General features: G+C 52.1%; 1 protein-coding gene and 1 long non-coding RNA gene across 4 annotated transcripts; one reads left to right on the top strand and one right to left on the bottom strand.

Moving 5' to 3' along the window:
- Positions 1-12,487: 12,487 nt before the first annotated feature.
- On the bottom strand, positions 12,488-14,609 carry LOC118662855. The gene is made up of 2 exons (XR_004969911.1): positions 14,448-14,609; positions 12,488-12,843 (listed from the first exon to the last, which is right to left on the bottom strand). It is a non-coding gene; the product is annotated as an uncharacterized LOC118662855 (long non-coding RNA).
- HM13 (histocompatibility minor 13) lies at positions 13,282-54,027 on the top strand. Of its 3 annotated transcripts, none has more exons than XR_004969910.1 (13): positions 13,282-13,573; positions 25,617-25,715; positions 30,512-30,594; positions 35,820-35,908; positions 37,852-37,937; positions 38,043-38,168; positions 38,840-38,897; positions 41,828-41,911; positions 44,782-44,818; positions 46,659-46,761; positions 50,812-50,897; positions 52,597-52,799; positions 53,624-54,027. XR_004969910.1 is itself a non-coding variant. In XM_036321809.1 (13 exons), the coding sequence occupies exons 1-13, from the start codon at positions 13,346-13,348 to the stop codon at positions 53,721-53,723; spliced, it is 1,326 nt and encodes a 441-aa protein (XP_036177702.1). In that variant the 5' UTR covers positions 13,282-13,345; the 3' UTR covers positions 53,724-54,027. The 3 variants fall into 3 exon arrangements, 2 of the variants coding, with proteins under 2 accessions (XP_036177702.1, XP_036177703.1); XM_036321809.1 differs by having other exon boundaries at positions 52,597-52,743; XM_036321810.1 differs by lacking the exon at positions 52,597-52,799 and having other exon boundaries at positions 13,283-13,573.
- The last annotated feature ends 16,067 nt before the right edge of the window (positions 54,028-70,094 follow it).

Raw genomic sequence — 70,094 nt, 5'->3', positions numbered from 1 at the left:
GAACATTGGGGAACAATGTACATTATTCCCCCCTTAAGGGGCTCACAGTCTAAGATGGGAGAAAAAAACTTTAAAAGACCAACTTCAAAAAAACATAAATAATAAAAATAATTACAAATTGTTGCATAAAATGTAAATCTTAACCCCACCCCCACCCCAAACTCGGGTGTGCAAAAAAAAAATTCATTTCTTTATTTTCTCAAAAACCAAATTTAAAAAGGAACCCTCGTGCACTGCTGGTGGGAATGCAGTCTGGTGCAGCCACTGTGGAGAATAGTATGGAGTTTCCTCAAAAAACTAAAAATGGAACTCCAATTTGACCCAGTGATCCTACATCTAGGGATATATCCCAAGAAAACAGAAACACCAATCAGAAAGGATATATGCACCCCTATGTTCATAGCAGCACAATTTACCATAGCTAAGATTTGGACACACCCTAAGTGCCCATCAGCAGATGAGTGGATTAAAAAACTGTGGTACATCTACACAATGGAATACTACCGTGTGCTAAAAAAAGAAGGAACTCTTACCGTTTGCAACAGCATGGATGGACCTGGAGAGCATAATGCTAAGTGAAATAAGCCAGCTGGAGAAAGATAAGTATCACATGATCTCACTCATGTGTGGATTATAATGAACAACATAAACTGATGAACAAAAATAGAGCCAGAAGCATCGAACAGACCACCCAACCTAAGAGGGAAGGCAGGGTGGGTTAGAGATCAACCAAAGGACTTGAATGCATGCATATGAGCATACACAGACAGTGGTGGGGTGAAGGCATATGCTGGGGGGTGGGAATGGCCAGGAGAGGTCAATGGGGGGAGCGGGGAGAGGAGACACATGTAATACTTTAAACAATAAAGAATTTAAATTGTTTTTTTTCTTCTTTTTTTTTTATTGCTTAAAGTATTACAAAGGGTATTACATATGTGTCCATTTTATCCCCCCGCCCTAGACAGTCCCCTAGCCTCCCCTATCCCCCAGTGTCTTATGTCCATTGGTTATGCTTATATGCATGCATACAAGTCCTTTAGTTGATCTCTTACCCCCCTACCTCCTGCCCCCAAACCCTCCCCAGCCTTCCCGCTGCAGTTTGACAATCTGTTTGAGGCAGCTCTGCCTCTGTATCTATTATTGTTCAAAAGTTTATAATGGTCTCTATTATCCATGAATGAGTGAGATCATGTGGTATTTTTCCTTCATTGACTGGTTTATTTCACTTAGCATAATGCTCTCCAGTTCCATCCATGACGTTGCAAATGGTAAGAGTTCCTTCCTTTTTAGAGCAGCATAGTATTCCATCGTGTAGATGTACCACAGTTTTCTAATCCATTCATCTACTGATGGGCACTTAGGCTGTTTCCAGATCTTAGCTATGGTGAATTGTGCTGCTATGAACATAGGGGTGCATATATCCTTTCTGATTGGTGTTTCTGGTTTCTTGGGATATATTCCTAGAAGTGGGATCACAGGGTCAAATGGGAGTTCCATTTTCAGTTTTTTAAGGAAACTCCATACTGTCTTCCATAGTGGCTGCACCAGTCTGCATTCCCACCAGAAGAATTTAAATTTAAAAAATAAATAAACTATGTTCCTATTCTCCACCCTTCTGGACTGGAGGGAAATTCACTCTTCATCCTCATCTGCCAGGGGACAAGGAGGAAAACCAGGGTCTCTCCCTGGCACTGGACCATGGGAGGCCTCTAACCACAGCGTCCAAACCCTCACCTGCCCCTGCAGCCCAGTAGCCCCCGCTTCCAAGCCAAGAGAGGGAGTGTTGCTGGAAGCTAGGACCACTGAGCCTGGGTCCAGCCTCCCAGGCACACTGTCCATTCATCCCCACAGAGTCTGGCCACCTCTTGGGGCGCTGCCAAGAAAGAGACAGGAAGATCCCCCCAATCCCAGACTCCCTCCTCCTTCCTGCTCTTCAGAACCTCCAAGAGCTCCTTTCTCTTCCCTTGTCCTTCCCTCGGAAGCAACGAGCACCGTCTCTACACCAAGGGGTGGCAAACTCAGGCTCCAGGACCCCAGTAGTTAACAAAAAGTTGAGACTTGGTGATCAGAAAACACATGATCCACAAAGAGAGGACAGCACAGCTCAGCTCAGCTCACCCAGATGCTCTCAGGCAGTGTTGCCTAATGGTTAGAAGTCCATATTCTAGAGCTATGCTGCCTGGGTTCAAATTCTGGGGTTGCTCTTTACTGTCTGTAGTAAAGTCTGAGTTCTTAGGCAAGTCACTTATCCACTCGGTGCCGGTTTCCTTAACCATGAAAAAGGATAATACTTGTACCCCTCCGTGTGGCTTCATGTAAGAAAGCGCTTCGAGTGGTGCCTGATATTGGTAGGTACTCGATAAATGTCAGCACCCATCACATGAAAATGCAGGCTGAGATGGACAGATCCTTAAATATTCAAAAGAGGTCCAATAGCCAACTTTTTATTTTGAAATTGACCATTTTTTTTAATATTGGCAACTGAGTGAAAACAGTTGTTAAACCTTGGTGAAGGTCATACAAAACACCTCTGTGAGCAGGATCGGGCCCATGAAACTGGCGGTTTGCAATATCTCCTCTGTTGAAACGTATCAAAAATGGAAGCCAGAAAGGAAAGAGTCTTAGAGGCAGTCTTTGCTTTGAACCCATGACCAAACCTCCCCTAGACGATAGATACAGAAAGGGCAGGAGAAAATAGAGAGAGAAAATGCAAATGGATATATCAAATTATCCTGGTAGGTAGCGCATTGCACGTTGAAGATGGTTAGGGAAGGTGGCATTTAAGCAGAGACCCAGGAGAAGGAGCTAGCTCAACAAAAACATCAGGGAGAGACAGAAAAGCATTCCAAAAATATAAGTTTTTAATTTTAAAAATTAAAATATTTAATGAAGAATATTAAATAGAGAGAAAGAAGACCAGTCAAGGAGGAGCTGCTCACGTAAAGGGCCTGAGGCAGGAAAGAGCTTGATGCCCAAGAGGCCAGCAGGAATGGATGAGCTGGGCATCTAGGCAGATGCGGCTGGCGAGGGGCCTCGAAGACCATGGTGAAGATCATCAAATTATCTTGAGGGCAATGTGCAGCCATTGGAGGGTTTCAAGCCCAGCGGTGTGATGTGGAGCTGACTCCTGGAGATGAACTGAGAAGCTGTTGAAATCGCGTAGGAGAGACAGGTGGCCTGGAGGGCCAGCAGCCTTGGGCACAGACAGCCCCAGATTTCAGTGTCTTGATCGAACTCTGTGTCAAAGGCTGGATTTAAGCCTCAGGGCAGACCAGATGCTTTCCATAGCCATGCAGGAGCCTTCCCATTGCCAGGGTGCCTGGGCCCATCTTAGACCACCAGGGCTGTCTGTTGACTGGCCTAGGCTGCCCTCTGCTGGCAGAAGAGGGCCCTCCTCCCAATTCCAGATTGAAAGCGCGAGGATGCCTGTCTCCCACCAATCTTCCCCATCTCAGTTAATGGCATCTCCGTCATCCACTAGCTCAATTCAGAAGCCAAGGACTCAGTTTCTCCTCTGCATCAGGGAGTCCTGCTGATTCTATATTTTAAATAAAATCCTAAATCATAGATTTCCTCAGTACCTATTAATCCCATCCACTCTCCCCATCCCCACCGGCCCCACCCTAGACAAAGCCACCACCATCTCCTCTTTGCTCTGTTTTTTCACTTTTACTCTTGTCCTGGCCATTCCAATTCCCGCTCCGCAGTCAGAGTGCTCCTGACATCCTCTGATTCCACAGTCCTTTCTCCTCAGTTTATAACTCCTCACATCAACCACTGTTGGACCAAACATACACACAGGCCCACCCACCCAGGGCTCTCTGCAGGCATGGAAAACTACGAAGATGCGGGAGAACAGGAGAGCTCACCTCAGAGCCTCACAGACAGGCACTGGGCCTCCCCACTCCTCTCTCCATGTGGTGTCCCAGCCTCACACCATCTCACTGGCTCCTCTCCTTCCTCTATCCTCCTTCACTTGTGTCTGTCTCATTCTCCCCCTCCCACAAATCCCTGTTAATTTCTAATGCAAAGCAGATTGACCATTTCTGTTTCTTGGGCACCTACCACCCAGAGTTCTTAAGGTTTCACATTGCCCGAAAGCAGATTGTCATTATCTTCCCATAATATACAAACACACACATACATATATGTGTGTATATACATATATAAAGTATATATACTATATTATACTAGAGGCCCGATGCACAAAAATTTGTGCACTCACAGGGGGTGTCCCTCAGCCCGGCCTGTGCCCTCTTGCAGTCTGGGACCCCTAAGGGGATGACCACCTGCTGGCTTAGGCCTGCTCCCCGGGGGATTGGGCCTAAGCTGGCAATCAGACATCCCTCTGGTAGCCCGGCAGCCCTTGGGGGATGTCCACTTGCCAGCAGGGAGCAGACCTAAGCTGCAGTCGGACATCCTTAGCACTGCTGAGGAGGCAGGAGAGGCTCCCACCACCACCGCTGTACTGGCAGCCATCAGCCTGGCTTGTGGCTGAGCAGAGCTCCCCCGTGTGGGAGCTCACTGACCACCAGAGGGCAGCTCCTGCATTGAGCATCTGCCCCCTGGTGGTCAGTGTGTGTCATAGTGACCACTCATTCCCAGTCTTTCTGCTGTTAGGGTCAGTTTGCATATTACCCTTTTACTATATAGAATAGAGGCCTGGTGCACAGGTGGGGGCCGGCTGGTTTGCCCTGAAGGGTGTCCCAGATCAGGGTTGGGGTCCCGCTTGGGTGCCTGGCCAGCCTGGGTGAGGAGCTGATGTCTGTTTTCAGGTTGGCCACACCCCCTTCAGGGTGGGGGTCCCCACTGGGGTGCCTGGCCAGTCTGGGTGAGGGGCTGAGGGCTGTTTTCAGGCTGGCGCGTGACTGAAGCTCCCAACTGCTCCTTTTTTTCTTTTTTCTTTTTTTATTCTGGGCCAGCTTTAGCTCTGGCTCCAGCTCTGAGGCCTCTGCTGCTGAAAGCAGGTATCTGGTTTGTTTGGGTTCTATAATCGAAACACTGTATCAACTCCAGCTCTGAGATCTGGGCTGGCTGAAAGCAGGTTTCTGGGGTTTTGTTTAGCTTCTATATTTGTAACAATGTTTCAAACTGCAAGCTCAGAGGCCAGCAAGGCAGGCGGGGAACATTGGTTTCCCCCGTCACTGAAGCAAGCAAGCCTCATGTTAGCTTCAAGCTGCCTGGCTGCTGGCTGCCATCTTGGCTGGCAGTTAATTTGCATATCGCCCTGATTAGCCAATGGGAAGGGTAGCGGACGTACCATGTTTCTCTTTTATTAGATAGGATAGATATAGATATAGATATGGATATAGATATAGATATAGATATAGATATACAGTTCCTCCTAGAAAAAAATACCAATGACAAGGCAGTAACGTTTTCAGCCTTGAATACATTGTGATACTAACATCTACCATCATTCCAACATCCTGTGGATTGCCCCAAGATTACAGAAGTCCTCACTAACTCCAGACTCAAACTACGTAATGGAAGTCTCACCCACGCAGAGGCCTGTGACAGGAGAGCTGGAAACCCTGACCACGCTGAGCCAAGGTGGCTCACGCACACAGGAGCCTCAGGGTTCCGGAGGCAAACCCCACCCTGTTAACTCAGGTCCTGAAGGCTGCCGTTTGCAGCACGCATTTGTAGCTGTGAAAGAGAACAAAGACGATACGCCGAGGAAAGCAGAGGACAAGCAGCGAGAGGATGCTGGCAGCATGGCCGCCATGGTTTGGGGTTAACTGAGGCTCAGCTCTGTCCCTGCCTGTCCTTTGCAGGGATTTGTTATTCACCTCTTCCCTGGAATTCAAGGGCCTAGACATTCCCACCTCACGTGCTCTGAGCTGGGCTTCCAGCCCCTGCAAACCGGAGAACCCTGCCTCACTGTCAGAACGACACTTGCCATTCCCTTTGCAAGTCCAGCCTGTCCCCTACCAACAAAGAACAAAGGGAGCTCTGAAATGACGGCTTTGTTTATAAGTCTTCAAAGCTCTTTTATGTTCTTTTTTTGCACGTCAGGAGTGGAGGGATGTGTCCATCATACTCATTCCTTCTTGGTAGACTGTCATCACCATTTTCCCCAAGGCCCCTGTTTCATTTTACTTATATACTTTTTGTTTGTTTGTTTTAATTACCAGTTTCCACGCTCATTCCCATCCCTCTATAGGCTACCATTCTAATGTATTTGATATGTATTCTTTAATATGTAAATATTCTTGTTAGCTTTGCAATGTTGCCATGTGATATATACTATTTTTTAAATCCTCACCCGAGGATATGTTTTTATTGATTTTAGAGAGAGAGGGAGGGAAAGAGAGAGAGAGAGAAACATCGATGTGAGAGAGAAATTGATTGGCTGCTTCCTATACACACCCCCACTAGGGATTGAATCCACAACCTAGGTATGTGCCCTGACTGGGAATTGAACCCTCAACCTTTGGGTGTACAGGACAATGCCCAACCAACTGAACCACCCAGCCAGGGGTTAATATGTACTTTTATATAAATCAAAAAATTTTTATATAAATCATATCGCATATTTTTCTTCATGCTCAGCTCTACATTTTAAAGATCTCTACAAGTTAGGGGGGTTGTAAGGGATGAATTTAGTGGATCAACCAGATGCCCTCGTAGCATGACTCCCAGCTGTCGTTGAGTGGTGGCTAAAAGCCACTCACAGCTGTCACCTTCTCTGGAGAACTGCCAAACAGAAGCCAACTAGCCAGGGACACAACCCCACCCCCTTCCCTAGACTGTGGCCAATGCCTGAGAGATCCAGGGGTGCAAGGGCCTAGCCTCAAGGCAGGAAGAGCTCCTCGCTGCAGCGGTGCCCAGCACTCCCCTTGGGCTCAGGCTGAAGTGAGTCTCCAGCTGAGACCCCCTCCTCACTTATCTTTTTACTTCCTTAGCCTTTTCTTCCCTCATTCATTTCCTCCTAAGTACACTTCTCCCCAACATCACTTAAACAAGAATCCCCATACAGGCTCTGCTTCTAGGGAATCTGACCTGTGGTGGTGACCATACATTGCCATCTACGCTGGGTGCTTTTAAGAGGGCAAGAGGTTCTATTACTAACTGAGCCAGGACAAAGGCAGAAACCATGGCCATCCTGCCCAAACCAGGACATGCACTAACCAAGCATCACTTGGCTTGTTGATGCCTGTTGCCGCCTAACATCCCACAGTATACATCCAGCACATTTTGTCTACTGGTTCCCCAGTGACACACACCTAGGTTTGCTCTAACCTCCTGCTACTGACAAACAACAACAAAACTGCAGAGAAGCCCTGACCGGTTTGGCTCAGTGGATAGAGCGTCGGCCTACGGACTGAAGGGCCCCAGGTTTGATTCCAGTCAAGGGCATGTACCTTGGTTGTGGGCACATCCCTAGTAGGGGGTGTACAGTAGGCAGCTTATCGATGTTTCTCTCTCATCGATGTTTCTAACTCTCTATCCCTCTCCCTTCCTCTCTGTAAAAAATCAATAAAATATATTTTAGAAAAGAAAAAATAAAAACTGCAGAGATATCCTCGGACATGTCCCCTAGTAGACCTGTTCGAGAATTCCTCTAGGATTGTGGAGCTAAAGACGCAATTCACATGAGCTATTTGGGCCTCCAAAAATTTTCCCCAGGTGAGGATTCCAGCCCTAATGCAAGGAGCTATGGGGCACGGGTTTCTCCCTGTTTCTTCTACTTTAGTAAAACCCGGTGGCATTAGTGGGGGCCCCACCCTGCTAGAAAGACAGGAGCTCCTGAGGTTCCTTAAAGAGATGACATTTGACTCAGCTCTGAGGGATGGTTCAGGGTTAACCAGCGTTGTGGGGTGAGAAAAAGGTTTAGTGGAGGAAACAATGTATTCATGCATTTATACAAATATTTATTGAGCACATATATTTAAAGGCCCTTGTGGTCTCAACAGATAATAAGAACAGTAAACATTTATACAGAGTTTTACTGCTTTCAAGCACAGTCTCCTCACAAGGATCAAAAACCCAGGACCACCTGGCTCATGAGAGACTACACCTTCTACGAATTAAGGAAGTTCTCCTGCACTAGCACTTCTCAAGCTAAAAGGGCATGTGAATCATCTGGAGACCTGGTAGGTCTGGGGGGAACCTGAACGTCTGCATGGGCTCCCAGGTGATGCTGATGCTGCTGATCTGGGGACCACACTTGGATTAAAAAGGGGTGCAGAACCACAATGCCATTGTCACATCCAAACAATCCGTATTCAACCTTCCCCACTTGTCTGAGGATTTTCTTCAGAAAAATGGTGTCATCGAGAATGATACTTTACTCTTGGTTTTCACCTTTCTTTAGTCTCCTTTCATCTACAACAATCTCATGGATTTTTTTTTCTTTCATGGCACTGACTATTTTTTAATATGTTTTTAGTGATTTCAGAGAGAGGAAGGAAGAGGGAGAGAGCGATAGAAACATCAATAATGTGAGATTCATTGATCAGCTGCCTCCTGCACAGCCCCTACTGGGGATTGAGCCCGAAACCCAGACATGTACCCTGACCAGGAATGAAACTGTGACCTCCTGGTTCATGGGTCAACCACTGAACCACACCAGCTGGGCGGCACTGACATTTTTTAAGAGTCCAGGCTGTCTTGTAGAATGTGCCACAATCCTGACTTCTCTGGTTTCCTCATGAGTAGAGGCAGTTTAAACATGTTTGGCAAGGTTACACAGGTGGTGTCCCCCACATTGCATTGCATCTTGCCATTTTATCCCATCCTATCTGGTGATGCTCAGTTTGATCCTTTTGTTAGGGGAGTGCCCACCAGATCACTCCATGTCAAGGGAACATCTTCCTTTTATAATTAACTAGAGGCCTATTGCACGAAAAGATTCATGCAATAGGCCTTCCCTTCCCCTGGCTGCCGGCCCCGATTTTCCTCCGGCACCCGGGACCCAGGCCTTCGCTCTGGCCGGAGCCGCCTTCAGTCTTCGCTCCGCCACTTCGTGCCTACGTATGCAAATTAACCGCCATCTTTGTTGTCTGTTAATTTCCATATCTCACTGATTAGCCAATGGAAGGTGTGGCGAAGGTACGGTCAATTACCATGTTTGTCTATTATTAGATAGGATAAGTCATCTGTGGGGCAACACTTTAAAATAGTACGAATATCCTGTTCCTTAACAGCCTTTCTCTCAATAGTTTTAGTATCCATTGATGATCCTTGTTTCTTATATTCAGAACTATTTAAGCATGTAATACTGTGTGTCAAATTGTGTGTGTGTGTGTGTATGAGGAAAAAATTTTTAAATTGTAAACACATTCATAGTGACTGAATCCTATATAATAAAAGGGTAATAAGCAAATTGACCCTAAAGGCAGAACAACCGGGAATGACCAGTCACTATGATGCTCACTGACCACCAGGGGGCAGATGCTCAATGCAGGAGCTGTCCCCTGGTGGTCAGTGCGCTCCCAAAGTGGGAGCTCCACTCAGCCGCAAGCCCTGCTGACGGCTACAAGCGCAGCAGCAGTGGCAGGAGCCTCTCCCTCCGCCTCGGCAGCACTAATGATGTCTCCCCAAGGGCTCCTGGGCTGCCAGAGGGATGTCTGACTGCCAGCTTAGGCCTTATCCCCCAGGGACTGGGCCTAAGCCGGCAGGTGGACATCTCCTAAAGGGTCCCGGACTGCAAGAGGACACAGGCCAGGCTGAGGAAACCCCCACCTCCCCGAGTGCATAAATTTTCATGCACCGGGCCTCTAGTATAATAATAAGTGAAAAGAGGTGGGGGAAGGACTGCATTTGTTCTTTGGAACAAATATTTGGTAATTTATCTATCCCAGGCTCTAAACAACCTCCATTCTTTTTTTTTTTTAATATATTTTATTGATTTTTTACAGAGAGGAAGGGAGAGAGATAGAGAGTTAGAAACATCGATGAGAGAGAAACATCGATCAGCTGCCTCCTGCACACCTCCTACTGGGGATGTGCCCGCAACCCAGGTACATGCCCTTGACCGGAATCGAACCTGGGACCTTTCAGTCCGCAGGCTGACGCTCTATCCACAGAGCCAAACCGGTTTTGGCAACAACCTCCATTCTTGATGTCAGCTCAGATCTCCTCTGGAAAAGCAGCTGTATACAGGAGGCACCCACCCTCAGACTGTCTCATTCCCATCTCTGGAGAATATCAAGACAGGTAGACCCAAGCCGGAAATTCAACCCTTGACAGGAGCTTTCTGAACTTGGGTCAACCCGTCAGTTCTCTGGGTCGCATTCACAATCCCCCACCCTGGAGTGTAAAGGGAGATGGCCAGATCTGCTCTGGGCCAAACTAAATCCAGTGTTCAGCCTAGCTCGAAGCAAGTGCGTCTCTGATTTCCGGTTGTAAGCTCTCAGATGAGGAGGCTCAGAGCCATGAGGCCCAGTGGCCTGAATTATTGATGAGTGATTTCATCAGGCACACTGCCTTCTCCCATTCACTAAGGTATGTCCAGCTTATTGACACCATCTGCCCAGAACTAAGCTACTCTGGTCCAAACCCCTTCGCCTTCTGTGTAGCTAGAATGTTGGAAAGAACAAAGTCTTTGGAGTCTTACAGCCCTGAGTCTCTCCTCTCCCACTAAGTCTCTCCTCTCCCACTGCTGACTGTATGACCTGGGCTAGCTAGTTTACCTCTGTGAGGCTTAGTCATCTATAAAAGTGGACCAATCGTCCCTTACTAGCATTATTGGGATCAGAGAAGACACCCATAAAGTTAGTAGAGTGCCTGGAATGTACTCAGCAAACAACCTACTATTCAAACTTCCATAGTCTGACTCCTTGCCTTTGTCTCCCCTCACCATGAACCCCATGTTCCAGCCCCTCCTCACCACCTGCTAAGCTAGGACCAAGCCGTGTGATTTTACACCATCTGTGCCGTCTATCAATTCATTGCCTCTCAGCTTTAAACCCATTTTTTTGCCAGCTCTGTGATAATGGAGCTGAGTCTTGTAAAGATTTCCCCTTTGGGTGCTCTCCCTCTCTCCCTGGAGCAGGCCTGCGCGGGCCTTTCCCTCTCCCCTTTCCTCCCCCTCCTCAGTTCCCCCAGGCACATCACCTTTAGCTTCCTCTCCCCCAAGCTCCAAGGGCCCTTCCTTTACCTCCATAACTCATTTCCTAAGCCCATTTTGAGAGGGTTAACTTGAAACGCAGGCAGGCAGGGCAGGGGTCCAGTGGAAAACAAAGGCAGGTGGGACATAAGCCGGGGCAGACACTGCCTTTTGAGCAGCCTAATCACAGAAACCAACCAAGCAGGAATAACAAAATGTTTCTGGACTCAAAGCGGGAGGCCAGGAAACCGAGGGAGGGCCTGCAACAATAAGGTGTACGAATGCATAGAAACAGAGAAAGTTCAGCATAGGGACAGAGAAAGAACACACAGAAACAGGGGAAGTTCAGCATAGGGACAGAGAAAGAACACACAGAAACAGGGACAGTTCAGTTCCGTTGCTGGGCAAGAACAATGAGGGAATCAATCAGGTGATGACATGGATACAGAAACAGGCTTGTAGCAAATATACACCCCTGGACTACAAGGCTTTAACAGACAGCCCATTACTGGGGCCCCTCTCCCCTCGAGGGGAGTCTCAATCGGCTTGTAATAAATTTCCACACTTTTGCTTAAATCTTCTGGTCCACGGAGCTCATTCTTCGGTGTTGCGAGACACGACCCCGGGAAAATACCTCAGCTCACCATTCGGGTTATCGGCTTCTTCTAGGAATTACTTTTACCTGTGTAATTTACCAAATAAATGTTCTCTTACAGTAAAAAAAAAAAAAATTCTCCTTTGCCAGCTGGCACGATAAACCTTTTCAGTAGATTTCACTAGAAGGCCGCAGAGGAGAATGGATCTTCCCCTCCTGGTTCTAGGTGGCTCATTTCCTGGGTTCTGGAAAGCAGGCTTTCTTCTCCACTGCTTGGCTCAAAGTTTCCCCAGTGCTAGGTGCCTGCAGGTTGCAGCTTTCTCCAGTTTGTCTGACACACTTTCTCCAGCTCTTAACTAGGGCAGCAGTAACATAGCCAGGAGCCCCAGACAGCACGGGCCTGCAGCCAAGTCCAGGTCACTCCTACCCACACCCGCTCCCCATCCCTGATCACACACACACTGGGAGCCCCACAGGACTGCTCATCTACACAGACAGCCACCTGAACTTCACCCTGTGGAACTGTCTGGAACCACCCTGGCCCAAGCCATATACAGAAGTGTAGTAGGTTCCCAGAGAGGAAGGCCTCTCTAAATTACTTATCTCCATTAACATGCTATGTAACATACGACTAAACACTAGCATCTTATAGACTTCATATTTTATTTTGTTCATGTTATATATTGTTTTCCCAACACCACCACCACCCATTCCACCAAACTAAAAATGCAAGCTTAATGAGGGCAGGGACAGACATTTGCCTGTATTATTGAAACCGGACAACCAGTGGGTCCGGGCTCCCTGTCACTACTTGAGCCAATTAAGCAGATACAGGGTTGGATCATATAAGAACGTTTATTCCAATAATGCCAGCGGTATGGGAGAGCAGCGGGTCATCCACAAAAACCTGCTCTGCAACCTTCCATAAGCCAGCTGCTTATCTTGAGAAGAAGGGCAAAGATTACATGGGGAAGTAGGGATTACATGCTTGGGGAAGTATGCAATTTGGGCTGGGGTGGGACTCCATTGTTTGGGCAACAAGGTCGTTATTCCTTCCGTGATATTAGGTAGTTCTTGAATGAGAAGGGACCACATTCCAAGTTGGTTCCCAGGTCCAAGGTTGACTGCCAGGTCTAAAGTTGACTCCCAGGTCGCGGGGCGTACAACTCCCAGTCAGGTTAGAAGGTCCTTTCTTTAATCAGAACAAAGCCATCACCGTTAACAGAGCATGATTAATATTTCTTATAACTATAGCGAGTCCCCAGTATTCTATTCATTATTCCTTCTCAGTGTCCTCAGAGCCTATGACAGTGCCTGGCATATAATGGGCTATTCAAATACTTAAGGAGTGAAGGAACAATGGAATATTGGATGAATGCACGCGTGAGTAAATGGATTCTTAGTTTGAGGATTGCGATCTTTGGAACAGTCTGGCCGACTGAGGAAGTCCACTGAGGCTGAGAATAGGATACTCTGGTCTCTCTCAGGAGGGACGCCCACCGCAGGGGTCTCGTGATCCTTTCTTGACCGCATCTAGCAAGTTGCTTAGCAACCGGCCGCCGGACCCTCCGCCTCCGCTAGAGGGCGCTCGGGCGCAGGGACGTGCACGCGTGCGCGGCCCTGGCGGCGCGGGAGGCACGTCACTTCCTGTTTCTTTAGGGGAACGTGGCTTTCCCCGCAGTGCCCATCTCCTGATGCAGCGGCCGGAACTGGAATCGGACCCGGAGCGCAGCTTCGTTATGGACTCAGCCCTCAGTGACCCGCATAACGCCAGCGCCGAGGCTGGCAGCCCGGCCAACGGCACCACGAGGCCGCCCTCCACGCCCGAGGGCATCGCGCTGGCCTACGGCAGCCTGCTGCTCATGGCGCTGCTGCCCATCTTCTTCGGCGCCCTGCGCTCCGTGCGCTGCGCCCGCGGCAAGGTAGGGTCGGCGGCAAAACCGGTGCTTTCCACCACCCCACCCGGGCGACGGCTGACACGGGCCCGCCCCGCCCGCCGTGGGAGAGACAGACACCTCCCCTCCCAGCGCCTGACCCCCACCCCGCCCCTCCCCTGGCCCACCTCCCGCGATGGCCTGGGGCGCTGCACCCTCGGGGCCCCGTCCCGCGATCCGGTTACTGGCCCTGCCCCGGATAGGGCCTGGGTTCTAGCGCTGCCAGCCGACCCTCACTCTGATTCCGGTACTGATTGTTCCGAGCCAACTGGACCCAGCCCAGCCTCTGCTCTGGCTGTTCATCCCATCTGAGACCGTCACCCCGTCCCGGCTCCGCATCATCCCGCTCTGCCCCTGGTGGGGCGCTGGTCCTGAGGACTCCCGAGTGGTCCAGGTGGTGTCATCCCTCTGTCAGGAGCCCTGCCACACCCCATCCCAGGGCATGGGCATTGTCTAGCGTCCAGGCCCAGCCCTGGACTCGGACCTGTCTAACTGGAATCCGTGGCCTGAAGTGTGCTCTCCCACAATCCCCAGATCAGGCCCTGGTCCCTGCCTCAAAAATAATAATAATAATAATAATAATAGTAATTTTAAAAACCTAGGAGGATGGCCCCAGCTTACAGTTTTTCACATCACTTTCTGGAACCAGTTTCAGTCGGCCAGCCCCTCAGTAGCCGGCAACTTGGCGCCCCCCTTTTTAACCAGGCGTAGACACCTTCTTTGACTGGCTCCCTCTCCCTGACAATCAAGCTAACCTTGTCTTACCTGAGCCTAAACCCTGTTCCCACCCCAGTCCCTGACCCTACCCCGAAGTAGCCTTTCTCTTTATGCACCCACGGCAGTCCCCCCACCAATGGCCTACCTGCTGAGAAACAGCTGCTGTTGGCATCCCTGGCTTTCCTCAGCCCCTGTCCCATGGGACACCAGGGAGAACCCAGCACCTCCACCTCCTCTCCCGGCCCCCGCCCTTCCCTAAGTTAAGCCCTGTCTAGCCCACGGTACCAATGGCTTCTCATTTCCCGGCACCCAGTCCCCTCCTCCACAGCCTCCTGCTCTGCAGCTCCCCCGCTCCTCCCCACCCAGACCTGAAGTTGAACCTGAGCGGAAGCTGCCTTACCCCAACAGGGCAGGCCCACAGAGCAACTGCCACTTTTGAAACTGCTCACGCCGCCTTCTTGAAACATTACCCAACTGGAGCAGTGGCTGAAGCTGCCACCTTTCTTCCCCAAGACGCAAGGGCGCCGCTGCTGGTTCTCTCTGTGGTCAGATGCCGAGGGGAATAGGCAGGAAGTTGGCCCCATTTACCTTTCTGCTCTGCCCCTTTTAAGCAGCGTTCAGGTGGCCGTCAGCCCCCCCTAACAATACCTTTCTGGCAGACACTTTGGTGCAGGGAGAGGTTCTGAAATAGACCAGGACCTAGGAGGTGAGGGGCAGCATGTGTACGCTGGGCAGTTCATCTGAGGGGCTCCCCAAAACTGAGCAATTCTTAGCAGCGTCTCTGCATATGGATCACTGGTCTCTTCAGAAAACACCCTGCAGGCAACACAATTCCCTGAACTTGCACCGTTGTCTAGGGGAGTGGGGATGCTACAGAGATGAGTGGTTCTGAGCCCTGTGACCAGGGAGTTTAGGTGTCTGGACAAGGGAGGAATAGCTAGCTCTGTGACTGCATTACAGGTAGTGCTCAGGGTTTAAGGAGAAAGCTGGGGACCCCTGGGGCAGGGCAGGGCAATTTTGTGTTGAGAAGACATTCTAGGAATGAGGGAACCAGGTAAGTAGGGGTGCGAAGCAGTTTAGAAGATGGGGTGGCTGGAGCAGAGGGTCTGGATAGAAGAGAGCTTTAGATCCACTGTCGCCTCAAATACCTCCCCCCAGCATCTGTGGGACAGCAGGGGTTGGAAGACAGTGCATGAAGTTGTAAAGGGCCCAGTCCTTACTTATTAGCTTCCCACCACTAGGATATTCTAAAGTTTACCAGGCCTTCACCCTCCTTTATTCTCCCAGCAACCGAGTGTGGCGAGCAGGACCAGTTTTATTATCCCATTGTACGGAGAAAGAAGCTGAGGGTCAAAGAAATGGCTTCTCAAGATCACTCTGCCAAATAGTGACAGAACCAGGTGCTCCTGGTCCTCGTCTGGGGCCCTCTCCTTGATACACAGGTGCCCCTAAATATAGAATCCCATGGAGATTGCCCCTAAATGATACCCAAGTGGCATTTTGGCCTAGGGAAAGGGCTGGCCAAATGACTTCCTTTTTCTGCCCTGAGTCATGCTTCCCCAGTCATTTGGCAGGGAGAGAGGAAAGTCAATATGGGGGCTCAAGAGTTTTGATTTCCCATCAGTGTTAAACCCCAAAGCCAGCTGAGAGAGGGCATGTGAGGACAGAATTCTCCCTGAGACCAGCTTGTCCGTAACAGGCAAATTAGTGAAATGAGGAGAAGGAAGTGGGGCGTCCAGGAGGGTGTTGGGAAGAAGTAGGCATGGGTGCCCATCCCTGTCAGAGACCTGTGCTCCCAGAAAAGAGCAGGTCCCAGGCCCAGCAGTAGCTGCACAGCAGATTCCTTCAAAGGCACCGAGCCTGTCACTCCGAGGAGCCCCTCAGCCAACTGGACTGGGCTCCTGCTCTGTGCAAGGCCCTGGGCTGGGTACCAGTGGTGCCGGAACGAAGAAGGCCAGGCCCTGCCCTCACAGTGTCAGTCACCAAAGAGAAACAGATGTGCGACCAGCCAACTAAACTGAAGGCTGATGTGCCTCCTAGAATTGACAGCAGCTGTCTTTGCGTGGAGGGTTAGAGTTCCACAGGAGGTACAAGAAGAGAGGGAGGCCTGGGACCACAGGGGAGGCGGGGAGTAGTGTGTCTGAGCCCAGTACAGGGGCTCGGATGGGGGACAAGAAGATGCTTAGGGAGCCACAGGCTTTCTGAGGTACTGACTCCTGAAGACAATGCAACAGTTAATCTTCATAGTTACAAAAGTACTGCACAGGTGCTCTTGGGGGGAAAATTCAAACCATGCAGAAATGAAAGGAAAAGCCTTCTCAGTACCACTCCTTGGAAGTAACCCAGTTGGCTGTTTGGTGTGTAACCTTCCAGAACGTTTCTCTGTGTTTATATGTGTGTGCCCGTGTGTATATCCACATGTAAATTTATTTTTCTAAAACTTGGGATTTGTAGGGCATAATGCTCTGCAACTTAAGTGTGTGTGTGTGTGTGTGTGTGTGTGTGTGTGTGTGTGTGTGTTCTGTAACATTGTCTTGGTCATTTTCCTATGTCAGCACTCATGGATCTGCCGCATTGTCCTACGGCAAGGAGGGAGGGTAATGCACGCTCATGGTATAGAATTCCAAAGGAATAGAGGGGCGCACAGTGAGTCTTCCTCCCCCACCAGTGGCCCACGTTCCCTCCCCAGCGGCAGCAGACCTGTTACTTGTTTCCAGGAGATTCTGTGCCCTTACATATAAACATGCTTTCCCCCACTTTCGCTATATAACTGTTATACTTTATATGCACTTTTTTGCACCTTTCTTTTTTTCATTGAATATATATTGGTGATAAATACATCAGTACCTATGGAGTGGTGGTCCTGCCTGCACGCCAAAAGCATGACTCAGCACCACCTGGGAATTTCTATTTTAACTTGAACAAAATGTATTGGTTTTCCTTGATTGACTCTAGAAGAGCTCTTTGGGTTCATCTGGCCTTGTTTCCGGGCTGCTGCTGCTTTTAAAGCCCTTTGTTGCTTCTTCAGCTTTTAAACGTCCCGGTAAACCCAGTTGCTCAGAGCTTCTTGGTCACCCAGCTGCAGTGGGCTTTTCGGTAGTACAGAGGGGAAGGTGGACTCAGTCCCCAGCTCCTTGCACGTCTTCTCAAAGACATTGTAGTTGGTCTTAGGGAGGTTTTTGAGCATCTTTTTCCTCTGAGCAATGCTCATCGGCAGGTAGCGTTTGAGGGCTGTGTCCCTTCCATGTTTCTACATGTGCGCTTCATAATTGCGGATCTTGATCGTCAAGGCAACACTTAGGGCCTTCAGGGCGCTGGTGTCCTCAGCGTTTGCCACAACCTTGTTCATCCATTGTTCTTGCTTGACTTTTGTGTGTGTGTGATTTTTATTGTTGTTGTTGCTTGATTTTTAGCTTCTCCTTCCGGTTCACCTTTTCCAAAGAAAAGAGTCTTTTCTCGACATCAGCCTTTTCAATTCCAGAACGTCCTGGTAATCTTTGAGCAGCGTGGAAGGGGCGGGATGTCTTCTTGGCTGGGTCGGACTAGTTCCTAGATGGCACATCCATGGCATATCCGCAGACGGCTGGAGGACAAGACCTTGGGGAGGGGAGAGGAAGGAAGGGGAGGACCCCGGGTCAGATGGAAGCCAGGTGCACCCTCCACCCGGCAGCCCAAGGGCAGGGGGCCTGGGGCCGAACGGAACCAGCACCCTCCACGCGCCTTCAGCAGCATAGTGGCTTCTGACCCCAGCGGGCAGCTGCGCTGTGGCCTTCACCGTGCTGACCGGGTTACATGAGCTGAGAACTGCAAATTCTGAATGAGAAACTCCGGTGGGCCCAGCAGGCTGTTTTCACAGGCCGTCCTGGTGAATCTGATGTGTGTTCAAGTGTGAGAACCTTGGCTTAGAGTTCTCCGCGGTTTGTTGAGGTGTGTCAGCCCTTTGCTGTTACAGGCCAGGCTGAAATCTATCTCATACAGTCATTTCACACTTGTCAGTGTATCTGTAGGATTAACTCCTTGAAATGGATTTTCTGGGTCAGAGGCAAAGTGTTTTAACTTTACCAGATTGTCCACCAAAGGGGTTATACCAGGTTAGACACCTGCCACCAGTCCCTGGCTTCCTGTGTAATGAATGACCGCTTAGTAGTCCGTTGGCGGAGATGTTTGCGCAGGTATGTGCTACAGTCAGGTCTGAGCTTCAGAACGCTCTCCTGGCCGGGCAGTAATAGGCAGGAGGGAGAAAGGAAAGAGGCTGGTGAGATGGTAGGAGGCAAAGGGTTGGGGTGCGGGGTTAGTTCAGGAAATACTTAGGAAGCAGAATTGTGGCCGGATGAGTGAGTGGACGTTGTAAGGAGGAGAGAAGACCCTCAGTCTTCAGCTGGAATGGCAGTCACAGAATGGTCCATGGGTTCCAGAGCGTTTCTAGGGCCTGACTGGCAGCTGTATCCCAGAGCCTGAGCTGAACCAATGGCTGGAAGCCGGGCATCTGTCTTTCCTCACCGCTTTTGCTTCTGCCCTGATAACGGAACATCCAGAATGTCACTGGAAGCTAAATTTATGCCTGCTACTTGTGTCAGCTCCCCCCCTCCCCACTCTCTAATTATGTTTCGTGTGTCAGGAGCTATTGCATTCGCATAGGAGTGTCTGGTCTAAAAAAATCCAAATTGAATTAGGAGAGAATCCTAACCGCATTTAGTATTTTTGTAACTATGACATTTAACTGTTCTGTTGCCAGGATCTGTTCCTCAGAAAGCTCTCAGGCTCCCTGAGCATCTTGTCACAACTTTCCAGCAGAAATTTCTAGATAGGAAAGGTAGAGGGTGCCTAGGGAGTAATAGCCAAGCATTTGGGCTCCGGAACCAGTGGCCGCAGTGTGAATCCTGGCTCTGCTGCTCTCCAACTCTATGACCTCAAAGCAAGTTACTTCACCTCTCTGAGCCTCAGTTTCCTCATCCGTGAAATGGAGCTACTAAGCGTACCTGCTTTGTAGGGTTTTTGTGAGGATGTAGTCACGTAAAATGCCTAGAACGGTGCTTGGCCCCTAGGAAGCTCTCAGTAAATGTTATCCTTATTACTGTTACTGTCGGTCGAATTTCCATTCTCCCATTTTGACTCAGCATTACGGCATGGGTTATTTATAACAGTCACCCACGGCGGAGACCTAATTCCTTTGGATGGTGGAGCATCTGTTCAACCTTGGTTTGTCACCAAATAATGTGAAGCCTCTTCCCGCCCAGGCTACTGGGCTGAAATGAAAGGAATATGTGGAAATGAGCCCTGACACTGGTAGGTGACGCCGGAGTCCCCTGGATGCTTTCACACCATGTGCTTGGCCTTCAAGGTCCTGCTTAAGTGGCATCTGCTCCAGCCACTCCTGTTACGCCCCTGCTGCCGTGCAGACGCAGTGTCCTGCTTGCTTTCTCACGATCCCCTTGCATGTAGTAATACACATCGCTTCGCCAGCCTGAGTGACGTGCTCAAGGCACAGCACCGAGTACTTCAGTGCAAAAACCCGAGTCTCCTGACAAGTCACACCACAGCTGAGGAAGTGGAGGCTCTGAGAGAGTAACTCCGAGGTCCCGCGGCTGGGGAGGCAGCAGGAAGCAGACGGCTTTCTGACATCAGAGCCCTCTCAGCTATTTGGCACGCGTGCCATGTATCAGACCAGCGTACGTGTCTTATTTTATCACGTGTCACAGTGTATGGTGATATTCTGTTTACTGCCAAGGTCTTGGCCGACTTGCCTGTGAACTCTGAGGTCAGGAGCTAGTTTGGGGCGGGGCGGGGGGGGGGGGTGTTCTGAGTGTGTGCTCACACTACTGCTACGCAGGAAACAATTTGTGGAGGCACACAGAGCGGGTGAGGAACTTGGCCAGGTCCCCCAGCACACTCCTGCCAAAAGCAGAAACCAAGGGCTGAGAGAGAAGAGGAAGGGAAGATCGCCCTGCCTCTCAGTGCCAGTGTTGCTCACACACGCGCACACACACACGCTCACACACACACACACACACCACCGCCACCTCCCAGCAAGGCTGCCAGAGAGTGACTCCCACAGAGCTGCCTCTGGGGGCTCCAGAAGGAGGCTTCCTTCCAGCCCTGCGCCTGGGCCCTCAGCCATGCCTATGAATGAAGGGGGCCTCCCTGATCATCGCAGCTCCTCGTGTTCACAGCACTTCACAGTTTGCCAGGCTCTTACACATCCCATATCTCGTTTGGTTTAAGCCCCTTGCCCCTTTTAGAAGTGGTTGGTCTCAGTCACCCAGCAAGCCATTAAGAGAGCAACGAATACCTTGGCTATACTTCATGTGCATCATTTTGCACATGCATGAATTATAACTAGGAAAAATTCCCAGCGTGGAATTGCTTGGTCAAAGGGTATGTGCATTTGTGCTTTTGGCAGCTATTGGCCAATGTGCTCTCTACGGGAAGACCTGTCAGCGGTGTGGGTCAGCCCGTTTTCCCTGTAGTCTCACCAACTCAGTGTATTATCAAACGTGGATTTTGCCATTCTGATGATGAAAAAATGGAATCTCAGTATAGTGTAATTTGAGCTTCTCTTATTAAGAGTGAAGATGGCCCTCACCAGTTTAGCTCAGTGGATAGTGTGTCAGCCTGTGGACTGAAGGTCCCAGGTTAGATTCCAGTCAAGGGCACACACCTAGGCTGCAGGCTCCTCCCCAACCAGTCAATGTGTTTCTCTCACATTGATGTTTCTCTCTGTCTTTCCCTCTCTCTTCCACTCGCTCTTTAAAAATCAATGGGAAAATATCCTCAGGTGAGGATTTAAAAAAAAAAAAGTAAAGGTGAACATTTTTCCTGTGATTGAGAGCCATTTGTAGTTCCTCATCTGTGTGTCCTCTCTTTGTATCTTGAGCGTGTGTAGGTTACGAATTGGCAAGCCTGCCAAGTGGCCCTCCCCCAGAGGCTGGACCAGTTTGTACACAAATGAGTGACATGTAAGCGTCCCAGTTCACCACCCCGCCATCTCCTAGTGATCGTTTCATGGGCTTCCCGCTCTATGCCCCATCTCCTTCGCCTTCTGCAACCTTCCATCGTGATGCGTGAGGGCCTCCCTGGGCCAAATCTACCTCTCCAGGCAGCTTCCCCCTTAGCTTGTTTTGTCCTGTTGGTTTTTAAGAGGCAGCTGTGAGCCAAAATATTAATGAGACTGCAGCTGAGCATGCTCCCTTCTCTTAGGGATGCTGGTGCCTTGTTCCCAGGCTGGATGTGGCGGTGGAATCTCAGGACCCTGATGAGTCTGTGGCTCTTGTGGAGAGAACTTCTCTTTGGCATGAGCAGAAGTCTAATCTGGTGTTGCTAGGACTTTCGGTAGCTTCACTATAAAATAGAATTAGGCATAAAGTTCAGGGAGAGTTGCCTTGCGAAGCAGGCTTATCCCGGTGGGGGAACCTGGAAACGCTTCCTGGCAGTGACACTCGCTGGGTCCTGGAAGACAGGGTTTTGCCTAGCAGAGGACCTGGAGAGCACCGTGATTCCGAACGCGTCTCACTTTGCGTGTTTAATATTCTACTATTGATGAGTTTTCACTAGAGAGCCTTTTGGTATGAATTGTATAAAGCTGTTTAATTCCTGTGTTGCACTATACTCTATTTCCAATTTTTCCATATTTATAACACTGAAATTATTTTTTTTTTATATATTTTATTGAGTTTTTACAGAGAGGAAGGGAGAGAGATAGAGAGTTAGAAACATCGATGAGAGAGAAACATCGATCAGCTGCCTCCTGCACACTTCCCACTGGGGATGTGCCCGCAACCCAGGTACATGCCCTTGACCGGAATCGAACCTGGGACCTTTCAGTCCGCAGGCTGACGCTCTATCCACTGAGCCAAACCGGTTTCGGCCACTGAAATTATTTTTATTGCATTCAGTTGGTTTTTTTTAATATATTTTTTATTGATTAAGATATTACATATGTGTCCTTGTCCCCACGTTACCCTCTACCCCCCCACCCCCCACTCATGCCCTCACACACACACACACACACACACACACCCGTTGTCCATGTCCATTGGTTAGGCCTATATGCTTGCATATAAGTCCTTTGGTTGATCTTTCCCCCTTACCCCCACCCTCCCCTACCTTCCCTCCAAGGCCCGACAGTCCAATCAATGCCTCTCCGTCTCTGGGTCAGTCCTTGTTCATCAGTTTATGTTGTTTATTATATTCTACAAATGAGTGAGATCATGTGGTATTTATCCGCTCTCCAGTTCCATCCATGCTGTGACAAATGATAAGAGTTCCTTTTTCTTCTTCCTCTTCTTAAAGAATACCTTTCAGCATTTCATATAATGCTGGTTTGGTGGTGATGAACTCCTTTAGCATTTTCTTATCCGTGAAGGTCTTTATCTGACCTTCTATTCTGAATGATAGCTTTGCTGGATAAAGTAATCTTGGTTGTAGGTTCTTGGCATTCATCACTTTGAATATTTCTTGCCACTCTCTTCTGGCTTGCATGGTTTCTGTTGAGAAATCAGCTGACAGTCGTATGGGTACTCCCTTGTAGGTAACTGACTGTCTTTCTCTTGCTGCTTTTAAGATTCTCTCTTTGTCTTTTGCTCTTGGCATTTTAATTATGATGTGTCTTGGTGTGGTCCTCTTTGGGTTCCTTTTGTTTGGGGTTCTCTGCACTTCCTGGACTTGTAAGTCTATTTCTTTGACCAGGTAGGGGAAGTTTTCTGTCATTATTTCTTCAAATAGGTTTTCAATATCTTGCCCTCTCTCTTCTTCTGGCACCCCTATAATTCTGATGTTGGTACGCTTGAAGTTGTCCCAGAGGCTCCTTACACTATCTTCATATTTTTGGAATCTTTTTTCTTTTTTCTTTTTCGGTTGGGTCTTTTTTGTTTCTTCGTATTTCAAATCTTTGACTTGATTCTTGGGATCCTCTTGTCTGCTGTTGGATCTCTGTATATTATTCTTTATTTCAGTCAGTGTATGCTTAATTTCTAGTTGGTCCTTTTTCATATCCTCGAGAGTCTCACTAGATTTATCGAGGGTCTCACTAAATTTATCAGTGGTTTCCATAAAATTCTTGAAAAACCTTATAAACGTGGCCTTGAACTCTATATCCAGTCGTTTGCTTTCCTCCATTTCTGTCATTTGTGACCTGTTTCTTTGTCTCCGCATTTTTTATGCTTCCCTGTGTTGGTAGAGTGGTTTTGTGTGCTAGGTGTCCTGTAGGGCCCAGTGGCTCAGCCTCCCCAGTTACCTGAGGTGGACACTCTTGGTGTACCCCCTTGTGGGCTTTTTGCACAGTCTTATTGTAGTTATGCCTTGATTGTTGTAGGATCACTGGGAGGAATTGACCTCCAGGCCAATTAGCAGTGAGAATCAGCTGTGTCTGCAGTGGGAGAACTTCTGTGCTGAAGACACCCTTCTGGGGCAAGACTTGCTTCAGTGGGGTTTTGGTGCTCACTGAGTCTGCACCCTGAGTGTGTCCCTTATGGATCTGAGGAGTTGTAATCCGGATAGTCCCCCTCTGACACCTGGGTACACTGGCTCTTGGATCTAAGGAGGTGCTAATTTAGCCTCTGCCTGAGGTTACACAGCATGAGCTATGAAGAGAACTGCAGATTCCCCTTCCTTTTTTGGAGTTTGGAGGTGCCCAGATGAGGCCCAGCTGTGAAGCAATGCAAGCCGTTGTGTGGCCTTGGGCCTTCTCTTGGAAGTTCTGGGTCTGTCTGGCCCAGCTGCAGTTAGGTAATTTTCAGGTTGCAAAGGGCTGGGGCATTCATATGCAAAAGCCTCTGCCTTGGCCTGGGTGGGGCGGGGTCTCAGGGAATCAAAGGGCGGAGCAAGCAGCTATGGCGGATTCTTAGCCCTGCCCTAAGGGGCCGTGTGTCTCAGTGTCCCGGTAATTGCTGCAAGCACCTCTGAGGGAAAGCCGACCTCAAGTTCCAAGCTCTGCCCGCTGCCAGACAGTCCAGTTTCTCCCCGTATGAGTCCTGTGTCCCCAGAGACTTCCCGGAACCAGAGTTCAGAGCAATCGGGAGCTTGTGACTCCCTCCCGATTCAAAAAGACAGCCGCGTCCTCAGGTGCCAGCCCCTTTCCGCGCGCGAGCCTCCGTACCTCTGCACTTTACTTCCGCAGCTCCTCTGGCTCTCAGTGTGCTCTTCTTTCTTTCTAGTTGTAGAATTTCCACTCAGCCAGCCTTCCTGTAGTTCTGGATGATGTCCGTTTTGTCTTTATGTTGTTTTTATTGAAGTTGTTGTGGGAGGCAGCAATTTCCCGGTGTTTATCTATGCCGCCATCTTAGTTTCTCCCGCATTCAGTTCTTTTTCATGTAAACATTTATCCTCTGTCAGCTCTTTACCCAGATCACATTCCTGCCAACTACGGCATATGCCATTGTAAATTTAGTTGCGGCTTTCACTCTTACCAGATTCGGTTTTCCCAAATTTCTTGAGTTTTAAGTGTTGTCAAGATTGGCTTCTCATCCCGGCCAGTTTGGCTCAGTGCATAGAGCATCAGCTCGAGTACTGAAGGGTCCTGGGTTCGATTCGGTCAAGGGCATGTAACTCGGTTGCAGGCTCCTTCCCCACTCAGGGCTCAAGCAGGAAGCAACCAATCTATGTCTCTCTCACATCGATGTTTCTCTCTGGCTCTCCCCACTCCCTCCCATTCTCTCTAAGAATAATCAATGGGAAAATATCCTCCAGTGAGGATTATCTCACACACACACACACACACACACACACACACACACACAAGATGCTTCTCACTATTGGTGCCTTCCCGTGTGTGGGTCCAGCCATTGTCAGTTTTGTAGGTTGTTGGTTTATTGCCACTCAGTATTCACTACCTACTGGATAAGAGATGGATCATATTTACCTCTTAGCTAATTCCTAAGAAAACTGGAAATCCTTCTCATGAGTTCTAGGACAACTCTGCTGTCACCAGTTCCAAAGTTTTTGTTTTTTGTTCTTGTTGTTGTTCAGTTATTACATACCTAGTGACTGCTTCTGCCATGGATCTTCTCCCAGATAAGCCACCTGTGCACGGGGTCCTCCCTGGGCTTTCCCTGTCAGGGCCCAGAATTCCTCAATGGCAACAGAGTGGGATCAGAGCATCTTGCCCCAGAGTGGCTGGGCAGCTCCCCTGGCAGAGGGAACAGCATTAACAAAGCCTGGAGTTAAGAAGACATGGGCTCCTGCAGCACCTGAGTGAACCGGGGCAGAGCGGGGGAAGGAGGTTAATGAGCTCCTGGGGCATCAGACCCTCACCAGTGTCCAGCCCTAGGAGGCCAGAACCACACCCCTGCTCAGTGGGTCCCTCTGCTCTCTCCTCTAGAACGCCTCGGACATGCCCGAGACCATCACCAGCCGGGACGCCGCCCGCTTCCCCATCATCGCCAGCTGCACGCTCCTGGGGCTCTACCTCTTTTTCAAAGTAAGTCTTTGCCACCTGTTGTGTCATTTGGTTTCAGTAACTTTATTTTCTTTTGTTTTACTTTTTCCATCCCAGGAGACATGCATGTTCATTTATAGAAAATAAAGAGCAGGAAAAATATCCTTAAAATTCACCCCTAGAGCCACTTCCCAGAGATGCAGCCACTGTTGGTGTTTGGGACAGTATCCCACCAATCTTGACTTCTTTTCTGCGTGGAGCTTTTTGGGTTTTTTGCATGATACCCGTCTGGTTTCATGGTACTATTTATGTTGGGCTGGGGTATAGCTTGTGTCTCAGACATACCTCTACCATACTAATTGCTTTTTTTTTTTTTTTTAATTTATCGAGGTTTATTTTCCTAATAAAAGTTACACAGGCTCAGTGTTGAAAACCTGGAAAACACAGAAAAGTAAAAAGGGAAAAACAGCAGACATCCAAAACCCCTCTTCCAGAGACAGTCACAGAGCCCCTTTGGAGGTGTGTCCTTCCACTGTTTCTCCTGTGCATGGTTTTGCCGTGACTGTGACCATGTCGTGTCTTCAGTTTCGTAGCTGCTTTTTTCACTTCCCATTAATAACATCATAAGCATTTTCTCATGTTACTGCAAACTCTCCTTAAACTATATTTAATGTAATGTATCTTATTTTTTAATTATAAAAGAAATATAAAAAGGAAACTTAAAGTAAAGGAGGGGAAAATATCAAGAGAAATACACAAATGTAATCCCCTTTGACATATTAGCCTGTCTCCTTTCAGGCTTCTGATAAGCATGTTTTTTAATAGTACATCACACACAAGCACTTTTTTCCTGATCAGTGAAAATTCCTCAAGGACAACCTTTAATTTACAATTTCAAAATACCATGTCTGTGGTTAAAAACCTTTTTCAATCTAAGAGAAGGTGTAAATGAGCCATAATCCTCTCCTCAATGTAGTTTCTTATGAATCTTTACATAAAAGATTGTATAGATCTACATTTATGTTAAAATTTAAAAACAAATACATTTCAAACATAATATGATTTTTATCATGGAGATATTTTTGTATCAAGACAACTGAACCTACCCCATTCTTTGTAACAGCGGCTTGTGGTTCTGTTTTATGGGTGTGTCCTGAGGGCGCTGAGTGCTGGGCGTCACTGCAGTGCTGCCGGGACACCTTCGGCACATGTCTTGGCACGTGCACGTATTGACAAGTGTATCTGCAGTAGGATTGCCAGGTCCGATAGCATCTCTGTTTGTCATTTGGACAGATAGTGCCACCTCCACCCAAAGAGATGGCACCCTTTTTACATTCCCTCCAACAGTCCCAAGTGTGCTGCTTCCCTCGCCTGCATTGGGTAGCAGCCAGATTCTCTGTTTTAACCAGTAAAATGGAATTGCTAATGCCTGTTTCCTGGTCCATTGCTCCCGCATTGTTGGATCAGAACTACTCTTTTTAATGGTTTTAGACTGTCCCCCCAAGCCTATCCACCATGGTTGATTATATCATCCCCCTCACTTTAAACGGAAAAAATCATTTGGATGTTTACTCTTACCAATAAATAAGAGTGAGTCAAGTAGCAATAGGTATTCATCCATTTTTGTATTTCTTTGTTTTTTCGTTTTTTCCTGGGCCTCAGGTGAAGCATTTACCAAATGCTTTGGTTCATAGTGCAACAGCATCAATCCATGCCATGTCCCCCTCCTTGTTCCCCGCCCCCCGTACCCCCTGTGCCCACCTCCATTTCCCACCTCCGTTTCTCTTTCTGCCAGAGGTACCGCCTCTAATGGTTTGATTTGTGTCCTTAGATGTGTGTCTCCTTGTAAAAAATATGGTGTTGGTGCATCGGTGCGTATTGATGAGGGTCTGTCTGGTTTCCATAGATAGGGTTATGCAGTACACCTCCCTCTGTTTCCTTCTGCTTTCCCCGGTGCTTTTGAGATCTCTCTGGGGCTCTGTGTACATTTAGCCCATTGCCTCTGACTTTGCTTTAAGCGGGTGTTTCTCAAGTCTCTGTTGTGGTAAGTGCCAGGGACACACATCCAGGCCCGTGCCTCCAGACCTTCTAACATTTTTAGTACTTAGGATTCCTTCCTTAGGCCAGATTCCCCAGGAAGGGACTTCTGGCAGCGGGGGTGTGCACATTTCTATTTAAGGCACTGGGTGCCGTTGCTCATTGCTCGGCCTGTCCTCCTCTCCTGGCAGGTAAGCCCCAGCCTGCCTTGTGCCAGAGGACACAGTACACCTCTTCCTCATGTCTCAACGTCCACGTCAGCATTTCTGAAAGGCGGCTGCCTGGACACACAGCCACCAGCCTGCTCCCGAGCTCCAGACTAACAGCTGGTTGGTTGGTCTCTTTAACAGTGACTGTCTCGCTGCCCCTTTCCTCCTCTCCTGCGTGGGGCACTGGAGTTTATAACATTTCTCAAATCATACAATTTACTTGATCCCATCTCATCCAAAACTGATTGCTCTGAGGCAGCTCACGAAAATTAAACTTTCTGGCAGCCAGGGCACAAAGAAAGCGAGACCTGGTGCACAATTCCTAGTCCACACAGTCAAGCCAACCAGAAGCTCAGAGGTGCAGCCAGAGAGAGATTTTCCCAAGGGCCTCCATTGACAGAACATATTTCAATGTGAGAGGTACACCACGTCGTCAAGTAAAGCACAATCCATGTGTCTGTGTTCATAGGTCTTTTTCTCATAGCGTTCACAGTGTAGGGCACTGATTTGCCCATCCATCCACTCATTCTATAAACATTGATTGAGCGCCTGCTGCACACCAGGCCCCGTGCTAGGTGCGGGGGACACCAGAGTGAGGAAAAACCTTCAGCCCATCCCTGCCCTCAAGGAGTTTCTTATCACGTGGTGGAGACAGACACTCATTAAGTGATCACATAGGTAAATGGGAGGTTAGTCCTGGGAAGAGCTGTGAAGGCGAGGTCTGTAGCACCAGGGAAGCTCAGAACCATCCTGCCCAGACCCTCCGTATTAGACAGCAGCACCTCCATACACATCGCCACTGAGCCAAAACCCCCGGGAGCCATCTTGCTCCCTGCTTCTCAGCCTCATAGCCAGCCCCTCGGCACATCCTGCATCTGCAATTCCAGAACACATCTACATCTGACCACTGCTCACTTCCCTCCATCCCAGCCCAGGGCACCATCCTCCCTCCGCGGGATTATGCAGTGCCCTCCTCACTGGGCTCTGCTTCCACTTTTACGCTATAGACTGTCTCCCCCACAGCAGCAGAGGGATCCTCCCAGGCCCTCACATCATAGCCCTCCAACTCCAGCCTGTCTGACCCAGATGAATCCACAGCCTTTTCACAGCCCTGCAGAGTCTGTCTCCCTCCTGCCTCCCAGCCCCATCCCCTGACAATCTCCCCTTGCTCTCTCAGCTCCAGACTCAGGCCCTCACTAGTATTCCCTGCACACACAAGCATGTACCCACCTCAGGACCTTTCCACTCATCCTTCCTTCTACCTCAAGTGCTCTTTCCCCAAATATCCTCACAGCTGTTCCCTTCATTAAAGGTTCTATCCCAAAAGAAGTGGGTGTCATCCTGTTAGGGGGGCTTTCCCTGGCCACCTGTCTAAATACCAGTTCTCCCCACTTCTTTCTTCACCTGATTGCCCTGCTAGCTTTTCTTCTTGGCTCCCAGCACCACCTGTTATAGTGCACATTGGTTTCTTTTGAGCTTCTTTCTCCTTCACTGGCACATGAACTCCATGAAGCAGGGACTTTTCTGCCTTATTCCTCGCTGAATCCCAGTGGTTAGCATGATGCCCTGCATGTAGTAGGCAGTAAACATGAGCTGAATTAATGAGGAATTTCCTCGCCATGTCAAGGAAAGCTGCTCTGAGCTGAGAGCAGAATGGTGAGTAGTGTTGGCCTACGTGACGGGAGGAGCGCATCCAGGCAGCATGTAGAGCAAGAGCGGGCGTGGTGTGGGCTGCAGCAGAGAAGTCTGCGCTGGTCACCATGAGGGCCTGAGGCCACGGTGAGGATGGAGGCCTTGAGCTGTGAGAGCAGAGGGACGCTGCTGCTGAGAGCTGTAAGCAGGGAGCAACATGATCAGATGGGCAGGTTTAAACAGGTTCCAGAGCAGCCCCACTTGGGAGACCCCAGTGTCCCTGAGGCCCACACAACAGCCCATTATTGCCTCCCAGTTAGAGACCTTCTTAATAACAAATTCAGAAGACGATGCTGTGAATGGGGCAGAACAGAACATGACAGAGCCTTCCCAGAGTCTAGGATGAACAGCATGTGACCGTTGGCTTCAGAGCACTGAGAGAGAACGCTTCTCAGTTTCACTAACAACATAAGACCAAGAAGCAGCTGTCAGGCTGGCTGCCATGACTCTGGCATCACCATGGAGGAGTGTGCAGGGGTGTGATGTAGAGAGTGGGGCAGGGCACAGGTGACTCGTTCGAGTGTCTTGGGGCCGTGGAGAAGGAAACTGGAGGGTACCTCCTTAGGTCCAGATGGCTTTCTTGGGACTCTGAACCTCAGATTCCCTCCCCCACGATTCCTCTGCAGGACTCTAGACACAACCCTAATGTTGCCTGTCTCCAGGTAATGGGCCCACCAAGTGCAAACCCACGGGCTCCGTTGGAGGTGCATCTGGTGGTCCTCTCTTTTCCCCCCAGGGCCACAGAAACTAAAAGGTCCCCCACGCTGTCAGATTCTCCCTGACGCAGTGCCTCAACTCCAGAGGGGTGTGACCAGCCTTCAGAAGAGAAGTGCGGATTCCAGTTTCCTGCCAGGCGCCGGCAACCCTGACTTTCTGTTTCTCTTTGTATTTCCGCCTCAGATATTCTCCCAGGAGTACATCAACCTCTTGCTGTCCATGTATTTCTTCGTGCTTGGAATCCTGGCCCTGTCCCACACCATCAGGTCAGAAGGCATCTCTGCAGTCTTTGGAGCGTCTTTTTCAGGAGCCAGTACAGGCTCCTGGATGAGAACTTGACCTCTGGCATCATTCAGAGCCAGGTTTGAATCCTGGCTGAGAGACCCAAGGGAATCTTTCCCCGTGTGACCCCGTAGGAGACCTAGGACAAGAACCGTAACCTCTCTGGGCCACAGTTTCCTTACAAGGAGTGATAAGAGTGTCCCCGGTTGCTGGGAAAGTAGTATTTGTGAGCAGTAATGTCATTTTACTTGTCACAGTACTGAGCCGAGTAATAGCAGTGTCCCTGCCAGCTGTTAGAGCCCCTGTGCCAAGCACTATGCAAGGCGCCTCACATGTGATCTTATTTCATGAGAGAGGGCGGTGTAGTGAGAAGGTAGGAGTGCGGCTCTGGAATTTGACTACCTGACTTTGAATCCAGACTCTGCCACTTAATATCCCTGTGACTTTAGGCAAGTTACTTAATCTCCCTGGCCTCAATTTCCTCACCTGAGTGTGAAGGAAAATACTAGTACCCTTCATGGGTCGTGTGGAAGGCTTTTATCACAGGATCTGTTACTGAGCACTTACTGTGCTCAATAACCACTAACCTGCCAGAAAACCTTATAAGGTTAGCTTTTGCTTTTAATCCTGTGTTAATTTGGAAACTAAAGCTCAAAGAGGTTAACAAATTTGCTAAGATCACACAGCTGATAAACAGCAGAGGCAAGATTCAAAGCCAGGTCTGTGTGGCCCCAGAGCCCATCCTCTTCCCACTGTCACTGCTTAGATTGCCGCATGCTGGTGTCAGTTCACTGGTGATGAAGGACCTGGACAGTGATCTGCGGGGGGCTGCTGTGGGAATTTTGGACAAGCCAGTTCTCTGTGCATTGCAAACATTGGGCAGTCCTCGCCCTCTTACTACAGGGGAGTGTGCCCCCCGCCCAACTATGAGAGCCTCCCCATCTGTTTCCATCTGGGCCCTGGAAGTGGTAGTGAACTCAGCTAGGAAGTAGGAAACCTGGCGGAGGGGTGAAGGAGGGAGAGGCCAGGAGCTGCAAGGTCTGTGCATGGTGAGGGGGGAGTCAGAATCTTCCCAGAGCAGTCGGAGAGAATCTAGAAAAAAAAGAGAAGGATCTGCTCACAAGGACATTGAAAGCCAAGGTGAGTTTGGCCCCATTCCTCTAGGCACGTTGGCAGAACAGTGTTAGTCAAGAGTGTGAGCTCAAGAGGCAGATGGCCTGGCTCTGCAGGCTCCATATTTGTGTAGACTACTCCAGCTCTCTGAGCACCAGCTTTTTGACCTACAAGATGGAGATCCTCCAGGTACCTCCTGGTAGGGGCAGATCTAGCCCAGTGCCAAGCCCCACGAGTGAGCTGCTGGCCCACGGTCACAGCTGGAACTTGAACTCTGGTCTTTTTTTCTTTCGTTCTTTTTTTAAATGTTCTCGTTGATTTTAAAGAGAGAGGGAGAGAGAGAAACACCAATGTAAGAAAAATCGGTTGCCTCCCACACACACCCCAACCAGGATGGAACCTGAAACCTGGGTATGTGCCCGTACAGGGAATCGAACCAGTGACCTTTCGGTGCACAGGACGATGCTCCTCCAACTGAGCCACACTGGCAGGGGCTTGAACTCTGGCCTTTTAACTGAGTTCAGTGTTTTCAACTCCACCTACCTTCACCCACAAAATCTTGTCTAGGCACCTTGGGAGGATTCTACTCCAGCCTCCATCCTACAGACTCAAAGGCACCTCTGTAATTTGACCCTAGCAAGATAGTGGCAAACCCAATTATTCTTCCTCAAAGACAAACCTCCCTTCCTGGTAGACCATGGGTGGGGTGGGATCCAGGAAGTCACTTCCAGACACTGGGGCCCATCCTGATTAGCATCTTACCCACTGCAAACCCCCTTCCAGTTCCAGTTCTCACCCGTCTTTGAATAGCTTGAAACCCCCGCCCCTCCCCCAGCCCACCCACCATCACAGAGTGAGAGAACACATAGTTTGAAAGCCACTGGCAGGCCACGTGTTGAGTCATTGGTTATTTCACTTTTATTCCAATAACCCTGCAAGAGAGCTCCATCCAGCTGCTCAAGCAGAATATTTTGAACCTGTATCATTTGTACCCTTTTGAACAATAACTGAGGAAAATGGACCCAAATTTGTCCTGGATTATCTAAGAAGCAGTTGTCCAACTACCTTTTTGTCCGTCTGCCTTTTAATGAATTCATAATTTTTACTGATAAAAATTATCAACAGAAAATAGAACCAACAGCAGCTAAAACTGCACATGGTAACATTTGTGAGTGACTACAAATTATCAGAAGAACCATTTTCTTGCCCAGCCAGTGTGGTCCAGTGGTTGAGCGTTGGCCTATGAACCAGGAGGTCAGGGTTGGATTCCTGGTCAGGGCATATGTCCGGGTTGCAGGCTCGATCTTCAGTGAGCGGTTTGCAAGAGGCAGCCTATCGATGTTTCTCTCTCATCAGTGTTTCTATCTCTCTATCCCTCTCCCTTCATCTCTCTAAAATCCATCAATATATAAAGAAGAATCATTTTCTTGATAAAATTTAGAGCACAAAGTTTGACATGGGAAGATTAGAATTTATATATAAAAACAGTGAAGCCCTGGCCGGGTGGCTCAGTTGATTGAAGTATCAGCCCTGATGTGCCAGGGTTGCAGGTTTGATCCCTGATTAGGGCGCATTCGGGAGTCAACCAATGAATGCAAGGGTAAGTGGAACAACACTCAATATTTTCCTCTCTCCTTTCCTCTCTCTCGCAAATTAATTTTTTTTAAAATTTTTTAAAGACGTGTGTTTTTTTTATTTCAGAGAGGAACTGAGAGAGGAAGAGAGAGATAGAAACATCAGTGATTAGAGAGAATCATCAATCAGCTGCCTTCTGCACACCCCCTACTGGGGGATTGAATCTGACACCTGGATATGTGCACTGACCAAGAATTGAACCATGACCTCCTGGTTCGTGGGTCGACACTCAACCACAGAGCAACACCGGCCAGGCAAAAAAAATTTTTTAATAATACAATAACAGTGGATAGCCATGGGCGAAGAGGTGTTCTCACCATATAGGGCCAAAGCTGTTCTCTGAAAAATGTGATATGGATGAGAAACTGGGATGAATGAAAGGGGGAAGAGAGAGCTTAAAGGGGGGGCCGGCCAGCCACCCTCTCCCAGTGGGCCTGCGGCTCCTGAGGCTTGGCAGAGGAGACCTGCTGAGAGGTTGTAAGACCTGAGCCCGAGCCTCAGCCCCAAGGCTTGTGAGATTCCTTCCAGCTCCACCCCCATTTCCTGGCCCACCTCAGTCCTCGGGAGAAACCGCAGGTTAGGGTTTGGGGGAGGCAGGGCCTGTAGCCTGCCTTTGCCTTGCACAATCACTGAGACTCGAGCCCATGCCAAAATCCTGTCTGCCAAGGAACCTCGACTTTTTATCACCTGTGAGCTCATTCCCCACCCAGCTCACCTTTAGAGGAGAAAAGGAGTCAGAAAGCCAAACTTCGCCACTCTAGGAAGAGGAGGCCATGTCACCAGTTTCTCTGTCCTGTGCCTTCCACCCCCAGGGGAGAGGGCAGCAGGATGTGGTTTCCCAACAGGAAGCAGTGACCTTTAGCTTTGATGTGAGCCATCAAGGACCAGAAAAAAATATCTGCCTCGAACAATAGTCTACATTTGAAGGCCTTCAAGCAAGCATTTGCCAGCAGCCTCCTGGCACCGGGCGACTATGAGGAGGACATTGTAGTGTTCCAAGTGAGGAAACTGTTGCACAGAGCAATTAAGTACCTTTCCCAAGGTCACACAGCTAATAAGCGGCAGAGCTGGGATTTGAACCCAGGAAGTCTGCCTCCAGAGTCCATGTTCTTAATTGCTGCTCTGCTGGTTGAGAAGGCAAGCATCAAGCTTCTAAGGAAGAGGTCAGACTGGAGTGAAGGGCTTAGTTCCTTGGGCCTTCTCTCTGCCTCCACACATACACTCTGGCTTTAGACTTTCCCAAAGGTGATTCAGCAAACTGAGCTGAATCATCCTCACTCATCCCAGCTTCCGCTTCCACCTCCTCAGAGCCCGCTGTGGAAGCCCACTCCCGACTCCATCCTTGGGCCTGCCACATCTCATCATGCCACAGCCTTGCAGACTGGGAGGGATTAGCTGTTTGACAAGTGGGGAAACTGAGCCCAGAGATCCTTAATGCCACATCTTTCTCCAAGCCCCAGGGTCTTAGAGGGCTCCCTTTCCCCTGCCTTTACCACTGTGCCCTAGTTACCTCTTGGCCTGCCTCCATTTACCTGCCATTGGGAACACTGTTCTGGATTTGCCCACCTCATTAGTCATGTCAGTCTATCTGGCATTGCCAAATGCTTTCGAGCTTAGAGTCTAGACAAGCTCCATGATGAGGGAAACTCACAGTTCTTGCATTCTGACTGTAGATGCACTGCTGGCCTAGCTTCTCCCTGCCCTCTCTCCTGTCTTCACAGCAGCACCCCACACACAGCTGGCGTGTGGCTGGTTAGACTTCAGGGCTGAGCCACCCAAGCTTGTAGCCGCTCCAGGCTGCACACAGAAGCCCCGTGTGCTAGCTAATCTTGCTCCGTAGGTAATCCAGAAAAGAAAGTGTCTGTTCCCTGCCTGGCCAGGAAGCAGAGTATGCTGGATTACAAGAGAAGGGGCCAACCCCATGCTGGGTTAACGTGAGAGTATTTCCACCCATGGGGCTGTGAATTGTCTGGCTGATCAAGTCCAACGAGTTCATAAAAATCTCAGGCCTCACAAGTCAAGGGAGTGGGTTGACCATCAGGTCATCTAACTTAGGTTGGAAAGGGAGTTCAGGAATATGCATTCTTGACAAGGGATTCTCATACAGATGGTGCATGGACCAGACTTTGAGATCCATTGCTCTCCTTAAAACTGCATTTTACATGCAAGTCGGCTGCTTTGTGTTTCTTGGGTGATAACCTAGAGGCAGTATGGAAGCACCAGAGCCCAGGGTTCACATCTCAGCTCAGAGACTGACTCCCTGTGTGACCCTGGGCAGTCACTTACCCTCTGAGGGCCTCGGTTTCCAAATGTGTAAAATGGGCACAATAACACCTGCCTGTCGGGACCGCTGTGAGGCTGCTGGAGAGCACAGCTGTGAATGGGGGCTTTATTGGGGTGGTTGGGTCTGTGGGTGCCCACGGGGGCTCTGTTTGCCAATCTGCTTTGTCTTCTCTTCCAGCCCCTTCATGAGTAAGTTTTTTCCAGCCAACTTCCCAAATCGACAGTACCAGCTGCTCTTCACGCAGGGCTCCGGGGAGAACAAGGAAGGTCAGTGCTGCCCGCTTCCTCCTCCACTCCCCTTAGTCTCTCCGATGGCGGGGCTCTTGGATAGAGCGAGTGATGGAGAAGGTGGGCTCTGGGTCACACTGCCTGCTCGGGGAACTCTGGGTGAGCGCCTTTACCTCTCTGAGCCTTGGGTGTTTTGTTGGGGTTTTTTCATCTGTAAAATAAAAGTGGTCTGTTACCTCCCACTTAGGTATGTTGTTAGGAGGCAAGTAGGTGATGAGTGGAAAGCATTCAGCACACTGCCAGGCTGTAGTAAGCACTCAGTAAAAGTTGGCTATTGTTGCTATTTTTAGTAGGATTACTTTCCTACCTAAGATTTGAAAGGGAGATTCTATGGCTTTTTTTTTTTTTTTTTTTTTTTTTTTTTAAGAGAGAAAGGAAAGGAGACAGAGAGAAATATCAATTGGTTGCCTCCCACAAGCCCAGCCAGAGTCAAACCCGAAACCTGAGCATGTGCCCTGACCGGGAGTTGGTGCGTGGGACAACGCTCAACCAACTGAGCCACACTGTCCTGGGCTCCACGGCTTCGTAAAACGTGAAACCTGTGGCCTGGCCAGAGCGGCTGGTCGGTTGTCATCCATGCCCCAAGGGGTTGCCAGTTGGACTCCTGGTCAGGGCGCATACCCAGGTTGCGGGTTTGATCTCCTGTCAGGGAGCATGTGGGAGGCAGCCAGAGCCTACCAATCGATGTTTCTGTCTTTCTCTCTCTCTCCTTTCCTCTCTCTATTAAGAGAAAAAAAAGAAAGAAAAGAAAAATCAATAAACACATTTTTTAAAAAGAAAGTGAAAAAACTACAGGGAATTGGGGGAAGCCTGGGTTTTGGGATTAGTTAGGTTGTGGGTTCGAATGTTGTAACAGGATTACAATGGCTTGGCCAAACGGAAGGGGTTTCTCATGTAAAAATCTGAGTTTGTGAATGTCGCACTCTCTTACTGGAGCCTAGCACATTCTACCTTGTTTCTAAAGAACAGCAATTTTATGTGACTTTTTTGCACCCCTAGTGCATCTGTTGATTTAAAAAAAAAACGGCTAAGCTTGCACCAGAGTCTTCAGGGTCCCAGGCGCTATCTGTCTCTTGCTCTGCCTCATGCCCGGACCCTGGGCCTCGGATGGTGCTCCGTCACTCCCCAGGCCCACCAGATGGAAGGAGAGGCAGCTGTACCACAGCCATTTAGCAGCAGGGGAAGCTGAAAACTGCGGCCAGGAGCTGGTTGGCCGCGTGTCCAGACAAAAATCACCAGGGGAAAGCGGAAATGGGGCCCAGCGGCAGCCTCCTACCCTCTGAAATCTGTGCCAGTGGCTGTGCTCTGCGGCCCTGGGCTTCCTTGTGAGGAGACTGCCTCTGCCACAGGGCTCCCCACAGGAGCCGACTCGGGGACTCCCTCTTGCTTTTCCTCCAGGCGCCATCTCTTACTTTCTTCCTCCTCTGCCAGTGACGTAGGGCTGCCAGCAACCTTCCTGATTCCTTTGGCGGCAAAATAGGAAGGTTCCTGAAGGAACGGGGACCTTGCTGAAGGCCTGGGCTTGTGGCAGCTGGCATTGATTGGCCTCCCACTGTGCCCGGCACCGTGCTGGGAGCTCCGTAAGGGCCATCTCACTTGCTCCCCACAGCAGCCTCTCAGGGAGGTGATGTGATCCTCATTTTACAGATAAGGAACCTGAAGCTCAGAAAGGGAACGGCCTCCCCAGGGTCACCCACCTACAAGTGTGAACTGTGCTCCGGCCGCCTCCCATTGACCCCGCACCAGGCCAGGCCTGTGCTCTCTGAGCCTCCATTCCCCCCTCTAGGAAAATGGAGAGACTGGGGGTGGCTCCCTTGAGCCTGTGACAGTGCCCACAGCCATGCCCTCCTCCGTCCAGGGGCTGACAGGGGGAGGGGCAGCCCCGCCCCCGGGGAGTGGACTTACCCGGCCTCTCTGCCCAGAGATCATCAATTATGAGTTTGACACCAAGGACCTGGTGTGCCTGGGCCTGAGCAGCATCGTTGGCGTCTGGTACCTGCTGAGGAAAGTAAGTAGCCAGGGCCTGAAATGAGGTTCGTGGGGGGCAGGGGCAGCACTGGATGGGACAGGGCAGGGGGGCACACGAACTGGTCTCACTCCCACCTTCCCCCAGCACTGGATTGCCAACAACCTCTTCGGCTTGGCCTTCTCCCTTAACGGGGTGGAGCTCCTGCACCTGAACAACGTCAGCACCGGCTGCATCCTGCTAGGCGGCCTCTTCATCTACGATGTCTTCTGGGTAAGCCTCTCCCTGCTCCCCTTTCTCTGGCCTGGGCAGCGGTCATCTGATGGAGGGCAGCAGCTGTGGCCTGGAAGTCGAGGCCCCAGCGAAGGTCCCTCTGGGCTCGGCTGCCTTCATCCATGACAGAGGAGAGAGCAGGTCCCAGTGCCTGCAGCCCACCTTGTCTCTTTCTCACGGTGGCCCTGGCAGGGGTAGTTAATGCTGATCAATGGGCCTGGCACGGGCACTGATGTGTGAAGCAGAGGCTGCTGTTGACCAAACGCTCTGGCTACACACATCCCTGGGCTGAGACCTGCCACACTCACACCGAGAGGCATTGCTGTGGGGTCATGGGCAGCCTCGTGCAGGTGCCCTCTCTCCAGCCTCAGGCAGCCTCTTCTCTTAAGTGGGTGAGACTGCAGGGGCATCTCTTGGAAGGGCAGAGCCCTGGCCAGGGACGTCACAGGCCCTTTTCCGACACCTTTGAAATGCCCAGAACCAGAGCCCCCTGAAGTGTCCCCAGGGCCAGTTTTGGGGACCACCTGCTCAACTTCACATCTGCTCTGGAGCCCCTCCCAGCTCCCTGTCCTCTCCCTGCAGATCTCAGCAGGACATCGAGGCGCCTGAGGTCAGCCATTCTGCCCCTCCCGGCCCCCACCCCCTTCTAGGCGCCTTTCTTCTCCTTCTAGGTATTTGGCACCAATGTAATGGTGACAGTGGCCAGGTCCTTTGAAGCACCAATAAAATGTAAGTGACCACCCCCACATGGGGAGCCCCTTTGCCCCCACCCAAGTGGCCCTTCCCCCTGTGGTCCCTGTTCTAGTCATTCCTGTCCGTTAGCTCTCCCCACACACCTGGTCTTCCTCCAAGCTCTCCTGCATCTCCAGCCTCCTTTCCTTGTCGTCATTGGTTCATCTGGCCGTGTTCACACCCAGCCACCTCTGCCCAAACCCTGGCCTCTAGGCACTTGGTCACAGTGCAGTGTGCTGTGGGGTGGGCTGGAGTGGACGCCAGCATAGAGAGGGGTCTCACGCACCTGTGGCGAGCACTCAGGGGCACTCCAGAGAACTGCAGCTCCTCACTGACCCCTTTAATGCCAGCAGTTGGGCACCATCTCCCATGGGTCTCACACTGCCTGGTCGTGTTCTTCCTGTATCCATCATTTATAAATATTAGAAAATCCAGCTACAAGCATCATTAAACAATGTGGACATTTTGTTAATGCTCACTATAGCAAGCCCAGTGGGAGAGCGTCTCGGGGTTGGGTTAATGACCCCGGTGGAGTCGCCAAGAGCCAGGTGACTTCAGTCCTCCCACCCCACCTTCTCAGCATGCCCGCCTGTCCCTTAAGCTCATCCCTTCATGGTCCCAAGGAGGCTGCCACAGTTCCCAGTGTGGATCCCCCACACAGCCATGTGCAGAGGCAGAAAGGGGGAATTTTGTCTCTCCTTCATCAAAGAGGAATGTTTTCCCCAAATCGGCCCTGCAGCTTCCCTTATATTTCACTGGCCAGAATTGGGTCACAGGCCCAAATCCAAACCAGTCATCAGCAAGGGGGATAAGAGAAAGCATGGTTAGCTTAGAGTTTAAGCCTTAGACTGCTCAAGAGTCACCTCCGGGGTCAGGAGACCCACACTGGGGGCTGCACCAGGCATGACAGCAGGTGAAGGGGAGGGTGCCGCTGGGAAGGCACGAACAGTGAGTGGGCTCCATGGAAGCATTGGCTCCGCAGTCAGAGTGAAGCCGGCCTCAGAGAGTCAATTAAGAGCTGTCTTTCCCACAGTCATTCTCCATTACTGCAGACAGGACATCTCCATGAGCCAGAGCGGGAAGCATGGCCACACACTGCTCCTCAATGCCCTGGTCCCAGCTCAGGGACCCGAGGAAAACCAGTGTCTCCCAGCTTTAACTTGAGTAAATGTATGCAGCCTGCCCTGGCCCCTGAGCCAGGCACTCCTGCTGGGGAGATGGAGGGTCAGGGGGACAGGCCACTGCTCTCCTGGAGGTATTTTAGTTAGCAGCCTTCCAGAACCAAGGGTGTCCGGTGGGGACAGTTCCCCAGAGAAGCTCCCCACATGCTTTGATGGATGAACCAGCCAAAGTGTCGGGAAAGGATTTCCTGCATCATGAAGGAGGAATGAGCCTTTACCAGGCATGCAGGGGCAGTGTGGGCATTTGCAAGGTTGGTGAGCACAGCTTCAGCGAAGGGCTGGAGACAGGAACTGCATGGAGGGCCCTGGGAGCGAGTGTGATGAGTTAGGGGAGCAGCAGGAAAGAGGCCAGATTTGGGGAAGGCAAGGATATCATGCCAGGGACTTGGATACTGCTCAGTAGGGGAAATATGACAGTTGAGCGGGGGTACGGCTGTCCTATTTGGTCTCTGGTGCTTAGAGTCTGGTTTTCTGGCTGGCGAAGGCCGGCTCCTCCTCTGCTGGGAGTGGCGCTCAGAGGCAGTATCGCAGAGGGTTGCCTGCACATATGCTGAAGTCAGGCTGCCTGGACTTGAATCCCAGATCTGACAGATGCTCGCTGTGAGACCTTAGGGAAGAGACTGCCCCTCTGTGGGCCCTGGTTTCCACATCTGCCACTCAGAATTGGATGGTACCAGGACTGAGATTGAATGGGGAAATCTGTACATCATCGTAACTGCGTTCAAAACAGGAAGAAGTCCGCAGGGAGGGAAGGGCGTCTGTACGTTTATCAGGGGAGCACAAGCTTACCCACAACCCCCAGCGTGCCTCTGCCTATGGATCATTGCCCAGAGCTGGGTCACTTGACCTCCCGGCCCCCACCCCCGCCTCCCTCAGCAGCAAGGGAAGTCGGGAATTCAAGGACCAGGATTGTCCTGATCATCTTGGCCTTACAGCACACACTTGATCCATCACCTGAAAAGGTTGCCCCACCCAAAGTCGGGACTGGGTTAGTAAAGAAGGCATGAGGTAGTAGTTAACAATGTGCCAATCATCCAATTCTCTCCACACCCTATGGACTCAGTTCTGTTGTCACGCCCATTTCACAGGTGAGGAAACTAAGGCAGAGAGCCGTTAGGTAACCTGTGCAAAGTCACACATCAGAGCCAGGATTCTGACCCTGAAGCTCATGCCTGACTGCTCTGCTCTCAAGGCCCTGAGGATAAAATCCAGTTACAGCCGCCTCTAGCCATAGCTGGACATGGGGGAAGGGGCGTGTCTCTCAGTCTATTTATCCAGAAAGGCCCGCAGAGGGATTTCTGAGTGAGGCTTTCAGCAAAGAATGTGTAGGCGTGTGACCTTTTCTCCCTCAGCAGATGCCGTAAGAGCCTAGAGCCCAGGTTCCCCTGCTTTAGAACAAAACCCCACTGCCACTGCCCTGTCGCAGTGAGACGGAAAGCCTGTCACATCTCAGCACTGCGTGGGCTTAGGGTCAGTCCCATTTAACCAAGGGTTCCGTTGCTGTGTAACTCCATGAGGGCATTAAGCCTTTGACCAGAGGATCCTAGAGTCTTCCCTGCTCTGACCAGCTGTGGTCTCAGATGAAGACATTGCCCATCAGCCCGTCAGCATCCTCTCATCCCCACTCCCTCCACCCCCCAACCCCCAACCCAGAATGCAGGTGTGTGAGCTTCCCACAGCAGAGGTGGGCTAGGAGTCAGTGAGCTGGGCCAGCACCAACTCCTCGCCTCCCTGCCTCCCCTACAGTGGTGTTTCCCCAGGACCTGCTGGAGAGGGGCCTCGAAGCGAACAACTTCGCCATGCTGGGACTCGGCGACATCGTCATCCCAGGTGACCGGGCGGGGGCAGGGGAGGGCTCCCTGGATCAGGGAGGAACACTGTGAAACAGACAGCCTTCCCCAGTGGGAAAGAGGAGAAAGGTGATTCAGCCCAGGGCTTGGTGAAGGAATCCTCCCCACACACATGATCGAGCACCAGGCGGGTGCCAGGCCCTGGCTGGGCACTGGAGGGACAGCAGGGCCAAGAGCGTCCTCACAGAGCTGGCTTGGTGGGCAGATATCACTCAGGAACTACAGAAATAGGCGTGTGTGACAGACTGGAGTGCACAGAAAGGCACATTTCATGACAGTCGTGAAAGAAGCTGACCCCTCTCACACCCACACACTGCGCTCCCCTCACCGTGTTTGCAGGCATTACAGAGGCGCTGGGAGGGCTCCGGGCAGAACATGCCTGTGTTGCTAAATGGTTAGAGCATCAGGCCCCCCCCCTCCCCCCCCACTGAATGGTCGAGGGTTCGATTCCTGGTCAATGGCACGAACCTGGGTTGCAGGTTCAATCCCTGGCCCTGGTCGGGACACATGTGGGAGGCAACGGATCAATGCGTCTCTCTCACATTTATGTTTCTCTGTCTCCCTCTCCCTCTCCCTCCCCACCTCCCTTCCCCTCCACTCTAAAAATGGGGGAAATATCCTGGGTGAGGGTTAACAGCAACAAAAAAGAAAGAGACTGTGGGCAAAGCTGAGCTGCCATTCTGAGGGCAGGGGTAGCGGCTAAGGTCTGGATGTGTGTCTACAGATCTGGGCCTGGTGACAGCCAAAGGGCATACTTGTTCTCCTAGTCCCGGGGGGTTAGAAGTATCCCAGTGCTTAATACGAGAAAAGTTTGCAACAAATTAAAAGCCTATTTATTTTCCACTGCGGAGAGCAATAGCAATGCTGGTAACCTGGGATGTACAGGTACTTCTGTGGTGATACTTTCATTTTGTGACACATCTGTCGGCGGGGCAGAGGCTTTCTCTCTCAGGCCAATGAGGAAAGTGAGGGGGCTCCCCTACTTCACACACTAGCCAGCCACAGGGCTGGGGCTGAGCCCAGCTCTGTCTGACAGCAGAATCGGTGACACCGTCAGGACTGCTGTTAAAACAGTCATTGCAGCAGTGAGATCGTCACAGCAGCTGTCGTTTGTCAAGCACTGCTCGGTGCTTTTCATACATTGTCTTTGCTGCTCCAGCAGCCCGATGAGATAGAAGGTGTTTTCATTTTACCAATGAAATTGAGGTTCGGGGAGTCTTGCCTATGGCTTGGGAGCAGGGGGGGGGGGGGGTGTCTTGAACCCAGGTGTCTCCACAATGGGCAGTGCTGTGAGGCAGGGAGACGTCCTCCCCGGGATGAGGCAGCTCCCTTAGAGAACCGAGTCCGTAGCGCACTCAGCTCACTGCCGCATGGTCTTCACAGGCACCCACAGGGACTTCCCCAGTGTCCGTGTTGGCTGTAATCTGGGCGTGCGGCCCGCACGGGAGGGACATCTGCGTTTCTGTGTGTGCCCACAGATACCTGCCTTTCAGCAGTCTCAGTAACGGGAGCCGATTGTACCCTCACAGAGCACGGTGACAGCCAAAGAACAGGTCGCTGGGTTGTTTTGAGGACCAGATGCATTAGGAGTAGTGAAAGCTCTTGGCAAAGCTCTGACCCCGGTTCAGTTGGGGAACAGTTGCAGAATCCAGCCACCAGGGGGCACTGAGTTCCCCACTTTGTTTACAGAAAGGCAGCGTTTGCTCTCTACCCACCAACTCCCTACTCACAGTCTACAAATGGGGACCAGCTCATTCCCTCTTTAAAGTTAAATATGTGTTGTCAGTCGGTGCCTCTGATCAACAAAGAATGTTTTGGTTCCTGAGAGGTTGCTCTCAACTAAATGAGATTCAACCCTTGCCCTGTCTGAGCCCGAAGACCCGTCAGGGAGGCAGACAGGCTGGTGTGGGGTGTGTTCAGCATGCAGAGGCTGGGCCGTGTGTCCTGGGACTTCAGGGTGTCTGGGCTGGGTTTTAAAGTACAAATGGAAGCTCAGTGGATGGACAGAGCTCCCCATCCTCGCCTGAGTTCCCACGGAGCCTCCCGTGATCTCCTTGCTTCTCCTCTCCCTGCAGCCGGCGCAGGGCCTTTTTCTGAATATGCTTCGTTGTTCTCCCACTTGGAACTCTCCAATGTGCTTCCTTGCTCAGCATAGAGACCCAACTCCTCATGCCCCTGGGCCCTGCATGGCTGGTCTGTCCCCTGCATCTCCTGCTCTGGGCTGCAGCCTTACTGGCTGTCCTTGACCTCTGCCACAGCCCCTGAGCCTTCTTTCCTCAGGATCTTTGCACATGTTGTTCCCTCTCCCTGGCAAATGTCACTTCCTCAAAGAACTCTTCCCCCCACCACCACCCTCCCCTGAGCCTGGGTCTCATCTTGATACACCTTCCCTGGGGCAGGACGCGCCCTCTCACTGTCCTAATCTTACATCGGCTCTGGTTCTGGGCGAGCAGAGTGTGTACCCCGTGTCCCCTGGCTGAACTCGGGTGCAGTGGCTTGCTTACCCTCCTGTTGCCTGTGGTGCCTGGTTCTAGCAGCCCTTGGTGAACATTGGGCGGAGGAGCCAGTGTGGCGCAGCACGGAGCTCGAGGTGCCAGGTCCGTGTGGTCCCAGCCAAAGCCAAGTCCTGGGCCTTCTCGTGGTTCTAGGTGGCCTGATGGCAGGGAGACAGGATTTCTGCTGGCAGTTGGCGTATTGGCCACTCCCTGCGTCCCAGTGATCGCTCTGTGACTGGGGACACCAGGTCGGGGACCCAGTTGTGTGTTAGTTCCTCCCTGGCCAAGCCAAAGGGCTCCAGCTCTGAGGTGCTGGCTTCCCCGCCACTGCCTAACCCTGGCTTCCTCCCGACAGGAATCTTCATTGCCTTGCTGCTGCGTTTTGACATCAGGTAAGCGCCTTAGGACCCTAACCATCCAGCTCTGTGAGTGAGGGGCCTTCCCCTAGCGGGGTTCTCCACTGCCTTCCAGGAGCCCAGAGACGGGACCTCAGGGGACCAGACCCTCCATCCCCCCAGCAGCTGGAGCAGTTCTGACTTTATCTGCATTTTGCATTTTGAGGTTCTAAGTGTTCAAAGAACCTGTGACCAAAAAAAAAAAAAAAGTTAAGTATCACAGGCCAAAGGATTTAAACCCATAGTGCTTTCTCCCCCTGGGACTTTGGCAAGTGGCCTGACCTTTAAAGCTAAGGTTCTTCATCCTTAGGTTAGTGGTGAACAAGTTTCTGCCTCAGGATCGCAGATCTGGAGAGCGCTGAGCACAGTCTGACCTCGGGAGCTCCCAGGAAGATCTCGCTGCAGTCAGCCCTCGAGTTTCTTATCAGCCTGGGGCAGGTCGCCATGGCCCAGCTGCTCCGGCTGTCCCCACCCTCACCTTCTCAGACTTTTTCAGTCCATTGTAGGAAGGGAGCACAGGGGGAGGAAAGGGCCAGCTTGAGTCACCAGTTAAAGCACAGGGAAGGTCGCGCTTGAGTTAATACTGCCCCTGGCCAGCAGGTGGCATTCGGTCACCCAGGGGGGAGCTTGCAGTGTGTGCCCTTAATTTTGAGGTGCTTTATACCCAATATTGCAAAAGCAGTAATTGTGTTAACAGTGGTCATGAGAAACTCAGTACCAGCATCACTGAAATCCCGTTTGCATGCGAAACTTAACCTTCCCCACTCGCATACATCTGGCTGTTTGTATAGTGCCACCACAGACTTACAGCCAGCCTTTGGAAAGGACCAGTTTGTAAGTTGGGGCACGTCTGTGTCAGCCAGCTACTCTTGGCTGTTCAGGGGTGACATAAAGAGAAACCCACAAAAGTCCCTGGACTGTTTGCTGGAGACGCACATTCAGCTGCCAGCATCCTCAGATCCCCTAGCCTGGACTTGAGGATAAGCAAGCCCAATAGAGCTGGTTCCAGAGTTTGTGTAACATTCCCAAAGGGAGTCAGTTGCTCCCCAGGCCTCCAAACAGAGTGGCTGTCGATTTACTTGCAGCTCAAGGCTTAGAAGCCGCCAAGGCAAGGAGAGAAGGGGGTCAGAAGTTCTCATTCATTTCGCAGATGTTACCAGGCATTGTCCCAAGTGCTGGTGACACGCAGAGGTCACAGGCTGGCATTGGAAAGGAAAGTCATGTCGTGGCAATGCCAGGCTGCTTGTGATTCAGCTGTTCTGAAGCTGATCTTGGATGAATCACCTCCAGGAAGCCACTGGCATTTTATCTATGCAGGCAGCATCTATTACTCACAACAGGGAACTGAATTATTATGTGCCCTGCACTTAAAATAGCTTTACAGTTTCTCTAAAAGCATGGCCCACCTGTATCAGATTCCCCTGGGTTTTTCAAAATGCTGATTCCAGGACCTTGCCCCAGACCTATTAGATCAGACTCCCTGGTCATTGGACCTAGAACTCTTGTGGTGTGTTTTTTTTTTTACCAGGTTTCCAGGTGATTTTTGTGCTGGCTAGAATCTTAAGCCACTGTCCTAGATTATAGCATTTGATATTCACAACCATCAGGGAGATAGATTGTGGTAGATAGATCCCCATTTTGCAGATGAGAGACTGAGGCTGAGAGAAGGAAAGTGGCTTGTCCAAAGACACAGCCGGAGCAGTTCCAGAGTGTGTGCCCACTTCTAGACTGTCCCAGCCCAGAGCTCTCAGCCACCCCAACGCCTCCAAGGTCTTCCCAGCTCCTCTCTCAGAGGGATGCTGCATCTAACACTCCCTCCTTCCGTCCTTTCCCGAAGCTTGAAGAAGAACACCCACACCTACTTCTACACCAGCTTTGCGGCCTATATCTTCGGCCTGGGCCTTACCATCTTCATCATGCACATCTTTAAGCACGCCCAGGTGAGCAGGGCTGCCCTCAGTGTATCGGGAATGCTTCACGCAGGTAACAGGGCCATCATAGGGGGTATTTGTTGTATACAGAGGTGGGCGGTACCCATTGCTGTCAGAGCAAGCGTGTCTGATTCTCCACCTTTCACTCGTGGTTCTTGCCTCTGCTTCAGGCAGCACACACATTGGTGGTGAGGAGGAGGAAAAACAGTACCAGCCATGCCTGTTTGCCTTCATCAGAAGGGCAACACCTTCCCCAGAACCTTCCCAGAAGACTTGCCCACATCTCATGGACCAGATCCATGTCACATGGCCCCAGCTGCAGGGAGTCTGAGAGTGGGTGTGACTCCTCAGCCTCAGTAGCAGGGAGACAGAAGAATGGGGTTGGGGTGCATGTTGGGTGTGTCAGCCCAGTGCCCGCCCTGCCAGATGAGTGATAGGGTATTGGGGGTCCCCTCCCTCACTCCCCAAGCTGGCCAGGCTCTGCCTCTTTGTCCCACCAAAATGGGTACTGAGTTGCCACAGAGTGAACCAGGGTGGGGTGGGGGCTGGAGCCATTGTCAGTGTGCCCTGAAGAGGGGGAGACAAAGCAGACAGAATTGCTCTTTACTGGAAACGGAGCACTTCTGTGTGCCAGGCTCTGCTCGGCACTGCCCGAGGGTCATTGTGAACAGACGAAACGAGTTCTGGTGCCAGGCGGCAAGGATGTGGGGGAGCTGAGATTCAAACCTGTGTCACGGGGACACCAAATCCAGGCTCTGAGCCCCCGGCTCTGGGAAGGGCAGTGTGGAAAGGAGCTAAGGGAGCCCTGATGGAGGTCTAGAACCCACCATCTGCGGTTGTGGGACGCTGGCAGGTTGCTGAACTTATTCTTGATTTTCCTCATAGGTGGATAAAAACAAAACGGGGGTAAATAGTAGTAGCCGCCTTGGAGTTGCTTGAAGTTAAATGAGTTAATATGAGTAACGTACTCAGAATCATGCCTGGCCCACGTTGTACTAGCTGTCATTGCTGTTCCCCGCCTCCCTGGCCCTCCTGGGCACCAGCCAGGAACTTTGTTGAGCAGTTACTCTGTGCCAGGCACTCTAAACCCTTTCGCTCATTCACTTGTTTAGTTGTTACAGTATTTAGTGTCTACAGTGTGCGTGAAGTAGATACTAGTATTGTTACACAGAAGGGCCACGGCCCTCTACCCCGTAGGTGAAGAAACCAAGACCCAGCGCAGAGCCATCTCTCATCTCTTCTGCTCTAAACAGCCTCGGGTCAGTGCAAGCTGAGAGTGACCTGCACTTGGCAAGGAGGCTGCAGAGAGTGATTGAACCTGGATTGGGGAAGGAGCTTGGGTGTCTCTTCTGCTCTCAGACCTTAGATTCCAAGCCCAGAGCCATTCCGCCGGCGGCCACCAGGTGGCAGGCTTGCCTTCTGCCTTGGCTAGAGGATTCCATTGGGAGCTCTCACACAGCTGAGCAGAGGCAGGAGACGTGGTCTTCTCTTTGTGGGGGACACTGTAGCCCAGACAGAAAAGACGACTTTCCTGGGTCACACAGCAAGTCAAGCTGGGCCCCACCTGGAACCCTGGACTTTTGTCCCCTAGGCCCAGGCCTGTACTACTCCCCAGCAGCAGCCCAGCCATTCTCCCCAGTCACCCATGTGGGCATCTCCCTAAAAATCTTGAGAAAGGGATTCAGGACATAAGGGGCCTGTTCTGTGAGGTCTCTCCCAGACACAGGCAGTCCCAATGCCAGCGGTTCCCTAGGTAGGGGTGTCCTCTGCCTATGCCGTCTTCAACCCACTGAACCGCTACCAAAAAGCCACACTAAGCCAGGGGTCTAGACGCCTTCTAGAAAGGCCCTTGGAGATGATCGGTGACCTCATTGTACACAGAGAGCGGGGTGTGGTTTAGCTGTGGTCGCATATCAAAGCCAAGATGGATGAAAAGCCAGGAGTCCTAACCCCTGCTCACCGCCCTGAGCTGCTTGTACATCTAGCCTCTTCAGCACTGACTATTTGGAGAGGTTCCCTGGTGCCTTGAGAGGAAAGGAAATAGTAGGCTTGTTCTCCTGATAATCTCGAACTCCCTGCCTCCCAAAGGAGCCGCTCCCATCGGCTCTGAGTGCTGCTTTAGCTGCCTCACACGTTCTGGTGTAGACCTTTGTCATTGTGATTTCTATTGCTCTTGGCCCAAAGCCTAGCTCATAGCAGAGACCTGCTACAGTGGGAGAAGCTCAGCTTCCCAGGTTCAAATCCAAGCTCACCCCCTCATAGACACCCCGTGTTAACTTGGGCAAGTCATTGCTTCCGTCTGAACCTCAGCAGCACCGTCTATAAAACTCAGATCCTAATATTTATGGTGTTATTAGATTCAAGGATAATGTAATTGTGAAGTGTGTGTGGTTCGCAGCCCACCCATGAAGGTTGCCAAAAAATGGTCTGAAGGTCAGACTCCCAAGGCTGTGGAGCCCTGTTCTCTGGTGAGGGGCCGGCTTGGCTTTAGAAAGGATGTTCCCTCACCCAGTCATCTCCCAGCACCTCTTAACTGTGAGCATCCAGGAAGACACCATTTGCTTAGTACTTGCCAGGGCCTCTTCTGGGTGCCAGCAATCCAGCCACGAGCAGGCAGCTGTGGAGATTCCAGGGGTCCCTGAGCGTGTCCAGCAAGAGGACCTGACCATGCGAGGGAAGGCTTCCCCATGGAGGTAACAGCTGAGCTGAGCACTGAAGGAGAGATCTAGGCAAAGGGGGAAGAGCAGCAGCTATACACACAGAGGTCCTGAGGATGGTGAGGACTGGAATGAGGCCAGTGTGGCCGGAGTGGGACAGGGCAGACGAAGGTGGAGAAGGAAGAAGGGCATAGCGGGCCATGGGGAGTTGAACAGTAGAATGACATCCAACTTTCAGATGCTGCAGGGGAAAGAATGGCTTTAGTGTCTAGTATGCCCAATACTCAATCCCCGTTTACTATTTAGACCTCTGAGGCCTCGACTGTCCCCCCTCTCCTCCCAAAGCATCAGCCTGCTATGCCCAGGAGGACACTCATAGGGGTGAGATGGGCTGGGAGGCCTGAGTTCAGTGTGCACAGTAGGTGTTCCGTGAACAAGGCTCTTAGAATAATTGCCATCTTCCAAACCCAGGTTCCCCTGGAGTCTCAGTACAGGCCACAGCAGGTGCTCACCCACAGCAGCTGTGTCACCATCATCATCTTGTTACTGAAGCAGCGTCTCCTGGAGCATGTGCCCAAAATGCAAACTCCTAGGCCCTGGCCAGTGGCTCAGGTGGTTGGAACGTTGTCCCTGTACTGAAGGGTTGCGGGTTCGATTCCTAGTCAGGGTGCATCCGGGAGGCAACCAAGCAGTGTTTCTCTCTCACATCGATCTTTCTTTCTCTCCCTCTCCTTTCTTCTCTCTCTAAAATCAATAAAAACATATCCTCAAGTGAGGATTTAATTATACATTTTTTAAAATATATTTTATTGATTTTTTACAGAGAGGAAGGGAGAAGAATAGAGAGTTAGAAACATCGATGAGAGAGAAACAGCAATCAGCTGCCTCCTGCACACCCCCTACTGGGGATGTGCCCGCAACCAAGGTGCATGCCCTTGACCGGAATCGAACCTGGGTCCTTTCAGTCCACAGGCCGACGCTCTATCCACTGAGCCAAACCGGTTAGGGCTAATTATACATATTAAATATACTATTTGATTGTTTAATTATATTAATTAAATATTTAATTAATTTCGTTAAACCTAGGGAAGGAGGGTCTCTGGAAATAGGACCAACCAAGAGGTTACATGTTTGAACCTAAAGTCCTAGGTGATTGGAATACTGTCAGCCAGGCTCCAGGCACCCTTCGAGCCCTGTGTACTTGAGTTTCTTTGGGTTTCTTGCCTTCCCTCCTAGGGAGGAGCAGCCCCAGTCCAGGAGTCAGGAGCCCAGATTCAGGCCCAGACACTGACTGGCTCTGTGAACCTGGGCAGTAGCTGTCCCTGTCATGCCAAGGAAAGGGTTCGTGGCCCTGAGAAGGTATCCTGCCCAGCATTGCCTCACAGCCTATATCCTCTTGCAGCCTGCCCTCCTGTACTTGGTCCCCGCCTGCATCGGCTTTCCCGTCTTGGTGGCACTGGCTAAGGGAGAAGTGACAGAGATGTTCAGGTAAGGGGCAGGGAGCAGACGTTTGCACAGGTGCACCTGCAGGCAGCCAGTGGAGCTGTTTGTACACGTCTCCAGGGGAACATTGTTCCCACCACCAGCCCCACCCCTCGCCCTTTCCACCAGCAGGTGGGTGCCTGGCCTGTGGGCACCGCAAGAGCCTTTCTGTGTGCCGGAGCCAGGAGAGGGCAGGCCTCGGGCCTCTCCAGACAGCTCCCACAGCCAAAGGCCAGCTGCTCGTGAGAAGGGACTGGCTGGTGTAGAATTTCCCCCCCCGGGCTGCCTCACTGTCAGGAGTCCTGAGTTCCCACGGACTGTGCCGTGCCACCTGTGCTGTGCCACCGTGTGACTCTGGGCATGTCCTTCCCCTCCCCTGGCCTCGGTCGTCACATAGGAGTATTAGGGAGGCTGCCGTGTGGTGGCAAGTACCCCAGATTAGAAGTCAAGTGTCAGTCCCCATTCAGCCGCCCCTGTAGCTGTCACCCACAGCTAGCTGGGTTCTCTGTCTCAGTCACATCTACACACCAGCCACGCCCATGCACAGCCCCACCCACACCCCCAGGCCTGCGTGACTCCAACAGGTGTCTGCTCCTCAGCACCACTGACCCCGCCTGCCAGGGACCCAGAAATAGCTGCCAGCTGCGATCGGAGCTGCCCACTCGGGCCTTCCACCCAGCTCCACCTGCCAGCCTCTATGTTGTCCCTCGAGCGCCTGCCAGGGCCTTCTGTGCACCTGGCTGCCTCCAAGGGAGCCTGTGACTCACCCCTCCCCCGTACCTGCCCTGCCTAGAAGCCCCAGGCTCCAGCCTGCCTGCTCTTATCTCTTGTTCTGGTAAAGTCTATGGACTCTTGAGACAAGACTGCAGGTGAACTTGGGAACAGATCAGGGTGCTTTGGGGGCAGAGGTGGGACCTGACCTCTGAGCTGAACACCTGCCCTCATCCTCTGGCTCTTGTCCAGTCTCAGCCCCCACCCACCCCTTGGGTAACGTCTCCGGTCCCAGTCCTATTGTACCCTCATGGAGTCAAGCTCTGAACACCCCCAGCTAGAACAGAGGGGGCCCCTTCACTCATTGGACTTGATTTCCCTAAATGTTCCGCACAGAGGCATCCAGCCCTCCCTTCCCAGCCCCACCCCACAGGAGGTTCTTAGATTGAGGTGGAAAAGTAGGTGGTCTCTCTCTTCTCTTTCTGTCCAACTCTCTCCCTAATTCTCCACCTTATCCTTTGTTTTACTTTTCCCTTTATTGTTATGCCCCCCTTTTTTTCATTCATTCATTTACTTTCCAATAGGTAACAAAATTCCCTAACTGAGAGGGACAGCACCCTCAATGCCCCAGACACCCACAGGCCAGCTCTGTCACAGTGTGTCCGCACTCAGACACCCTTGCACCTAAGAGCAAGTTCGGGTACGTGTTCCTGCACATGGTGGCATTCTCAGAGCACCTGCATCTCGATTTTTCACCCAGCAGCAGATCTGAGAAATGTTTCCACCAGCCCGTGGACGTCTAGTATCCCCTTGTATCAGTACATCTTTTCTTTTTTATTCTCCAAGTAATAGCGGCTTCTGTCCAGAGAAGCTGAACGTGCAGAGAGGTAAAAGAAAGACACAGTTCTGCTCGCTGCTCCTGGGAAGAGAAGGCTCTGTCCTCTTCTAGTCTTTTCCTCGCCATCTCTCTTTTCTGTCTGTCTGTCTCTCACAGCTACGAGTCCTCAGCGGAAATCCTGCCTCATACCCCGAGGCTCACCCACTTCCCCACCATCTCGGGCTCCCCAGCCAGTCTGGCCGACTCCATGCAGCAGAAGCTAGCTGGCCCTCACCGCCGGCGCCCGCAGAATCCCAGCGCCATGTAATGCCCAGCGGGTGCCCACCTGCCCGCTTCCCCCCACTGCCCCAGGGCCCAAGGTAGGGCAGACACCCCAGCCCCAGTGAGTGGGGTAGGGAGCATTGCCAGGGGCCGGAGGCTGCTCCTCCACAGCCATCAGGCAGTCCCTGCACCCAGCTGTGGGGCCAGGGACCGGGCAGCCCGAACGTCGGTGTCCTCACCGAGAACCCGGGGCTCTGGAGAGAGTGGGTGTCAGCACCTCCGTCATACAGTAGTAGATACTGTTACTACTCGCTGTGCGGAATCTTGGGCAAGTCACTTTCTCCTTTCAAAGCCTCTTTCTTCATCTGTAAGTGGGCATATTCCTGCCTCAGGGGGTGATCTAGTGAGGAAATGTGGGCATTGTCCTTGGCATGAACTCAGTTGCTCAATAAGTGGAGCCCATAGTAAGAGTTAAGCCAGGGTATCCGCCTTCGAGAGTGGCGCCTTGCCACTTGCCAGTAGAGCAGCCCTCTGCCCGCTCGCACCCCTGGGGCTGAGTTCTTTGACTTCTGCCATGTGGCCTGGGAGTCAGCCATCTCCCAGAGCCGCATCCTGGCTGCCCCTTTGTTTCCCCACTGTCTCCAGCAGAAGGTTCAAGAAGCTTAAAGTTGGTTCACACAAGCCCAACCACTCCTCCATTTGCCACTGCCCTTGCCACCTCTTGGCACCACTGGGCACTGGAAAGCAGAGCCGCCTGTCTGGGAAGGGCACAGAGCGGGCGGGCCAAGCACCGGAGGAGGCTGGGCAGTGGAGAGAGGGCTGGCATTCCTCGTGAGCCCCGGGTTTTGGGGGGCTGGCGGGGCACAAGGATTCTTCTCTCCCTCACCTCTAAGTGTGTTTTTATTGTTTTGCTTTTTGTCAGTTATGAAGAGTCAAATCCTAAGGATCCAGCAGCTGTGACAGAATCCAAAGAGGGAGCAGAGGCGTCAGCATCAGAGGGGCTGGAGAAGAAGGAGAAATGATGTGCTGGTGCCTGACCCTCGAGGGCTGGACCAGGCAGGCGGGGATGGACCAGGCAGGCGCACACAGCCAGAGGGTGCCCCAAGGAGGGCGGGGCAGCAGGACCCTGCAGTGCCGCCTCTGTGGCCTGGTTCCCCTTCCCCTCCTCTGGCCTTCCTCTGCCCCTCCCTGTCACCTGCAGGCAAAGGAAGCCCCCAGCGTCCCCTCTGCCCCAGGTGCCCGGTGGGAAAAGGGGTCTGATTTTTAGATTTTTGTATCGTGAACTGACTGCCTCACATTAAAAACTCATCCCGTTGCCCACGCAGACCCCTGCGCTCCTAGCATCTTACAGTGGGTCTACTAGCTCTCACTCTCCCCCCAGAAACTGACCTGTAAGCCCCTTCTTGGGGATTGGACTGATGCAAAGGGGGGGGGGGGGGGGCGTGCCCTGACCTCTGGGCCCCTCTGCCCCATCCCAGATGCCTACCCAGTCCTGGCTCCGAACCCCAGGGATGCCATGTGGCCAGCAGAGGGGGCCCACGAGCCCTCCTTCCACTAGCCATCCGGTTTTCCTCACCACTGTCCTCGCACCAGGGGGCAGCAAGCAGGGTAGACGGGTGCTGGATGTTTCACCTGCCACCCAGCCCATCAAGGGAAGTGGAGGGTTGGCACCAAAAGGCTGACCTCACTCAGCAAAGGGACCAGTATCTGTAAAGTGGAGAAATGGGCAGGGCCTCGTGGTCCCCAGGGAAGAGTTGTTTTTTTAATTCTTTTTAAATATATTTTTATCGATTTCAGAGAGGAAGGGAGCGGGAGAGAGAGATAGAAACATCAGTGAGGAAAGAGAATCATTGATTGGCTGCCTCCTGCAGGCCACACACTGGAGGTCGAGCCCACAGCCTGGGCCTGTGCCCGACCGGGAAGCAAACCAGGACCTCCTGGTTCATAGGTTGACGCTCAACCACTGGGCCAGGCCGGCCAGGCCAGAACCAGCGTCCCTGGTCCCGGTGTGGACACGGCTTCATCTGGAGAGCCAGGCCCAGCGATGCTGGTCACAACACAAGGGCCGGAGCCGTTAGAGAAACAGGGCGGGACTGGCCCAGCGCCTGAGGGCATCGAGGCCCAAGGGCTGCAGCCCTAGGAACAGGGCCTTCCATGGCCTGCAGGAAACCCCGTGGGCCCGGCCGCCCGCCTGGAGTGGGGTCACCGAACCCGAGAGGAGGGGGTGCCACTGGACAGACTCCGTCCTCCGAAGTGCCTGAGCGCAGTGCAGCGCCCCTCCCGGGCCTGGTCACCGGCTGGTGCGCTGGGCACCTCTGAGCCGTCCCTCCAGCCTCTCTGGGCCGAGGGTTCTGTGGACAGAAAAGCCGGGGTAGGAAATCTCGGGCTTGTCCTGGCCGGGGGGTCCCTTTCAGGGGCTCCTCGGACCTCTCCCGACTCCAGCCGCCTCCGGAGGGAAGGCCGTGTGGTCCTGGAACAAGGCCCCTGTGAGGGCGGCGTACGGGGCAGGCGGCCCAGGCACACAGTGCGGTTGGCGCTGCGGCCCGGGGCCCACAAAGGCCTCATTGAGTCACCGCCGGCCCCCGGCGGAGGCTGAGGTGGCAGTGGCGCCGGGCGCCCGCCACCTAATGACCATCCTGGCCGGGCCAGATGTTCCACAGACCTCGGCAGGGCCGCCCCGGGCCGCCCGGCCAGCCGGCACCGCAGAGGCCACTCTAATTCCAATTAACCAGCTTCAGCTGAGCAAACAGCGGGCAGCGGTGGCCCAGCCTGGGCGGTAGGCCCGGCCCGCAGAGCCTCCGAGTCTAGACTCCAGATGTGCGCTGCCACCGCCAGAGTCCCGTGGAAAAATGGCACCGGGCTGGGCACGGGGTGGGCCTGCTCGCCGAGCAGCAGGGCGGGTGTCGGGGCGGGGCCCTGGGCAGGCCTGGCTCCCGCCTCACCCCAAGTGGGGGCGGGCTCTTGGGAAATGGCTCCGCAACCCCGCGTCCTGCCCCGGTTGGTTAGGCCCCCCTCGCCGTGGCCTCGGTCTCCGTTACCTGCAGTGACGGGAGGAGTCTGCGGGGGAAGACCGCGTGTCCGGCATCGTGCTGTGTAGTTCAGAAATGTTATTGTTGCGACCCTGGGAGGCAGGTGCCATCAGGGTCACGGAGACGGGAGACTGGAGCAGAGACATTGAGCGCCCAGCGGGGATGGGAACCGAGGCACCGCGACTGATGTTCGCCGGAGGTGCTGTTTGACAGGACGCTGGGCGCTGGGTTCCATTTCCGGGGGGCACCTGGGAGAAGAAAGTCCGGTCTGACAGAAGGGCTGGCTGCACGATGGGACCGGAAGGGGCCTGCCCACTGGGTCCTGCTCCCGCAGCCGAGAAATGGAGGAGAGCGTCCCTCCCAGCAGGTCCCCCTTCGGGAGGTGCAGCCCGGAGCTGTCCGGCCGGCCTCAGCACCGGTGTGAGCTGGACAGCGGGGAGCACGGGGCCAGCGCCCCGCCGGTGCTGCCGGGCGGAGTGGTGATGGGGAGACAGACTTGCAATGGGTGAATAAATGGGTAATGTCAACCCCTAGGACAGAAAAGCTGCCCCGGCTCCCACAATCCTGTTTGGGGTCCCTGCGGGGCAAGGCCAGAGTCCAGCTGTCCTTGCACAAAGGAGAAAACTGAGTTCCCCCAAAGGGGGCAGACTTGACCGGGGTCGCACACGGCGTGGGCGCCCGCTCTCCCAGAGCTCGGATTCGCTCCACGGTTCCAGGCTGGGCGGTGGGAGGCGGAGGCCGAGGAGGGCGGAGCGGCTGCATCCTGCCCGGGTGCGTCAGGAAGGGCCGAGCGGGAAGGAAGGCACACCCCCTCCCCCGCCGCGGCCACACCTGGGCTCCGCAGGCGGCAGGGGGGCCGGCCCGCGCCCGGCTCCAGCGAGTCTGGGCCGCCTCCCCGCGCCGCCCCGTGGGGGCCGCCAGATGGGCCGGCCGCCCGCCCAGCGGCGCAGGCAGGAAACGCGGCCCGGGCGGCCTGGAACGCGGCCGGAGGGGCGGGGGCAGGTTTGGCCACGCCCCTCGGGGAGGGGCCACGGGCGCTCGCAGGGACCGACCGGGTAGCCGTCTGAGCTTTGCAGCCTGGCTCTGCCTCTCCCCCTGGGTTTCCTGGCCTGCCCCCTCCCTCTCTGTGCCCCAGGTCCCCACCGGGAAAACGGGGCTGGTTATCATTCTGGGGCTTCAGAGCGGTTTTCCCCTCTGTGTCTTGGTTTTCTTACCCGGAAAATGGCTCCCTCGATGAGCCGTCTCCAGCACCCAGCCGAGCGCCCAAAAGATGAGGGCACTCATTATCAGCTGAATGATTTGTTGAATGTCCCAAGGCTGGGACAGTCCTGGGGACCTGGCACACAGTGGGCACTTCATAAGTGGACACGCTCACGTTGTCTCGGGTCTACTGCTTCTCAGTGTGTGACTTCGGGCAAGTGGCTGCCGGTCTCTGAGCCTCAGTTTCCACATCGACCTGCTGGGTGGCTGTGAGCACGGAGTGAAATAGCCATGGCGAGCACCTGTAGTGTAGGCCCTCGATAGATGACACTTATGGAAGCATGTACAAGATGTGTAAAAGCTGTGAGGCCAAGAAAGATTCAAAGGAACTGGGTGTCTTGGGAAGAAATTTTTGCTGTATGTGTAATCTTTAGTATATTTTATAATCATTGAAGTTCTGAGCCAAGTGAACATATTTTTTAAAAAGAAATACAATTGAAAATAAAAATGAATCCACCTCTAGCAAAAAGAAATATTAACATATCTCCATCTAGCAAAGGAGGCATCTATCTACTAGTAAAACTCAGGGGCTGAAACCTGCCGAGTGTCACAAAGAGCTTGAAATGGCAAAGATGAGATCTGAATGCAAATTTGCTAGACTCCAAATCAAATATAAAGAGGAGTGAGGAGCCCTGGCCGGTTTGGCTCAGTGGATAGAGCCTCGGCCTGCGGACTGAAAGGTCCCAGGTTCAATTCCGGTCAAGGGCATGTACCTTAGTTGCGGGCACATCCCCAGTAGGGAGTGTGCAGGAGGCAGCTGATCGATGTTTCTCTCTCATCGATGTTTCTAACTCTCTATCCCTCTCCCTTCCTCTCTGTAAAAAAAATCAAATAAAATATATTGAAAAAAATAAGAAATAAATAAAGCGGAGTGAGAAGTTCATCTCTCTCATTTACTCTTTTTGTTTTTAATATATTTTTATTGATTTCAGAGAGAAAGGAAGAGGGAGAGAGAGATAAAATCATCAACGATGAGAGAGAATAATTGATTGGCTGCCTCCTGCATGCCCCCTACTGGGGGTTGAGCCTGCAATCCAGGCATGTGCCCTTGATCGGAATCAAACCCAGGACCCTTCAGTTCGCAGGCTGATGCTCTATCCACTGAGCCAAACGAGCTAGGGTTCATCATTTACTCTTCATTGCTGCCAGGAGGGAGTCCCAGTCTGAGTAGAGGGGAAAGACCAGCAGAGTGAAGAAGAGTAAGAGATGGGGGAAGGTGAGCAGACCCCACAAGGCAAAGCAAGGAACTCAGGTTTTATCCTGGAGGCAGTGGGGAACCAAGGAAGGATTCTGACCAGTCCTTTCTAAGCATCAGAAATGGAAAAGACCAGCCCTGGCCAGTGTGGCTCAGCTGGTTGCGTGTCATCCCGTGCACCAAAAGGTTTGATTCCTGGTCAAATGCCCAGGTTGCAAGTTTGGTCTCTGTCAGGGTGCATGTGGGAAGCAACTGATCAATGTCTCTCTCTCTCTCCCTCTCCCTTTCTCTCTCTAAAATCAGTAAAAACTTTTTCCTGTTTTTTAAAAAGGAAAGAGAAATGGAGAAGACCAGGAAGCCAGGGATGGGGCTCCAGGCCACTGATGGTGATGCTCTGAGTGATAAAAGGGCAAGGGTCATGGGGGTGGAGAGCTGGCCAGAGCATGGGCCCAGGCATCCCTCAGCAGCATGACAGGGCCACAAACCCAGTCGCCCCAATTCTGCTGATTTCCTCTTCTTTGGAGGGTGTTTAACCCATACCACTGACAACCTTTAAAATGTCCTATGATCCCTCAACGGCCCTGGGTCTGCTCAGGTGCCAGGAAGAAGCCTAAATTCCCAGTAGCTGTGAGCTGAAGGGAACCAGGGAGATGAGAGTGCTGGGTAGAAAACAGAACCGGATTGCCCCCACCCAGAATGGTGGTCTCAGAGCCACGGGCCCGTGATCCTGTTTGCACACGTTTGTGCCTGATGCCCCCACGCAAGTGCAATCTGCCTCATGCAACATGCAGACGTCAGTATGCATGAGGCACCCATGCGCAAATGCAGACCTATGTGAATGTGAACTGCACACGTGCACACCCATCCCTGCAGGGACGCGGGAGGTGTCCAATCTGTACAATGAAGAACAGCAGCCACCATTATTGAGCATTCACCATGTGCCAAGCCCTGGTTCAGGTGTTTACATGCATTACATCCTTAATACTCACACGACTCCCCAGATGAGCCTCCATTATCCAGATGAAGGAATAAAGACACAGAGATCCACACAGCAGTCAAGAGCCTTCCCAAGCTCTGGGCTCACATGAGGCCACCACCCTCTTTGTCATTTTTCATGTCATGAAATATTCATTTATAAAAACTTTAATTTTTTTAATTTTTAAATCCTTGCCTGAGAATATGTTTTTATTGATTTGAGAGAGAGAGAGGAAGGGCGGGGGGTGGGCAGAGAGAGACATCTGTTGCCCGCCAAAGGATCCTAGATATGTGCCCCGCCTGGGAATGGACCCCACAACTTTTGGGGCACAGGACGATGTTCCAACCAACCAACCACCTTGCCAGGGCTATAAAAACTTTTTGTTATCCAGGATCTACATCTGTGCCTTGTCGAAAATTAGAATATGTGTTTAAAAAAGGGGAGGGAAATAAAACAGCAAATTCCTGCCACCCAGAGATTACTGCTGTTAACAATTTTACATAGATTTCAGATTCTTTTTATACCAACCATGTATTTTTTAATGCAAATCACATCCATGGTGCATATTATTTTTATATCGATTTTGCTTTCACAGTCAACAACCTTCCGCTTCCCATTTTGGTCAGTTGTCATCTCCTGTAATACCCAGAGAGCAGCCAAGCTCTGTCATTTTAAAGTTCACCAAACAAGAATCTGCATGAGAAGGCAGACCTCTGTGTGGCGGCGGATGAGGCCGGCAAGGGTCTGCCAAGGGCCTTTCCTGCCTCCCCCCTTTGCCCTGCCCTCCTCAAAGCTGTGAACGGCTGAACCCTGTGCCTGCCTGGTGCCAGCCCTGAGGGGATGGGGGAGAAGGCCCAGATAAGACTGAGGCCATTGGTGCCGCATTCCAGCCCCCACGTGCCTGTCCCCGCCAGGCACACACCCACCCCTGCCCCACATGGCGGCTAAGAGCTGGCTGCCCACCTGCTCTCGGGCCACTTGGGGGTCCAGCTGGGGCCCTGAAGTGGGGGAGGGGAGCTGAAAGCACTTGGACACGTGTCACAGACGGAGAGCAAACCCAGGGCCTCGGTTGGAAAGCCAGCTGCCAAGGTGCCGAGTTGCTGGGCGGGGCCCAGCCTCTTTCTGCTTGACCTGGGTGCTTTCTGCCTGAGAGGCTCTCTGTGCAGTTATGAGTGTGTGAGAGAGTGTGTGTTCTTGTGAGACTGTGTAAGTGCAAGTAAGTGTATGGGTAGGCGTGAGAGTCTTGAAATCTTATGTGGGAGCGTGTTGTCAGTGCGTTTCCCCCGGGCTGTGTTTGTGAACGTGTGCTCACGGTCTGAATCTGTCTTGATATGTTGAGTGTGTGTTTGTGAGAACATCTGTGAGCGAGTGCCTGCACTGGCGTGTGTGTGAGAGGGAGCTCTGGCGTGGTGGTGTGTGCGTCTGGAAAGGGCTTTTGGAAAGGCTTTGCTTATACGAGCTGGTGAATGTGTGCTGTTCGACTTTCTGCCCACATGTATGTGTGTGGGAGGCTGTGTCCCAGGTCTGGTTCTGTGGTCCATCCTCCCCTCTGCCTGGGTCACTCCCCAGTCTCGGGGTCTCCGTGGGTCTCCCTGCGTCTCTGCTCTCTGGCTGCATGGAGAAACTCCAGGTAGAGCACAGAGTTGGAGAAACAGGCTTTGAAGTTATAACGCGGCCATCCTCTCTCTGTGTGGCCTTAGCCATCGAACTTGAAGCCTCAGTTTCTCATCTGTAAAATGGGGGGACCGAGTTACTGGTTATTGTTGTTACTCACTCTACTCTTGCTCTCTTTCTGCCGCCTGCCTCCTTTGTAAACACTGGCCAGTCCTTTCTCCTCCACTAAATTGATAACACCTTTGTGTTTTAAGTCTAAAACCTGTTTTCCCCCAACTTGCTCAACAACTTCTGCAACTATTTGCTAATCACCCTGGATTTACCTGGGACATATTTTACATGAATGAAAAAGCCACTCAGTAAATAGCGCTGGGAAATGCCCCACGGAGATGCTGATTAGTGTGCAGGCTGGGAAAAGCTGGGACTTTAACTATTCAGGCCCAAATGTTCAGAGCAATCGGTGGGAAAGTTGCAACTGAGAGGGGAAAAAAGGGTTTTTCTTCCTTTAAAAAAAAAGTCTTTTTGTTTTCAATCTGTGTCTCTTTTGAGCCCCACAGGATGGAGATGAACTAAAATAAGAAATTAAACAAGAGGGAAAATCCCATTATCTGTTTTTTTTTAATGGGTCCCTGAGGATTCCACGGGACCCCCATCCCAGCCGCTGTGTGGTCCAGGCCTGAGAACACGGAGCCCCCGCCCCTGCAGCCCACGCCCACCCACCGCCCAGCCCAGCGGCAGTTTCCCAGGATTCACATGGTAATGAAGGCATCCATCTTCTCCCAGACACACACTGGGCCCTCCGACCCTCCCAGGCCAGCACACAATGGCCCCCAGAGCCTTGGCCCCACCACCTGTTGGATTTTCCCAGGGAAGGGAGGGAGGGTGGAGAAGAGCTCCCTCCTCCCAGGCCCCAGCCCCACTGGCACCCTGATCCTGGGAGTCAGCCGGTTAGAGCGCCTTGTCCTGGACTCCCCGGCCTTCCCCAGCCGTCTGCACCCTCCGTTTCCTCATCTGCGAGATGGAGGTGATAGTCCTGAGTCACAGTGTGGCTGGGAGAATGCCACAGGGGACTTGGCACTGCAGACACCTGGAGAGTGAGATGAAGGATAAGCTGTCAGTCATCAGCACTGCTGTATGCTGGACCGGATAGGGTGCAGCACGTTGCATCATCGTCACAGTGCGTCCCCACCCTGAGGGTGGCGCTGCTAGGACCCCATTTGCCAGAGGAGACACGGAGGCCCAAGACACCGACTGTTTGCCAGGACCTGTGCCTGGCTGACTTCAAACTTTTACCACATGCTCTTTAACTGAGTGATGCTGGAATTGTTTTCCTATTGGTTTATACCAGTGATGGTGAACCTATGACACGCGTGTCAGAGGTGACACGCGAACTCATCTTTTTTTAATATATTTTTATTGATTTTTTACAGAGAGGAAGGGAGAGAGATAGAGAGTTAGAAACATCGATGAGAGAGAAACATCGATCAGCTGCCTCCTGCACATCTCCCACTGGGGATATGCCCGCAACCCAGGTACATGCCCTTGACCGGAATCGAACCTGGAACCTTTCAGTCCGCAGGCCAACGCTCTATCCACTGAGCCAAACCGGTTTCGGCCGCGAACTCATCTTTTTGGTTGATTTTTCTTTTGTTAAATGGCATTTAAATATATAAAATAAATATCAAAAATATAAGTCTTTGTTTTACTATGGTTGCAAATATCAAAAAATTTCTATATGTGACATGGCACCAGAGTTAAGTTAGGGTTTTTCAAAATGCTGACACGCCGAGCTCAAAAGGTTCACCATCACTGATTTATACCCTCCAGGAACCAAAATGCTCCCCTAATAAGACGTAATTCCACCGGTGATAAGTCACAGAGGCTGGGGAAGAGGCAGAGGGAGGCATTCACCACAGGTAACAGAAAAACGGATCATTGCTTCTTTATTTTTAAAAAATTTATTTTTACTGATTTCAGAGAGAGGAAGGGAGAGGGAGAGAGAGAAACATCAATCGCTGCCTCCTGCACTGCCCCCTACTGGGGATCAAGCCCGAAAGCCGGGCATGTTCCTTGAGCGGAAATCAAACTGGCTCTCTAGGTGCAAGGTTCGACGCTCAACCACTGAGCAACACAGGCTGGGCAGATCGTTGCTTCTTTAAATGGAATCATGGAAATCACAGGCTCCCCCACCCCACCACTGCTGCTCCCCAGTGTATGCGTTTCCTCTCCTGCACCTGGTGCAAATCCAGCCCCCACCTTAAATATTTAAATGGAGGCTTTCTTTACGCATTTATGGGTGTAGGGATACAATTAAGGAGTATTTAAATTTTGTTTAGAGCCCTTCTGTATTTCCAAATGCTCTGTGATGAATATGCGTTGTCACTTTACACAGCTTTAATACGAGGAATATCTTTTTACAAAAAAAGCAAATCCTACAGGTACATACAACAAAAAGGGGAGGGTCCACCTTCCATCTGAATCCTTTACCTGATCCCACACCCTCGCCCCCAAGGTAACCCCTTTACACCTTGCTGGGGTCCTGGGCATTTAACAAGTATGTTTTAGAGACACCTTGAACACATTATGTGACCTGAAAGAAGCCAGTCACAAAATACTATATTTTATATGATTCCACTAATATGAAATGTCCAGAATAGGGAAGTCTATAGAGACTACTAACGGGTTTGGGCTTTTTTTGCGGGGGGGGGGGCAGGGGGGGGAACGGGGGTTGAAAATTGTAGTAATGATTGCACAACTCATTGGGTGAATGGTATATTTAAATGGGTGGATTGTATGACATATGAATTATATCTCAATATAATAAGAATCTCAAAGCTGTTAAAAAGGAAAAAAGTAAATTCTAGAAATGCTCTTGTCTCTGAGCTCCCTCGCAGTGACAGGTGCTCACACCTCCAAGCCCAGTCCCTCTCCCAGGTGGCAATGACTGTGAGCAGTCCTCAGGCCCCATCATGGACCCAGGGGAGTTTCTTCCACCCCTGAAATCACACGGGGGGGGGGGGGGGGCCAGCGGCATTACACTCTCCCTTAAACTTTTAAAGGTCCAGACCTCTCTCCTTCTTGCTTCAATTTAATTTCACTTTTGAATAGGTAAAACGTGTGCACGAAACAAAATTTAAAATGTGCAGACATTTCGCTTGTCTCCCTCGGAGGCAGCGGGTGGTCAGTGATACAAGCCAATGTGTGTTTGATCTTTTTTCTTTTCTGCTTCTTCTGTTTTAAACACAAGTGATGGCCGCCTGTGTATACCCCTCTGCAACTTGTTTTGTGTTGCTTTTCCCCCACTTAACAATGTACCGTGGCGACCTCAGCAGATCAGGGTAACAGGGAGCTTCCTTGTTCTCTTTCACGGCTGCGTGTATGCTGTTATATGGAGAAAACAGCCTTCACTCAACCCGTCCCCCAGCGATGGACACACAGGCTTTCCCCAGCCGGCATCCTGTCACACCTGTGAGTGTTCCTTCAGTGTAAATTTCTGAAAGGGGAAGTGCCAGCTCATGACCTTCCCAGCGCCATGGGGTGTACTGGGTTTAGTTAGCCATTCTCCTTTTGATGAGCGTTTGGGTCGTTTCTAACTGGTTCCTCTAATGAGGGAGAGGGAGAAGGCTGCTGTGACACATTCCATGTTCCTCCCAGGCCCCTCTGGCAATGTGTTAGACGCTGTGGATCCTCTCCCACCCCCCTCTCCAAAAACGCATCAAATCACCCAAATCTGAAACCCACCCAGGAGCCTCCAAGTTAAGAAACTCTGATCTAAGTGAACTGCAAATGGAGAGACACAAAGCCCACGCTGGCAGGGCCCTGTCCCGCATACAGCGGGGAGAATGACCTTGAGATTCAGGGCACCGAGTCTCCTCTGCTCAAAACCCTCCCCGGCTCCTGCCTCACCCAGACTAGAAGCCAAAGGCCTCGCTGTGGCCTGGTGACGCCCTTCCCCCACCCCACATGGCCCTGACCTCCCTTCCTAGCACCCCACTCCTTGTTCACCCAGCTAAAGGCACGCTGGCCTCTTGAACACACCAGGCACACTTCTTTATTTTATTTTTGTTAACACCAGGCACACTTCTGCCTTAAGACCTCTTCCCCCAGTCGCTGAGGAAGTGAGAGAGCAAGCTCTTTACCGAAACATCACCTTCTCAGAGAGGCCTCTGCTGACCTGCCCTCAAACCCATTTAAGATTACAACCCAGGCCGGCCGGTTCAGTGGTTGAGCCTGGACCCTATGAAGCAGGAGGTCAGGTTCAATTCCCAGTCAGGGCACATGCCTGGGCTGTGGGTTCGATCCCCAGTGTGGGGCGTGCAGGAGCCAGCCGGTCAATGATTCTCTCATCATTGATGTTTCTCTCTCCCTCTCCCTTTCTCTCTGAAATCAATAAAAATGTGTTTTAAAAAATAAAAAGATTACAATCCACTCCCCCCTCTCACCTTCCCGACCCCTCCTTTCCTACTTTTTGTCCATAGTGTTTACCACCCACGCGTCATTGGGCCTCCACGCTCCCTGTTCCTCAGTGGGAAGCGGTGGGGAGAGCACTGTACCCCCGCAGGGGCGGGCGGCCGTGAGCGTGGAATGAGGACCTCAAGCCCCGCCACGTGCCTGGTCAGCGCCAGCGCCACCGTTGCTGCTGGGGCGCTGCGGGTGGGGGCGCTGCGGGTGGGGGCGCTGCGGGTGGGGGCGATGCAGACGCGGGTGCGAGCTGACACCGCCCGCAGGACCCGCGCGGACAGGGGAGGCGGCAGGGCGGTGCTCACACGGGGTAGGAGGCTCGCGCCGGCTTCCTGGGACGTCCCTCTGGTCCTTCCCAGGAGGAAGGGAGGGTGCTGGCGTGGGGGGTGGAATGCGTCCTCCAGCGAGGCCCTGTCCCCCGCTGCCCGCTGCCCCACGTCCCCGGCGGCGGCCACGCCGGCCGCACCTTCCGCGGCCCCGCCCCCAAGCGGCCGCGGGGGGAGGGCGGCGGCTGGAGAGCGAGCCGGTTTTTCCCAGGCTCCCCCCACCCAGCGAACATCTGGCCGCGAACATCTGCCCTGGCCTTTGTCGCCGGCCCCAGGCAGGCCGCGCACCCATCTGCCGCCGCCCGCGGCCTCCGCCCCATCTGTGCGCTCCCGGGGGCGGTTCCCGGCGCCCTCGCCCCCGCCCGCCGGGCTCGGTTCCCACGGGTCGGGCGCGGGAACCCGGGGCCGCCCATCTGTCCGGCGCAGCGGGTCCAGCCGCCGGCGTCCCCACGGGGCGGGACCCCGTGCGCAGGAATGTCTTTCGGATGGGTGCGCGCCCCGAACAAAGCCCTGGGTGCGGGCCTCTCCCCACCGGCTGGGCCCACAGACGGGACCCAGGCAGCCCTGGCGAAGGGCAGCCGCTGGCGCTATCCTCCCCCCACCCCCACCCTCACTCCCCCTACCCCCCCCGCCCCCCGCCAGCCTGCCGCCGCCCAGCCCACCTCGGGCCCCAGCACCGCCACCGCGGGGCCCCGCGCACCCCTGATCTTGGGCCGCAGACCTTTAATTTCGCTCGCCTGGAAATGGGCTTTTCTCGTCGCTAACCTAATTTTTTATTTTGTGACATGAAAATGATTTTTTAAAATACAAGGTTTTGTGCCCCTGATCCCATATTCGCACCACCCAGACCTCGCAGCCACCGGCAGTTTGCTGGAGTCGCCCCTCTCCCAGCCCTTCTCCGAAGAAGAAAACTTTCCCGAGAACGCGGGCCTTTGCTCCGAGACTATCTGCTGGCTCATGAGCCCCAATCTGGGCACGTGTCCTTCCAGCCCATGTTTTCTTACACGTTGACTGCACATCAGTGTATCAGCGTCGTTTGCGTGTTTTCAAATTTACACTTTAAAAAAACGATTCTGTATTGTCCCTATTCTTGCGTGTACCCAGGTCTAGCTCATTCCTGATAACGGCTGCGCCTCCTGTCATTCTGTTTCCCTGCCCCGCTGTTGGGCAAGCAGGTGCTTTTCGATGGCTGCTGCCGCAGACACAGCTCCGGCGCTCTTGCCCGCGTCTGGCGTCTTGGGCGCAGACCTTGCAGGGCATGACCGTGGGAGTGGATGGCTGGGTCATAGGTGTGCCAGCGTTCACTTTTACTCGGTCTTCCCACACGGAGCTCCCAAGTGATCCTACCAGTCTGCACACTCACCGGCGGCAGGGAGCGTTTCCCACAGCCCCACCGCGTTTTATATTTGCAGCCTTTGAAGCTCTTTTAGTTTGATGTGGCAATTGTGTCCTTCGTGCATTCCAGATGTGCAGCGCTGGGCCTCCCCCTGCCTCGCCGCTTCTTCATCTCAGCTGGGATAGCGCCTCCTCCTGCAGGAAGCCTCCTTACCCTCCCTTAGCTGACAGGGCCTCTCCCGGCCACACCTTGCCTCTCACAATCCCGTGCTTCTCCGCCACAGCGCTGGGAACCTGGGGGTGATGGCCTTTCCTATGAGTCTGGGAACTCCTTGGGCAACAACGTTGTTTGCAGGGCCGCTGAGCAGGCTGTGGGGAACACGAAGGTGCTACAGAGCCTGTTCCTAGAAGGCGCATTGCATCTACTCAGAATAAGGGGCTTCTCTCTCTAATTCCTAAAGAAGTGTCCCCCCCTTGGGATGACAGCAAACCCACACACTGCAGTCAGTCTCCAGGGACCACCCACCTGACCGGGGGTGTTTGTTGATTCCCATTTGGTTACTTCCAACTGATAATGGCTGCCTCGGCCTCTTGTTCCGCCACTGCTGTGCCTAGTACAAAGTGGGGGTGCACTAATTGCTTCTGGGATGAGTAGCTGGCCTTTAATGATTCTAAAGTTCTGTAAGTGGTGGAGCATGTATTCGATTGTTTAACAGGGGTTACCTTTAGGAGAGGTGGAACGGTCAGTCACCATAAGAATAGTAATAATCGCCGAAACCGGTTTGGCTCAGTGGATAGAGCGTCGGCCTGCGGACTGAAGGGTCCCAGGTTCGATTCCAGTCAAGGGCATGTACCTGGGTTGCGGGCACATCCCCAGTGGGAGATGTGCAGGAGGCAGCTGATCGATGTTTCTCTCTCATCGATGTTTCTAACTCTCTATCTCTCTCCCTTCCTCTCTGTAAAAAATCAATAAAATATAAAAAAAGAAAGAATAGTAATAATGGACTGACAATCCTCGGGAGGAAGGCTGTGTGGAGGGTGCAGGAAGAGATTGGACAAAAATCTTACACCTATGGATGAGGACAGTGCAGGGGGAGGGGGGATAAGGGGATGGGGTGGGATGGGGACCCGGTGGAGGGGAGCTATGGGGCGGCGGGGGGGGGGGGGGGAGAGGAACAACTGTAATAATCTGAACAATAAAGATTTATTTTAAAAAAAAGAATAGTAATAATTAGTGTCTATTGAATGCTGACTTTGCTGGGCACTGTTCTAAGCTCTTTATGTGACTTCACTCGTTTCGTCCTCACAGAGACGGGAACTCATACCATTCCCCACTTTCACAGACGGGGAAACTGAGCCACGAGGACGTGAAGTGATTACACTCGCACGGCTCCGAAGCGGGGACTGGACGGGAACCCGGGGCTCGTTGGCTCTCTGAGAAACCTCGCTCTCCTGACTTCTAGGAAAGAGACAGACCCCTTTCTTCATTGAGTGTTTCTCAGTTGTCAGCTTCCTTTAACGAGATCAGCCCTGTGTTTGCATCAGCAAAAAAATAGAAGACTTTTTAAAAGACTTAAGAGTTTGTCATGAGTCATAGTATTTGAGGAGTGTAGCCACACCTGTGACCTGAGGCAAGGGTGCAGCTAGAGGTGCCACCCCCGGTGACAGAGTGCTTAGGTTTGGGGTGAGCGAAGAGGGTGGGGACTGCTCCAAGCTCCTGGACAGGGAGCTGGGCAAGCCTGAGAGATGCACCCTCAGCTGGTTCCCTTTTCCGGGCCCCAGGGCAGAAGGGGGAGCCAGGTGCAAGGGAGGCAGGTGAGTCAAGGGAGAGCTGGATTGGGCACCCGGCAGGAGGCAGGGGAGGGAGCCTCAGGGGCACATGAGGAACCATGGGAGCCCCCTCAGGAGGCCTCTTGCCCTGTCTCCCTCCTTCCATGTCATGGACTTGCAGCATGGGGGTGCTCTCTGTTGGGCCCTGTGAGCGCCCTGATTTGGGATTTCCTGGCTGGTGGCATCAGCCTCTGGGGCTGCCAGAGTCAGACCAACTCCCGTCCCTCTGCCCTGGGCAGGGCTCAGGCCTGCATTTCAGGGCATGAGTTCCTGGGGTCTGGGTGGGTGTGGTTGAGTAGCTGTGGGTCCTTGGAGCTTATACGGGATTCTGAATTGTGTGTGTGTTGTGGAGCGATGTCTATACATAAAAAGACTTTGAGAGGCGGTTGGAGGCAGCCTTAGAGCTGTTGAAGGTGGGTGTGGTTGCATAGGGGAAGCTGGTTCGTATTTGGTTGTTTTCTCTAAGGATGTGAGCACGTGTGTCTGCATCCTGGTGTGAGCAGCACTGATATGGGTGTAAGTGTTATGTGTAGTAACTGTGTATTGCAGTGTAGGGTGTGTGTATCTGTGTGTTGTGTTTACTGTTGTAGCTTTAGTGGGGTTCTGTTAGGAGAGACAATTAGGTGTTTTGATGTGTTGCCTCCTTGGTCTCTGTATTTTGGTTGTTGTGTTGGTTGTGCACGTTTGGGTCTGGGTTGTGTACCTGGGTGTCAGGGTGTGGTTGTATGTCATGGTGTATGGCTGTGCTGTGCATTTGGACAGCTACTTTGTTGGGTGTGTGTATTAAAGTGTTGCTGGCAGATGCATCAGTTGTCAGTTTACATGTATATGCTGTGTTGGTTGTGTAGGTGTGTGTATTTGTGTGTGTGTGTGTGTGTGTGTGTAGTACTTTCAAGTTCGGCCTGTGCTGAGTGACCTAAGAAGGAAGGGCCCTTACTCTGCCCTTTCCTTTGGCCCCTGAGTCCCAGGGCAGCAGTGGTCCTTGCTGAGGCCACAGGAAGGCCCCACACCCTCTCTCTCAGGGAACCCTGGGAGGGGCCCAGACTGGCAGCTCCAGCCTCCCTGCCCATTGTTCTGGGCCTTCTTTGGAAAACAGGATGAGAGGCAAAAGATGGACCCAAACCTGGACCCCCCTACACTCCCTGAAATGACCCAAGAGCCCATCAAAAAACCCTTAAGATGGAGGGCCAGGGACCATCCCCATTTTACAGATGGGGAAACTGAGGTCCAGAATGGATAAGAGACTTGGCAGAGGTCTCACAACTGATTAAGGACAGAGAGTTTGAAGCCTCCACAGCCCTCAAGTGCCCATATACGGCCTTCTGCTGGGCTGGGGGATAGAAAATGAGACCCCTGGAAGGACACAA

This window comes from Myotis myotis, unplaced genomic scaffold (assembly GCF_014108235.1).
Source record: "Myotis myotis isolate mMyoMyo1 unplaced genomic scaffold, mMyoMyo1.p scaffold_m19_p_9, whole genome shotgun sequence".
NCBI lineage: Eukaryota > Metazoa > Chordata > Mammalia > Chiroptera > Vespertilionidae > Myotis > Myotis myotis.
Note: the sequence above shows the minus strand (reverse complement) of the source record. Positions and strands in the feature narration are given on the sequence as shown.

Coding starts and splice junctions, on each gene's coding strand:
- HM13 (XM_036321809.1), top strand. CDS start 13,346: ATGCAGCGGCCGGAACTGGAATCGGACCCGGAGCGCAGCTTCGTTATG. Junction 25,716..30,511: donor GGCTCTACCTCTTTTTCAAA/GTAAGTCTTTGC, acceptor TTTCCGCCTCAG/ATATTCTCCCAGGAGTACAT. Junction 35,909..37,851: donor CTCCGGGGAGAACAAGGAAG/GTCAGTGCTGCC, acceptor CTCTCTGCCCAG/AGATCATCAATTATGAGTTT.